The 72,089-nt window shown below is 43.5% G+C and overlaps 1 protein-coding gene across 1 annotated transcript; it reads left to right on the top strand.

Annotated features, from left to right (window-relative positions):
* Positions 1-27,293: 27,293 nt before the first annotated feature.
* pex5lb (peroxisomal biogenesis factor 5-like b) lies at positions 27,294-57,143 on the top strand (the record flags this gene model as incomplete). Its single annotated transcript, XM_084458188.1, has 13 exons — positions 27,294-27,371; positions 33,460-33,571; positions 34,230-34,469; positions 35,412-35,544; positions 35,719-35,803; positions 36,154-36,252; positions 41,983-42,102; positions 52,413-52,556; positions 52,748-52,818; positions 55,328-55,540; positions 56,420-56,591; positions 56,702-56,859; positions 56,945-57,143. Exons 1-13 carry the CDS (start codon positions 27,300-27,302, stop codon positions 57,141-57,143), a joined length of 1,818 nt encoding a protein of 605 aa, XP_084314314.1. The 5' UTR covers positions 27,294-27,299.
* Positions 57,144-72,089: the final 14,946 nt, after the last annotated feature.

The following is a 72,089-nucleotide window of genomic DNA, read 5'->3' as shown; positions in this document are numbered from 1 at the left end:
TCACAAGTGCATCTTCTTTCTAAAACAAGTGACTACGAGCATAATCTAGTGCTGAAGGCAAAGTGCAAGAATCGCAATCTAAAGTACAGTGCAATATAATATAATACAATAAGTGCTTAGGTGGGAGGATTGTTGTAGTACTTCTTGAAGAGATGAGTTTTGAGCCTGCGACGAAAGATGGGCAGCGACTCTGCTGTCCTGACATCAGTGGGCAGTTCATTCCACCACTGCGGGGCCAGGACAGAGAAGAGCCGTGACCGTGTCGATCGATCGCAGGAGCCTCGGAGTGACGGGGCAACCAGTCGCCCTGAGGTAGCAGAGCGTAGCGGTCGGGAGGGGGTGTAGGGCTTGACCATGGCCTGGAGGTAGGAGGGGGCTTTTCCTTTCATTGCCCTTGCGCTATACAAATAAAGCTTTGATTGATTGATTGATTGCCCTGTAGGTTAGAGCCACAGTTTTAAACTGGATGCGAGCGGCTACAGGGAGCCAGTGTAGGGAACGGAGGAGAGAAGTTGTGTGGGAGAATTTGGGGTGGTTGAACACCAGGCGAGCAGCAGCTTTCTGGACAAGTTCCAGAGGTTTAATGGCTGACGCCGGTGCCCCAGCGAGGAGGGAGTTGCAGTAGTCCAGGCGGGAGATGACCAGGGCCTGGATGAGTACCTGCGCCGTTTCATTAGTGAGGAAAGGGCGAATCCTCCTGAGCATGAATCTGCGAGCGAATAACAGAGCCCAGAGATGTAGTGTAGAGGGAAAAAAGGAGAGGACCCAGGACAGACCCTTGTGGAACCCCCGTAGTCAGACTACGCGGTTCCGACGTCGACCCTCTCCATGTCACCTGGTAGGAGCGGCCCGTCAGGTAGGATGCAAACAGGGAGTGTGCAGAGCCAGCGAGGCCTTTCTCCTTGAGAGTGGAGAGGAGGATCTGGGGGTCTACCGTATCAAATGCTGCTGACAGGTCTAGGAGTATCAGGACAGAGGAGAGAGAGTTCGCTCTTGCGGCATGGAGTGACTCTGTTACTGCAAGGAGGGCAGTCTCTGTCGAGTGGCCAGCCTTGAACCCGGACTGGTGGGGATCTAGGAGGTCGTTCTGGTGGAGGTATGAAGACAGTTGGTTAAAGATGGCACGTTCAAGTGTTGTGGATAGAAAGGATAGAAGGGAAACCGGTCTGTAGTTTTTGACAGACCGGTTTCCCTTCTATCCTTTCTATCCAAAACACTTGAACGTTATTATTAGAATTAGAATTAATATTTAATTCTACCTTCTTTTTAAGGACTCTTGTTTGCTAGTCGGGGGGTTATTATTTATTTATGTTCTTTGTTTTTTTTTCTTGTTTCCTTTGTTAAAAAACAACAACGAAAGGGGTACATGTTTTTGTGATGGCTATTAATATTTTATGTTATGTTATGTTATATGTTATGTGTCAATGGGGGGGTTGAAACGGCCATATCTCGACATGGGAAGGTCACAGAGACGAGCGGTTTTGACTTTCATAAAGCTCTCGACGTAACGATTGCAGCAATACCAAACATGTCCTGCTAGCACAGTGCACAAGCACACAGCCATAAAATGCATTCATGGGCAGAGGTCTGTGCTCTCCGAGCACCATTTCTAGTTGTACACTGTAATAAGGAATAGTGGGATTCAGCCTTAGCATAATAAGGTGTATACCCTATTGAATGTAATGTTATAGCTGGGCAATTCCATGTAAATGTCACCATCACCATGACAAAATGAAGTAACACTTTTCATAACAAAATCACTTTATATATCATCAAGTATCATTGTATACTTGATTATACTTGTATCATCAAGGTCTATATTTTGGAGTACAGAATGAATCTGACCAATCTGAAATTGCACATTTCCCTAATACAACAGGAATTACAATCATAAACGACTTTTTCAATATCCCTAATTGCACAATTTCTCAAAGGGGCATAAGGGCCTAATTTTTTACCCACACCGATTCCCCAGCCTCTACTCTGAGTACGAGGGGCTGGTAGCAATATGTCAATCAATTATGTAATTTGAGTTTTTTGTTTAACTGTTGAGCCTGGTTAGTGATGCGCTTTACAGGACAGCCAATCCGTCCGTAGCATTTTTCAGGAAAAGTTGCATAAAACATGCATCTGAAATGCAATTTTACCCAAACCTTTTGTACAAAGCTAACTTTTACCGATGTATATGTGATGATCAAATAGTCATTCCCACTCTCTTTTTGTGCGTGGCTGTAAGCCAGCGCACCTAGGAAAGCCTTTGTCCGGTTATCACTCCCTCCCTCCATCCATCCCTCCCTCCCGCGGCTGGCGAGTTGGTAGCGATCTCCGAGCGGAATTCCACACGCATTCGCTGACGCCCTGCCCTGGCGCTTTTCTGATGGTAAAACTCATGTGGACCTCTGTTGGGTTACCATCGGAATTCCGCTTGCATGGCACGCCCTCCCCTGTCCCTTTTCCCATGGTGGAACTCGGTTGGGATACCGTCAAAATTCCGCTTGCAACCGTCACTGGAGGGTGGTCTTGAACAACCTAGTCACTGACCACCAGCTCAACACGACGCCCCGGACAGGTCAGGTAAATTCTGGTTCAAAATGTAAAGCTGTATAAAACATGTTTTTAAAAATGTCCGGTGTACTAGCTGACACATTTAGGTTAGCTAACTAGCTAGCTAGCATTAATGTTAGCTAGCTAACGTAATGTTAGCCTAGCTGCCAGCTACTGTGTTGTAGCTCTTTAGTTGTAAGTCTTTTATTAGTATAGAGATGGATAACAGTGTGAGGGATAATTATATTTGAACAAGTTGATGAAAGTTTACTGGTTCAATCCCTTAATGGTGAGATTCTACCACAATGTTTCATCATTGCTTAGAAATGCCCGGTAGATTAGTGTTAGCCCTATGTTGCTAGCTATATTAGCGTTACCCATTATCATATCAGTGAGTCTAACAAAATTGATAATGCATGGCTTGTGTCTTTTCCCACATATGACCTTCATTCCTGTCTGGGCTGATCATCGACCACTATGTTCCTGTGATCTGGAATAAAACAAGTGCGGAGGTAGTGTTGTTTTCTCTTTCAATGTCTAGTCAATGGAGTAAACAGTGAAAAAACATAATTTAAAACATGCCCCGAATTAATGGGTACATCGGAGCATGAAGGAGACAGTCCCCTCTTCTCCCAACTTTCCTGTCCTTTTCTACTGTCGCAGTGCCAATAAAGCAGAAATGTGTTTCTGAGCTAATTTCCATCATGTGTTGCACTGTAGTTCTTTCAAAGTAAAATACTTGTTTTTTTATGTGTTGGGGAGGTGAAATGCCGTATACCGTGAAATACCGTAAACCGTACCGTGTAACTAGATACCATACCGTACAGTAATGCAAAAATCCATACCGTCTCATCCCTAATTATCAATGGCCTTTGTGTTTCTACTTGTAACTGTTTTAAATAATTTAAATCTCTGTTTTTTTCATACCTTATTTATTGTTATTTCGTTTCTATGCTAAATGTGTTCTTCTGTTTCATGTTTTAATGTGTTCATTTGTTTTATTGTGTTTGTAATCTCGGCGATATTGTAAATGAGGGAAAGCTCAATTGTCTTTTCGAGAATACTGTAAATAAAGGTTTGAATGAATGAATGAATTGTACTTCTACAGAGACATTGTGCTTGTCATTCGGAGTCCAAATGTCACATCCATAACACTGGAATTACCCAGCTTTATCTTCTATCACCTCTTGAAGTCATCGACTCACTGAACCCTGCAGAATGTTCGCCACCATAATAATCAAATAATTCACACATACTGTACAGTACACACACACACACGCACGCACACACACACACACACACACACACACACACACACCAGCACACACACATACCCACACTCACGTCTGGGAAGTGATTCCTGAGTGTGCTCCCCTAAGTGCCATGCTACTTCACCCTGTATCAGTGTCTGACAGTGACTGAAACACACTGTTGCACGCAAAAACTGCTGTGTTATTGGTTGTCCTAGCAAGGCCATACGGTGTGACCTATAGTGCAATCCTTATCCCACTCAACCTTTATTAGGTTCTGTTATATAACTATATATATATATATAACTCTTCTGTTATATATATTATACTTCTCACTTACTGTGAGTGGCCAACACAGATTTTTTTAGTTATCCTGTGAAGCTTAAAGCACCCCAACGTAGGATGTGGTATTTTCGTGAAAGTTACTACACTACCAGCAGCTTAGCTAGGGAACATAGCCCAAGCTAGCTAGATTACATGCATCCTCATACATTCACAGCTAACACAGCCAAACATCAAGCAATTTCAACATACAGTAATATAGCAAGCGAGCTAATATGAGGCCAGCCAACACTAGTACAGTACTTACAGTACAATTTCAACAACAAAGAGGCTAGCTCTGCGTCAGTCAGCCAATCCAATATTAAAGGAGTAGTAAAGGGAAAATGCATGTTTAGCCCTGTTTTAAGGTTACTTATGATCATATACAATGGTTCAGATCAAAAAATTTACAAAACTAGCGCTTTTGAGAAAGTCTGATAATTGCTCTACCACCGTTTAGGTCATACAATGGATGTGGGTGGGCACCTTGAAAAATCATTCAAAAGCATGTTAAACTCTCGATTTCGAAGACAAGAAGCTCACCGAGGGGGCAGCTGTGGAGAGGTCCGGGCCCCTGCTGGTGTGGGGGCTTGGGGGCTGGAGCTGCTTTGTGTGTGTGTGTGTGTGTGTGGGGGGGGGGGGGGGGGCAGGGGGGTCCCATTGTTTATACAGTACTGCTCCGAATAGAACCCCGCCCCCAGCGTTCCAGCTGCCTACTATAGAATTATTCTGCCGCTGCTCAGCTTTGCCCAACATTAGTGTGTTCTATTGTCCACCCAATAGTAGCAGCTAGCCAGCTAGCCTGCAAACAATAGCCAAACCAAGCTATCATTCAGACGGGACTTTCCAAACACAACATGTCCTTTATGCTCTGGGGGGAGACGGACAAATAATGGATTAAATGTACAGTACAAATCTTTTTACTACTGATTGATGGCTGTTTACTACTAATTGTGAGTTGCCAGAATCGAGAAATATACTGTAATGAAGGCACTCTACTTAAAAACACATATTATTAAATACACATATTGTGAATCTGAAAATCTGAAAACACATGATGCATAATTCATTGTGGCTATGGGAAGAGGCCTAGAGGAATAGTTACACACCAGCACATCTGAGTCAGTTTTGTATGAACCACATGGCACAGAGGGCCTGCTAGCGTTGAGAGCAGTCTTTCCCCTAGTTCTCCCTCTCGTCCTTGCTTCAGTCAGCAGTCGGATCAGGTTTAAAAACCAAACTTGCACCTTAAGGCTTTCCAGGAAGCCTGTCAATTGAACATGCAATTTCCTCACCCCTTCAACCCCTCCAGCAAAGACACACACACACACACACACACACACACAAACACAAACACTTTCGTGCGCACACACACACACACACACGCACACACACACACATACACACACACACACACACACACACACACACACACACACACACACACACACACACACACACACACACACACACAAACAAACCTTGGTGACCTCATTGAATATTTCCCTAGAAGGCTCTTCCCTTGTGATTATGAAGAATACGCTGCCATTGTATCAATGCTACTCCAGAGCCAGGAGCAGCGTTGGGTTCTTAATCAAATCTCAGCCAGTTGTTGATGCAACAACACTTGTCCTTGGCAGGAATTTATGTAACTGACAAAATGAGAGTGAACGAAAGTGAGAGAGGGAGGGAGAGAGAGAGAGAGAGAGAGAGAGAGAGGAGGGGGAGGGGGGGCGGACTCAACCTATCTATCACCATAATGGACTCTCTAAACCCTGTTGACAGGATTCTGAAAACTAATTTAATTCACTTTCGATGTTGTAAATTATCAAACCTGACCTGAGAGTAAGCCTTTTAGTGATTCTCGAGTGGCCAGTGGGTCTATGGAAAGGAACACAATCCTTCAAAGCTACAAATTCCCATTCAAAGCATCACCAACAAATGTATGTATAATATTAATATAATTCATTATAATTTATTTTGCCTCTCTTTCCACAGTTACAACAAAGAAGACAGCAGTTCAACATAAAGAAGAAGAATTTATTTAATCTTACAGTACACACATGTGCGTGCAGGGAGTGGCGACACGCATGTAGTCGCCAAAGAAATTAGTTCTCTGCATTTTCCCCATCCATGCTGTCCTTCCTCTAAGGGAAGCCAGTACCAGTGGGCAGTCCTTAGCAGTGCCACCCGGGGAACCATTCCAAGTCATGTCTTGGTCAGGGACAGGACTGGAGAGCGTTCTGCGCCTTTTTTATATATTCTTTATCGCCCACCTGAGCACCGACGGCCCCGGGGAGACCACACCCCCATGCGGTGACAACAGCGCCCCATGTGGGAATTGAACCCAGGACCTTCTTGCTGTGAGGCAGCAGCGCAAAGCACTCTCCATGGTAAAGGGTTACAAAAAATAAGAAATTCAGGACTGATTAAATATGAAACAGCCTAGCTGTCAGATCTCCGGCCAGTCAATCACAAATACAAGCCCACAGACTCTGATGGGACCTCTCAAGGCAGGGCCCTGCTCAGCGGTGGTCAGAGGAGGATCTACGGGCTGTTTTTCAGCATCACACAGTGACTGGATCAGTGGGCGAGGCTCCACTACACATTTAGGTTTGGTGTTCTTGTGCAGTTTTGAGTTCAGGACTTGCCTCCATTACTCTTAAAGGACAATGCTCGTTTTTGACAACCTGGTCCTTATTTACGACATATTATAAGACGTTTGACTCACCGAGATCCCTTTGGTGTAGTTCGGAGGCCTGTAGAAGAAATGTAAAATCCAGCGCGAGCCAGTATATCCATGTAATGGCGGTGATCGGGGCAACGAGAATGCAGCTTCTAAAAATCTATTTTCTGCCGCGAAACGGTTGTTTTCATCAATCTGTCTGGATGAATCGCTAGTTGTGCTTACATAGAGAGCATAGGCCTGTTGTGGTATTTCCCATGCCTCTGTAATATGATCTTTAGAAACGTCGTTAGACACGAAATAGCTTCCTCACTTGCTCTAGCACACATGCGCACAGCGTGCTGGAGCAACGATTGCGCGATGTGCGCATTAGTGCTGGAGCAAGTGAGGAAGCTATTTCGTTTCGAAAGACGTTTCAAAAGATCATGGCATGTGAAAACCACAACAGTTATGCTCTATGTAAGCACAACTAGCGATTCATCCAGACAGATTGATGAAAACAACCGTTTCGCGGCAGAAAATAGATTTTTAGAAGCTGCATTCTCGTTGCCCCGATCACCGCCATTACATGGATATACTGGCTCGCGCTGGATTTTACATTTCTTCTACAGGCCTCCGAACTACACCAAAGTGATCTCGGTGAGTCAAACGTCTTATAATATTTCGTAAATAAGGTCCAGGTTGTCAAAAACGAGCATTGTCCTTTAAGGCTAGAATATTGTCACTGTGTGTGTGTGTGTGTGTGTGTGTGTGTGCGTGTGTGTGTGTGTGTGTGCGTGCGTGTGTGCGTGCGTGTGCGTACTCACGTGTGAGTCCATGTGTATGCATTCTGTTTTGGCCACATGTGTAGTAATAAATTCAAATAATAATAGGAGAGTTACAGTATCTGACAGTGCCTTTAGTCCTTAGAGATACATCCAGCTAATTGTGGTTAACTAGCGCTCACCTCTTCCAGCACTATACCTTCGTGCATCTCTGCTCATTTGAAAGTCATGGGTCAGGATCTTTTCAGACTGTGAATACGTGCCATGAAGGCCAAGATAAAGTCAGGAGAAAAGCTCAATAAAGCCCAACTCTCTGTCAACGACAAATCTTCTGACCACCTGACTGTGCCATATTTTAGCCCACACCATCTGTGTAACAGATTAGCTTTCGCCCTTTATGGGTTTTATGGAATACATGTCAGTAATTGAATTATAATCCCAAATCCAAAACAGATGTGCTGGGATAATCCAGAGGTCTGGGTTACAAGTTATGTGCTCATCGCTGTCCCTAAGGATGAGCTTAGATGGAAATAGTCTATTTATGACGTAAAGCATGAATGTCACATTTTGAGGAGTGTACAGTGAGCACTTGTTTGGTGTAGCTTGTATTCATTGTGACTTAATAATGTTATCTGTAAACACAACTGAACAAGCCATCTCTCTATGATGTTCTTAGATGAGTCCCACTAATCAACTGTGATTCTTTAAAAACTTAGGGGGACATGCAGGTCAATTTTCTACTATCATAAAGAAGAACAACAATGTAAAAATGTCCATTATATGATAACACTACTCAATTAAAAACATGCCACACCATGCGTAGCCAAGAGGAGGAAGGCTTGTGCCTGCCTCTTCACAGGGAGATCTTGTAAACCACTTCAGTGCAACCCCCCCCACCTGACATAGTGAATGCACAAGTTAATTTCTCAGTTCAATGGACACAATCAAACGGTCTCCTATTCTTGTCTGAACAAATTGGGAGCATAATTGCCTGCTCTCCACTGAGGAGGGGTTTGACTCAGTTAGGATCACAGCTGCCAATAAGACTCAAATGTATTTCGCTGCCTCTGTAGAGTTGCCTAATTCAATTTCTTTGAGTAGGACTGCATTTTTTGCTAACCCACGTGCCGCCTAGTTCACGTTTTAAAAGAAAAATATAGACTACTAGACCTATTTTCAGTGGGAAACGGGCTTTCATTTTCATAGGATTCCATTCTATTTCGCAAGACAAGTCTCCTTGATCGTTCTACAAACACATGCTACTGCTTTCCAGTTAAGTTTTTTGACACTGAAAATGTGAGCAAATGAATTTAGTGAAGTATAACTTCAACGTCATATGCATTTAATCCGCTTTATGAAAGAGCATCACTGGGTAGGGCATCATTCCCGTAGATCCAGCCTCTGTTTTAGCTCATTGTGGGAGGGGCACGGAGCAGGAGAACCCGGGGATGGGACAGGAGGACTCAGTCTGTCGTGCTTGAGAGAAGAGTGCCCGTCCAACAAGCAATTTAGAGAGTTTACGATTTCTAAAAGGCTGGAAACATGAGCGGAGAGTCTTGCCAAGAAAACAAGTTATTTTAATTTGAGTTGGTGTGGCGACAACATAGCGGGTTTGAAAAGCACCGAGCCGATGGCTGTAGTGTGGTCCGGGACCTTGTCTCAGATGGGGGAGCAGCTGGATACGAGAACAGCGTGAACTCCGTGTGCAGCACCAGAGCCAGGGACAGCTCCTCTACGACCGGAGACCGTAACACAGGTTCAGTCTAGAGCTGACCTAGTCAACCTAGCCAGCTAAATAGCCTATTTGATAATGTACCAGGGCCATTTACAGGTAAGTTGATGCTTTTCAAGCCTTATACCCCCGTAATATTAGTAGCCTGATATACACGTGCTATAGAGCCCAAAATCTGTTCTTTTTTGTAGCCTAAGTGCCATAACATTTTTAAATTAAAGAATGATATGATTGCACGACCCCAATGTATAGCAATGAAAAGAAATCCAGAGAGCAATTTACCAGAGAAACATTTGGTTCTACTGAAGTGGTGCCCTTTGGAAATCAATGAGATCAGTGAAATCAATCTGAGGTTTCAACCGGTAACCGATTGAGAGAGAGAGAGCGAGCTACCGGTTATGGACCAGACTAAGCTAAACACTCCCAGGTGTCACATTTGCACTGTGCAGGGTAGCAGCACAGCTGCAAATGCACATTCATTTTCTAAAAATAGAACCCATCTCTTAACTGATTTGACTGAACATTAGGCTTAAGGGGTTTAGTTGACCATGCAGCTGCAATTTATACTCTTTATATTCGTTCAACTGAGCCAAAGCAGTAGGATAGATAAGATCTCGAGACTCTCTTAATGTGACTTGAGTTGGCATCCCTTCTTTGCTGTGATTGGCGGATGGCATTTGCCTTAAGCCTCTTGGAAGACCGGAAGGAAGAAAGATCATTTGTCAATGAATTAGCCTACACATGTTACTAACGTGGCCATTTGGGATGGATACTTATCCGAGTTACAGTATTATAGATGGATATAGGGTGCATTTGATTCACAAGATTGATACACCCTATATTTATACCTGTAGGGCAGATCAGTCTGGTTTAAACATGTGGAAGCCTACATGTCCTCAATCTCTTAACAAGTAAGATACATGGGCTGCCCTTATGGTCCATTGCCATCAGTGTCCAAGTCTGGCCTTGAAGGGTTGATGTATAGACTTGTGTATTAAGCACTTGAAGGGTTGATGTATAGACTTGTGTATTAAGCACTTGTGCGGGTTTATAGCTGAGAAAGCAGAGGGAGTCCATGATATGAAACTGAAAACTGTTTGTCTGAAGAATAGGTTCAAAGGGAGGATAAAAATGGGCTTGTTGACGCTTAACTAAAACACATCTCCAGTCTTCTCACACATTTGGTGCTCGTGCCACTCTGATTTTTATGGACCGACCTGTCTGACCAAAGCCTGGTCAAGGTGCTGCAAGGTGCAGTAGGAGTTGACTGAGTCTACTCTAGAGGTCAAAATCTATTTGTAGATGTGACTAAATATCCTTTTTTGCAAGACTTGTTTAGTCTGTTTAGCCTGTCATCATAGGTGTATAGTAAGGTCAGGGGTAGAATGGCACCATGCTGGCTCTATCAACCGGTAGTATCAGTTGTTTTTGAGCTTCAAAACATTTGTAATATTCGGTTGTTTTCCTTGCATGCGTGATCAAGTTGTATATCTGGGAACAGTTTTCACTCAAATAAGCTAACATTGAGAGTAGCTGGGCATTGTGAGAAATGAAAATATGCAGGTCTATTCAGGCTCTTCAGGAGATGAGGCAGTAGCCCACCATAGAGACTCCAGCTACAGCTACATGCTCCTAAGTGCATGGGGACTCTATTAGTCTAGAGGCGCTGTTTGCTCCCAGGGGTCTTGGTCTCCTTAACTGTGGGACTATTATCCAACACAGGTCCACTTGACTGTTCAACCAGTACTAACCCTTTTCACACCCGCATTAAAAACTGAGAAAAAGCCATCAAGTAACCCTACTATACTGTACTATATACTGTACCAAGTAGCCTACTAGAACAACAATCCTATATTACGTCTAAAATGATGTGCTATTGCATTGGTAAGAACATAAAAAAGGCTTCGGCCAATACATATTACATGTAAAGCAATATTGATAATGTTCTTTTGGAGGCTGAGGAAAATTAACAGCATTTAAGGAGTAGGGTCTGTGGTGTGGTACTTGATATCTTTTTTTTCAGCTGTTGAAACAGTGAATATGGAATGCAAATTCAAAATGTAATATTACCAATATGTACTGATTTAATGTAGATTACTTAGGAGCACATTATACACACTTAAGAGCTCAATCTTGAATAAATGTTTAGTTTTATTTTCTTATTTACACTTCAAGCAATGTTTGATTTTATTAATGCAACATCTGTGATCAGTTGGCTAGTACTGTAACTACCCAGCGGAGGAGAGCACTTGCAGTCAGCCAGAGAGAAGCTACATTGTGTGGTTTTTCTCTATACATTACTTCTATACATAATGGCTCTGGAGAGGCTACAGATAGAAAATGTAAATGTTCGCTTTCTATTTTTTAAGGTGAAGTGAACACATTCTGTGCAGTGTTAATGTGAATGTATTGTGGTAGCAGCTAGCTCATTTAGCTAACACTAGCAAATGCTAACTACTGCTACCTTATGCTCAGTGGCGATATATCCTATATCCCAAGGTAAGCCTGGCATACCCATACCAAATCCAAATAAAATTTGATTTTGGCGCCTGAGACTTAAATGCGTCTTGTATTCTGCCATATCGCATCGCAACGATATGGCAGAATACTATTATAACTAACTAGAATAATATTTAACTAGAATAATATTTGTTGACAAATAATATCAACAAAAGTTGGTCAACCCTTACAAAACACATGCAATAATTCAGATAATATTACATAGCATCAACATAGCATCATGGAACATCACACAACACAAGAAATAACCACACAGCACAACAGACAGTTGACCCCTTTAACTCCTCAACATGTTTTTTAAAGGATAACTTTTCATCTATGAATATACCCAGATATTTAAAGGAGGACACTCTTTCAATGGCAGTACCATCCAAAGAGCAGATTTTTGCCTCAGTATCCTGCGGTGCATGGCATCTAGTGAATAGCATGTATTTTGTTTTTGCAGCATTCAGGACAGGTTTAAGCTCTAGTAGTGAGCGCTGGAGGGAGTTGAAAGCTCTCTGCAGAGCAGGCAGTGCTTCCCCTAGTGATGGAGCAGATGTGTGAAGAACTGTCTCATCTGCGTAGTAATGTACCTTACAACCTGAGGAGGCAATGATTGTTTTTTATGTATAAAGTGAAGAGTAAGAGCCCTAAGATAGAACCCTGTGGCACTCCTTTAGTAACCTCCAGAGGCATATATTGAAAAGACCCAGCAAGAACATTGTGTCCTACTCGAGAGATAGCTTTTAAACCAATGGCAGGCGTTTTGATCCAGGCCGACTGAAGCCAGACATTCTAGCAAAAGTCGGTGGTCCACTGTATCAAAGGCCTTTGACAGATCAAACACTTGCTGACCAGAGCACAAACAGTATCGTTTATAACAAGGGATGCTGATGAGACAGCGCTGTGCCCAGATCTAAAAACAGATCGATAAGTATTTACAATGTAATTTCTTCTCAGGATAGAGTTAAGCTGGACGTTTGACAAATTAAAAATCAACCAATCAAATTAGCCCACACATACAAAACCGCGAAAAATGTCATCAGTCGAAATGTAACCTATTCTGTGATTTGTCAAAATGCTTAAAAGTGGGTGTAGGGTATACCTGCTCCCAGGGGCTTACACTGGAATTCCCAATGACATTTTAACATTGGGACAGTTTATCGAATCAAAACTAGTTATGATTGTCACGCCATTCATCTGGCTGTCAATCACCCGAGGAGAGCCTGATGATGCTAGGTTAGTTCATCACAGTCACATTAGCTATCTAGCTAGCTACTGGCAGTGATCAACATGGAAAACGGAGATCTAGAACATTTGTTGAAAAATGATTTCACAAAACTAGCACCAGATCAGATGATTGATTGCTGGGATGGTGGATTGGACTAATGAATCAGAGACGAGGCATTAGATTGTGTTTATTTGAGGGAAACCAATGTTTGAGTCCATGGCTGTGGAGCTACACTTTCACTACTCGGGACTTGGACAACATGCATGATTTGGATTTAACTTGCAAAACAGCACAAGAAAGACTTCTCATAAATAAAGTGGATCAAACGGGATTGGGTTACGAGATAAGGTAGGCTTTGTGATTAATTATGAGTTGTTAATATAGTCATGAAATGATGGGAGGATTATGTTAACGGTTCATCCGGGAGGGCCGTTAACTTCAATCTCAACAAGCTACAGTATCTACAGTAGCTGTCTAACATTACTAAGTGGTTATGGTTGTATGTAACGTTACACTTGGAAAAGTAAAACAGTCATTGACTCCAGAATCCTCTTGCACTGTCAAACGCCCACTTGCTAAGCTAAGCTGTAATCCTTATCGACAGGTGAAACGGGGGCATTTTGAATTAATGAACACAGGAACATCGAGAGTCCAACAGAGGCGCGCATGCAGCCTCTCTCTCCCGCTTACAAAGTCACTTCTTGTTTCCTAATTATATGGTTTATATTTAAGCAATAAACCACGAGAGGCCGTGTGTTATAGTGATTTTATAACAGCTAGGGGGCGTTGTTGGGCATGACGCGAAGCGGAGCTGTTATAAAATCACTATAACACACAGCCTCTCGTGGTTTATTGCTTTTATACTGTACAACGGTTACTACAGCTATTAGTGTAAAATAAACACACAGCAATGTAAAATATTAACATTTATTCAAAACGAAGCATCATTCCCTCAATTCCGCCGAGCAATATAGTTCCCCTAACAAAAGGGTTGCCAAGCAACAACAACAACTACAATGCATTGGATCAAATGGGAGGCGCATTAATACTGAAAATGGAAGGATATGTGGTCCCAGGTGTGTTACAAAGTATTTTAACACGGCTTCCAGCCAATCAGAATCAAGAACCAGAACTAACCGTTGTATAATAAGAGATTATATCAGGTCAAACACACCCATTTTATAACTTTGTGATGTGGGGTTAGGGTTAGGGTTAGGGTTAGGAGGTCTAGCACCAAAACGTGGCTCCGGTCGTATCCAAAGGCCTCCGGGCTCGAGGTTCGTTTTGGCTGGGTAACTGTTCATGGGCCCTTCTGGTGCCTAGAAACCTCCCGTCAGGGCATGCAAAAAATGTGGGCGCACACGATACAAGCGGCTGCGCTGCGCTGGCTCTGGCATGGACCCACCAGACGCCTCTGCTTATGCTAGTTAGAGTAACACCCATCCTCACTTGTGGGCAATACTAGCTACATGTCCCAGCAAAATCACACTCTTGAGAAAATATTTGAACATGCCACTCCGCACCAACAAGTCACACTGTACCAAGATTCTGTTTGAGGAACGGGGATACGATTTTGTCATTACGTGTAAAAGCTAATAATAATTGTATTTGCAGTTTTTGGAAAATGGTACCTGGATGAATTTGTGCTACTATTGCTCAGCTAATAGCATCAGTTATCAGCTGAAAAAAGGGCAAAGTGCTTGCTTGCTTTGTGCTGTAGCAGTGTGTTATTTTATGTTGTCCTCCATGTGCTTCTGTGAGTGTGGCACTTACACCACGGGTTGTTAGTGAGATAGAAGGGAAGAGAGAGAAAGAGAGAGAGGAGAGATAAAGAGAGAGGATACAGAGATAGAGAGAGGATACAGAGAAAGAGAGAGAAGAGAGAGAAAGAGAGGAGAGAGAGAGAAAGAGAGAGGCGCCAGAGAGGTGTTGTGTAACGGAAAAGTGGTAACACCACCTTGGACCTGTGAATCGATCGGGTCTGGCTGCTGACCGCTGGAACAGCTGATGATAGACTAATAATATATGTGTGTGTGTGTGTGTGTGTGTGTGTGTGTGTGTGTGTGTGTGAGTGTGCATGCATGCATGTGTGTGTGTGTTAGTCGTCAAAGCCAGTCATTTCAGTCAGCACACTGTAAGAGCAGCGGTGTGAAGAACAACTGAACAGCAGATGCTTCCCATTTGCACCATTGTTGTTATGATTTGCGCAAGTCGGATTGGGCTCCCACAATTGTGGCCTGTATACGCCCATCTAAATAGCAGTGACCTCCAGTAGGTCACAAGCCACTAGTGAAAATGAGCTGTTGTGATAGGTTAATCTAATGGCCAAATAAGATTTTCAGCCAAAGTGAAAAATCTATTACTGCATTGAAAATTGTATGAAATAACAGAAGGTTATCAGGCCCCTGATGGACAACATGTGCAACCTTTGAGAAAACGCACTCAACCTCTGTAGCCACACTTAGAAGTATCAATGGAAAATTAAATGCATACAAATAGTCACATGCAATTAGCTTTTGATTTGAAAGGGGATTTCAGCTGCCATATGTGGACTGGATTTAATATTTTCCCTAGACACTTTAGCATGAGCATGGCTTTCTAATGAGCAGCCTGGATTTCAGGGATGGGGCACATCTGACCTTGTGTTTAAATTAATGCACAATTTTGAGGGCTTGAGGATAAAATGGCCTCTCTCAATAGGCTGTATCAGGAGAAGCCTGTCCGCTTTTGCACTGCGCGTTGTGGAACATGTCGTTGTCACCATTAATATGATTTCTGTGCAATATAAATAAATCTATATCTATAATCTAATCAGTCTATAGCCTCGTTCAGTTTTCATACTGGACTTCCTTCAATAAAAAGCTGAAAAAGTGTATCCTCATTCATACAATCAAAAGTGATTATTTTACTGATATAAAGACGGATTATACATCATTTTGGGGTATAAAATTGACTACCCCATTACAATAGTTATGGCCTTTTATACCACTTAACCCTGCAGGAGGATCTTTTTGCGTTGTCTGTGCGTTCTCTCTGGTAACGTTTGGGACAGCGAGTCCCATTCGGCTTCCCTCTATTACGTTTCTCTTCACTGGACGTTGTCAAATTGTAATTTCACGTGAAGTTTTCTTCTCAACGAAATCCTTTTCATATTCTCCACGATGATTCAAGGGGCATGAAATTAGCCCCAAAACTCTTTATGACTCTCCCAGTCAAGGTGCCCTGTCATTGTTAACAGGAACAGTGAGTTAATGCGAGACATTGAACTAAAAGAGGAGTTTAACCTTACAGTACTTCCTGTAGAGTATAGCATATAATACAACTTGAGTAGAAACTCACATAAGAATGTTTATTGAACAGACTAGTTCAATATGACATCAGTTATTTTTGAGTTGGACACATTTTGAAAGGCAGAAACACATTTCCATAGATCGATATGATACAGCAGCACTTGTCTACAGCATGTGTATTTGTGTGTGCAGTGTTTGATGTGCAGACCAGTTATTTGGATGAAAAAACATCCAACACATTGGCACAGACTCCTGGGGAAAACCATAGGCAAATCAAATCAAACTTTATTTGTATAGCGCATTTCATACACAGAGGCAACACAATGCGCTTTACAGAGAGCAATGGGGAGGTGGGCATAGGTCCCACCCCTACATATTCCAGAGGGAAGCAAAAAAACAGTTTCACCCGGGGGCCAGAAAAGTGAGCTGTAAAAATTCTTCCCTGACCTCTCTCAACGAGACGATCGAGCAAGCTCCTGGAGTATGTTTGTCTATTGGCTAAGAACATCTACAGAGCAGTAAACATGGGCTAGATACTTCATAAGAGAGACATGACTAACAGGAGAGTGCACAAATAGTTACAGAGAAGTTGCCTATATGGTAGGCCATTACGTGTTAGCTATCCCTGTAGTCTCTAATATGATAGTGTCAATGTAAAGATGGATTCAATGGACAAGACAAAGCAAAAACATTCATGCATTGCAACAGTTAGGGTCAACTGTTGGGCTTAGCCAAAGGGCTTCATATTAACATCATATTAACATCTTCATATTAACAATATATATATATTTGGTCTCTCTAGAATGGTTTTGATCAGAGGGTAAGCTCAATGGTAATGTCTAAATCACTTTGACTGGTCAGTCTGATCAAAGCTACAGTACATCTGTTAGATCAGGAACCTGAAAACTGGGCATCGATGTTCGTCTTGTCCCCTGTCAAATTACCAGGGAGCCTATGAAGCAGATGTGTGCATCTTGTGCATAGAAAGAAGTTATTGGCATTATTTGAGGACAAGTTTTAGTTTTAATTCAACCATGAGTTACATGATATTACCATGACAGCTGATACACAAGAACATTCAACATTACTCTTGGTTACATAATCGTCAAATGTAAATTATTCGTGAAGTATCTGCTTAAGACAAGACAAGATCCTTTGAACAGAAGCAGCTTTATTTATTCATAACAGGAGATCAAAGACAGTTCACAGGCGATTATAACAACCAAATTAAAGTGGTCACACTTTACAATAAGGGTCACAAAAATATTAGTTAACTGTTAACTAATGCTTATTTAGGGTTAGGTTAGGTTAATAATGTCAATTAATACCTTAGTTAAGGTTAGGGTTAGGGTTAGGTGAGTTAACCTTAGGTAACATAAATAACATGGTTAATAGTTAACATAAGTAAATGGTTAATAGAGACATTAGTTAACTGTTACTTAATGCTTAATAATGCATTAACTAATGCTTATTAATGTACCCTTATTGTAAAGAGTTACCATTAAAGTTTTATTTTTTCATAAGAGCTTCAGAAAAACCTGCATTGGGCCCATTAAATGTACTGTAGCTTCACAACTACATGAAATTTAGTTTTGACATAAATGTCTATCCTCCCTGATGGAAACTGCACTTCACATATTTTACCAGATGCCTTCTTTCTTTCTTTCTTTCTTTCTTTCTTTCTTTCTTTCTTTCTTTCTTTCTTTCTTTCTTTCTTTCTTTCTTTCTTTCTTTCTTTCTTTCTTTCTTTCTTTCTTTTTTTCTTTCTTTCTTTCAAAAAACCCTTTGCAACACCAGTATATTGAAGTGAGGCACTAGCAGAGCACTGAAGCTACTCACCTAGCAATAAGAATTACTCCCACGGTCCCAAAGCCAGTCAGCATTCGTCTCAGACAGTAGACTACCAAGAACGCCGAGCCAGACGAACACGCTTGTCCCTCACACTCCTCCATCTGGACAACTCCAACTGTTAAAATGCCTGACATTTTATTTCTCTCTTTGCTGAACAGACAGTTTTATCTGAAAGCGGCTTAGAATGGCTGACCTCTGACCTCTTGTTTCTAATGGCTGCATGTCTACGAGGGCGACTGTGGCTCAGAGCCATGGTGGTGGATTCTCTCTCTGCTCTCTGGGATTCAGGGATCTGAACACCGCTTTTCAGTCCATTGGGTTAATTGGCCAACAAATAGCATGTAGATGGTGACATTAGCGAAGGCACATATGCGGGTGGATAAGCATGGATGAAATGCCATTAGAGCACATTTTTTTGTGGGTTAGCTTTTAGATAGTTGTAAATGTGGCCTTTGTTCTAGCAGTGCTTCTGCTGCTGCAGCTTTTAATACTGTACATGCATTATGAGCAATTATGCTTATTCTGGTTGAAACCTTTTAAACCAAACCCCCACCACTCTGTCTTCAGCTCCTTTGGAGCACCACAGCTACCATAATACGAGCAGACGGTACACACACTAGTGTTGTAGTACTCTACCCTGGTCTTGGTCTCGAGACCGGTCTCAAGACCACTTTTTGAAGGTCTTGTCTCGGAATCGACCACATTTTTACTCGGTCTTCTCTTCTTTTACTCGGTCTTTTCTTGAGGACTCAGGATTTTATTTCCAGACCAGTCAAGACCACAACTGAGGGACTATCACTGAAGTGCCTGTGCATTGGTTCACTTATTACACATACATATTATATATGGCAATGAAAGAGTTGGAAATATGGATCTTTTCAGATCGATTTGAGGAGCGCTAATGGTTTGCATGTTCCAAGTTGTATTGTGTCATGTAGTGTGGAGCGCTCACTGGTCTGGTCCTGGTCTTGACTGGTCTGGTCCTGGTCTTGACTGGTCTGGTCCTGGTCCTGACTGGTTTGGTCCTGGTCTTGACTGGTCTGGTCCTGGTCTTGACTGGTCTGGTCCTGGTCTTGACTGGTCTGGTCCTGGTCCTGACTGGTCTGGTCCTGGTCTTGACTGGTCTGGTCCTGGTCTTGACTGGTCTGGTCCTGGTCTTGACTGGTCTGGTCCTGGTCTTGACTGGTCTGGTCCTGGTCTTGACTGGTCTGGTCCTGGTCTTGACTGGTCTGGTCCTGGTCTTGACTGGTCTGGTCCTGGTCCTGACTGGTCTGGTCCTGGTCTTGACTCAGTCTCAACCCCTTAACGTCTTGGTCTTGTCTTGCTCTCGATACACTCTGGTCTCGGTCGTGACTTGATCTCGGTTTAGGTGGTCTTGACTACACACTATATCTGGGCTCTGGGTCTCACCTTAGTTACAGCAAACCTTACTTTTTACAGCATCTACTTGTGTGAATGTGGAGTGGAAATAAGAGGAAATTAGGTTTCCAAACAAAACACTTTTTTTAGTGCATGCATGGGAAAGACTAGACAGTGAGAAGAGCTCCACTATGTCTTATGTTCGGTTGCCCTCTCCTCCTCCTCTGGGGCCTCAGTACAGTAGTTACAGCCTCAGCGACTCATGCAGAAAGATCCACAGGAGGGATTCTCTCATACAAGATTAATTAGAAAGAGTGCCGCTGGATTACTGGTGGATATAAATACATCAAACCTTTGGGTCAAATAATTCAGTCAACACTTTTTTTCTGCGGCGCCCAGGGCCGGTTCTGGCACTTCTGATGCCCTTGGCAAGATTTTGGACGTACAATCAACTAGCATCAACAACTGTTAGCTAGCATTAGCTTAGCCTGATACACAGAGTGATAAATGGCCTAATTTTGACACAATACACATTGTTTTTCTCTCATAAGTATATATATAGACTAGAGCACACCCAACAGTTTCAGAGGTGCAGACTAACATAACATCAACACCCTGACAAAGGTTGTTTTTTTGTGCCAAAACAACAGTCATTAAACACAGCAAAGGAGAAAACTTGAGTGTGCGACTTTCTTGCTTTTTAATAACATCCATGCTAGTCGTGATCAAGAAGATGGTGCATTTGTAAAGGCGACATTGCTGGTTTAATCAGATGCTGTGAGACAGGTCTGGCTCAGCTCTGCACTACTGGGACGGTTGATGGTAGACTGTTTGCTCAGCACACAGAAGGCTTATTTATAGGTCTGAGTTGGGATGGCAACTCCCAAACCACAACTGCTTCACAGTCGGACAACTGGCATGGTAACGGCATTAGTGAAGCATAAGTACAGAGAGCGTCTCAGGAGAGGAAGACGGAGAAGGAAAGAAACAGACAGAGATAGACTAGGTGACTAGACTAGGTCTAACTAGACTAGACTAGACTAGGTCTAACAGACTAGACTAGACTAGACTAGGTCTAACAGACTAGACTAGGTCTAACACATACAGTGCATCACCTTTCAAGTAAGATATTGTATGCAATACACTGGATATTCCTGTAGATATTCCTGTAGGTGGTCTGTCACCCACTTAGTGCTGACAACTTTGCAAAATAGAGAGCAACCCTGAATCCACTCAGTTGAAGTTAAGTTTGAATGACATCTAACAGCTCTGGGAAGCAGTTCCCTTCACAGAGAGTGAAAGAAGAAAGGAAGAGACAGACACAAGACAGTTGTGCAAAGGTCAAACTAAAAATGAGCTTGGCAGAGCAGTGGAGTGGAAGAATCTAAATGTCGGCGTGGAGTTTAGAGGTTATTTACTCCGTCACATTTTCCTTTTCACTCTCGGGGGCATTTCAAACGTCAATGGAAAGATGGATTCACCTAAAGTGATCACACAACACAAAATCGCTGAAGGTTTATTTTTTAAATAACAAACTTAGGGGCCCGATTTATTTGGTGCAGAGCAATAAAACTGCTAGAAAAACCTGTAATAGTTAATAGAGGAGCAAGCACCGACAAACGATCTGAGATAACAGTGATAGCGTACCTTGTGCCGTACTGTATATTGTCAAGGTCAAGGTCAAGGTCAACTTTATTTATATAGCACATTTAAAATCAACCGAAGTTGCACCAAAGTGCTTTACAGTATACATTAAATAAAAACAGACAATACATACAAACAATACTGAATATAAAAGTGCACCATTTAAAAACTACACAGTCATACCAGGGCCAGGGATGTATGGCTTAACTAGCCTTAGAAAGCCAGTGAAAACAGGTGAGTCTTTAGCTGTGATTTAAAAATGTCTAGGGTCTGGGCAGAACGAATTTGTAGCGGCAGACTGTTCCACAGCTTCGGGGCAGCCACTGCAAACGCTCGGTCGCCTTAAGTCCTGAGCCTAGACCTTGGGACATCCAGTTGAAGCTCATTTGATGACCTCAGTGCTCTAGCTGGGGTGTGAACATGGAGAAGTTCAGCTAGGTACTGAGGGGCCAGGTCATTCAGTGCCTTAAAGACAAGGAGCAGTATTTTAAAGTCAATCCTGAAGCGAACAGGGAGCCAGTGCAGGGAAGCCAGCACCGGTGTGATGTGGTTTCGCTTCTTTGTACCAGTCAGCAGGCGGGCAGCAGCATTCTGCACTAGCTGCAGGTGTCACAGGGAGAGCTGGTCTAGACCCACATACAGACCATTGCAATAGTCCAAACTGGATGAAATAAAAGCTTGGATAACCCTTTCCAAGTCATTTGGAGAGAGGTAGGGCTTTAATTTGGACAGGAGCCTTAGCTGGAAAAAGGAGCCTTTTACTACGGAGACTATTTGTTTGTCAAATTTAAAAGCACTATCAAACGTAACACCCAGACTTTTGATAAAAGAGCGATTCTTGGCAGCTAGAGGTCTTAGAGCACCAACAGAGTCCTTTTGACAGTGTCCAAACACAATAACCTCTGTCTTCCTATCATTAAGATTGAGAAAATTTTCATCCAACCATTAACATCATTTAAACAAGTTAGCAGAGGCTTGAGGGAATCCTGACATGTCATTTTCAACGGAAGGTAAATTTGGACATCATCTGCATAGCAATGAAAGGAGACATTGTGTTTGCGGAAAATAGAACCCAGGGGCAGCATATATAAGGAAAATAATAAACGGCCTAGGATGGAGCCTTGCGGGACACCACAGGTAAGGGGGGCTACATTTGAGGAGAACTCCCCTAGGTGGACAGAGAAACTCCTGTCAGTCAAGTATGACTGAAGTAACTTGAGGGCAGCACCTTTAATACCAACACACTGTTCTAGGCGGGATATAAGGGTCTTATGATCCACAGTATCAAAGGCAGCAGTTAGATCTAATGCTACCAGGATAGCAGCACACCCAGAATCCACAGTTAAGACAGTTGAACATTCTTAACAGAGCGGTTTCAGAACTATGTAGACATAGACTGATTATATATCTTTATAAGGAAATTCTAAAAATGTTTTTTCACAGACTTTTTTTAGTTGCTTTCCCCAGTATTCTAGGTATAACTACAATAGAAGCTATGTTTTAGCGTTATCTTCATTGCTCTGTGCCAGAATATTAAAGGATAAGGACACTGAATTTCATGTTTAGCCCTATTCCTGGCTTCCCTGGCATGTATCTGACTAGTACAGGTTAAAATATTTCTGTTTTGTGCAGTACAGAGTTCTGTGTCAATAACGTTGGCGCGTGCACCCAAGCTCGTTGCTAGCTATGGGCACACTCTAAAAACTCTAAAAAGTGTTATATACAGGTACGTGGATTTCAAGTTCAGTACGTGGATTTCAAGTTCAGTTCAAGTAAACAGTACTAATTTCACTGAACATACAACAGCCTCCAGGGGCGGACTGGGGAAATAATTCAGGTTGGGCAATGTAGCCCCAGTCAGCCCACTGATCTTGCGACCAGCCGGCAAGTTGTTGAGTATTTTATGTGCAATGACATATTTTATGTGTCATTGCACATAAAATACAACAACATTTAATTTGACAGTTCGCTCAGATAGCAGCAACAACAATAGTAAAATACATATGCATACATAGCATTACGATAACCAGAATAATTCAATCCAAATTATAACATGCGAGTCGAAAACTTTCATAGCTCAGCCGAACTAAACAATTACTGCAAATGAACACATAGCTAAAAAGACAGCTAGTAGCTAGCTAGCTAGCCAGCATTATTACTTACAAGTCAAGAAGGTGGCCGCAAAACTCTGCGTCTGTTTTGAAGCCGATTTCATCACATAGCTCTCTCCAACGGATAAAAGCCTTACCAAGATTGACTCTGGTCTTATCCCTCGCTCTATCAGATTTTCTTTTTCTGGCTTCCTCCGTGATGTTTCGCTGTATTATCTTTCTGAGTAGACTGTTTGGACGATTCAGCTTACTTTTAGTAAATCTAATTGGAGAATTAGCACCAGACATTTTTGTAAAGGTCCAAATATCACGATGTATTGCTTTAAGGCCCTGGGATCTTTAGTCCCTCTGTCCTACCGTAGGATACATTTGAGCGTGACTCATGGAGTCATGAGTCATGAGTGGAGCAGATGTTAATCTGAGCCCGACTCACTGCTGTGCTTCCTTGCATCACAATCTAGCATGAATTAGACACACAGAACCGTCAAATGTCCTGTTGCAAATGTTTGTCAGACTGATCTGTGGAGTGAAATAGAATGTAAGCTCACCAGATCAGGCTGGTTGATCAGGCTGTTTAACCCTTGAGAGTCCCCGATCACACCGCCGTGATTGAATAGCAGAATCTGGTAAATAGCTGATCCTAAGGGTTAATCACTCTACACTAGACATATCCCTGATATTACACTGGTAATAGCTCTAATCACTGATTGGCCTCCACATTTCCAGAGATGCCTTCATCCTACAAGATCAGTCAAGAGATGGCAGGTACCTACCGGATGATCTCATATGCAGTATCCATAAAAATGTCTGTATTGATTGTGAGATCTAATAATACCATACCTGGCACTGGCAGACATCCCATTGATATTCTATTGATCATCAATCCCAGCGCCCCGTTGGTATATAGTGTGAATTCATCAAGCTGTGGAAAGGGGACCTGTTCTGAAAAACCTTTTCAGTGCTTGTGCACATAATTTGGGTCTCTGATGGGCCTACAAACACAAACTTTGAAATAAGACAACCCAGACATTTTTTTGTGATCAGCCAAATTCTGAAAATGTGATTCAACAGGCCGTTCAGATTTATATATATATATATATATATATATATATATATATATATATATAATATATCAACTAGCCACTCAGAAACGTCCTACTGCATGAATTGTGTTTGAAGTCTTGGAGGAACAGGAGTGGGGATGGAGAGCAGCAGCTCATTTGCATTAAAGATACAGACACATGAAACGGACTGAGACGGAGGCATGCTAGAATACATCATCTCAGAGATATTTTCAGCAAAAATATTCAGACATGTTTTGGGGACCCCAGAGACCTATATTAACCTGTTGTAAAGGAGCATAATAGGGGACATTAAAGCATTTACAAATGATCTGTGATGCAGTGGGATTGTTGATTTGGTTGTCTCGTTTGAAATGTGGACAATTTTTCCTGGATGGGAAGACATACCCTTTTCACCGCAGGTATCTGCTAGACTGAAACAACCCCCCCCCCCCAAATGCACCAAGAGTTTCAAGAATCAAGACTTCCACACAATTACTACATTTCCAGAATCCGTAAACCCCTTTCCTTGAACCATTTGGTTACAGCCCCCTGTTTCTTATGGTTATCCTAACAGAAGACAGTATCATACTTCTCTTCGTGTCTCTTTTTCATTCACCATTGCACTGCAGAACGCCATTTGAGTGAATGCATGCCTATCTGTGTGTGCATGTGTGTGCGTGCGGTGTGTGTGTGTGTGTGTGTGTGTGTGTGTGTGTGTGTGTGTGTGTGCGGTGTGTGTGTGTGTGTCGCTACAGTACATTATAGTGGAGGAAATGCTGGTAAAAGCTGTGTAAGGGCATTAGTGAGGTGTGATTGCATCACATTCTATCCCTAAGACTAAATCTGTCAGTGTAAAGACTTTGAACTACAGTACTAGGTGTTAATACACTTGCATGCTATTACTACCATGGCTACAGTCGATGAACTGACTGCAGTTAAGAGTTGCTCATCTATTATGAGAACAACCGAAATGTGTCTTTGCTCTTCAATCTCCCCCATCTCCCCCACGGTGCCCTCTATGTTGACCCCTCTACGCGGTGTTAGTTGAGTCGAGGTCACAGGGTCAGCCAGCGTGAGCAGCGCCCCTTGTGCTAGGGGTAAGTGCCTTGCTCAAGGGCGCAACGGTAACCATTTATTGATGGGAGTTTATTCAGCTGCCGTCCAATGGGCAGCTGCCCATGCTGTGTTTCGTTGCGAATTAACAGACATTGTGTGTCGAAATATCACTTTCAAGACCTGGACGAGAGGGCAACTACAGGAAAAGCAAAACACACCATAGGCTCACAAAAACCACACAGTGTAAAGTAGAGTACACAGTAGAGTGTTTTGTCCTTGTTATGGCACCTTTGCACTGTATGTAGCAGCCTGTATGTCCAAGACTAATTTCCCTCGGGACAAATAAAAGAATCTTTAATCTTTAATCTTGAAAATAGGCCGAGACAAAAGTAAGCTGTTTTACTTTGAGCTGTATGTCAGTTTGATATTTTATAAATTATAGGGCATACAGTAACACGTCATGTGTCATTGAATGCACGTATGAGAGATTTTATGTCATGTTGTCACAACAGTAGCTAAATGCCAGTAATTCATATAGGATAGACCTAGCTGTTACTGTACTTAAGCAATTGACCACGAGAGGCAGTGGGTTACACAGGTTTTACAACAGCTACGGCGCTTTACAACCCCTGTAGCTGTGGTAAAATCCTGTTTCTACAACGGAGAGTTTGGATACTTGATTCTGATTGGCTAGCAGCCGTGGTAAAATACTCTGTAACCCACAGCTGCGACCGCATAACAATTAGTTTAATGTGACGTCAATCTCATCGCTTTGCGTAGCAACCACATAAGCCTATATAGGCATAATTCGTGTGGTTCATGTTTATTTGAACATTTCCAGTTATGGTGCAGTTATTAAAACAGTTCTCCAGAGCACTTATTTTTGCTGGTAGGGGTGTGGAAGTGTTGGAGTCGGACTGATGAGTGTGTTTTTGTAATAGGCTACCTACAGTAGGTAAACGGGTGTAATTAATAAAAAGGCGAGGTTGCTGCGAGTGGTCAATGAGATTGACGATGCATTAATACTAATTTATATAAGGTCGCAGCCGTGAGTTAGAGAGTATTTTACAAAGGCTATAAGATTGATGAAAAACCATGGCATGGGGATAAGCATTACTGATGTTATACAGGAAGCTGTCAGCACACTGACAGTTATTTCAATGCCAGCATTTTGGTCCGTCAGCAGTTGCTATTGTTTATTACAGATGTTTACAGTCTTCACCGTGCCATTTTCATTTGTGTACTCATGCCTATACCCTACATTATATACTATATAATGTAGGGTACCTGTGATATACTGGTAGTATGAATCAGAAAATATTTCTCAAGCTACAACTATTAAGACCATTGTTATGATACTGTTATGCACATGTTATGAATCGCACGTGACAAATGTTTTGACACTATTTATATGGCAACAACGTGAGATTGTGCCCTAAAAGGGCAAGTGTTATGTCAACAACGTGTCATAGTACCTCTCATAACTGGTTCCAGTTCATGCAACATGACACTGTAATTCAACGATGATGACATAACCAGGCCTTGTTGCTTGTACTACAGTATTATGAACTCATCCAGCCAAGTCCACCATCTATGTGTCCCTCAGAGAGAAAGCCCTTTCAGATTCAGGACATGCACCTAGAAACTGTATAATATACATTTCCCACTCTGTCAACTGTGACAAAAAAAACTATTTGGAATCTGAATTAGTGTTGGTGGTCTGGTGGACCCCTTTAGGTTGTTTAAAACTAGCCTTTTAGCCATTATCTTTATCTAACGATAGACATGCATGTTGAAAAACGATTTTTGAGAATGGGAAGGGGGAGATTTGCCACCACTGACTTAAGTCATTGTGATCTCACTGTTGTAGGGAAAAGGGGAAAGGGCTGTTGCCATGGTGCTGAAGGAGCTTCCGGGTAAAAAGGCCTCCTCAGAAGGAAACACCCTCTTCACCGTGACAACCAAGGTGGGCATGATGACCACCGACAGGAAGCAGCAAGCACTTCCTGGTTTGGTATACAACATCGTACATTTTATTTTGGATTTATTTTCACATTATATTAGCCCTAAGGAACACATTTTTCTAAATAGCCAGACAGTCACCGAACCTATTCAGATGAAATGCTGGGCCAGAGGCTGAACATAAGTCACAAGCCTCTTGGGATTTGAGCAAACCCGAATCCTATTACAATCAAATGTTCATATGGCTGCTAGCTGTTTGTGTGCATGTGCTGTATTGCAAGCAATGGCTTAAAGCTTTGCCTTTTCCAATATACAAAAGAAAGCACAAAAAATGCTCTACTATAAACTGCGCCTCTCTGTTTCCCAAAAGCTGATTTTCCATGGGAGAGATAACAGACTAATGCCGTGCAGTACCTATAATCAACATTTCTATGATGACTATGAAAGTAGCAGCATTCTATGACAATAGTAGATTTTAGTGTAATTTTAACTCACATCTCTGAATATTCCCATAAAGCGGTATGCAATAGCAGTATAACATAATGGCACATGCTACAGTATTATTCAATTATAGGCCTATTATTTTGTTTTGATTATCATTTCAATTGAAGTTTTTTCCTGTAACTAGTGCCTGTTCTATACCGGTAGTGATGGATTTACTGTGCAAATGAAAGGGAGCTTTTTGTTTTCATTACAGAGGGAGGATCAAATTCTGTCTATCTCACAAACCTACATAAGCAGCTTAACTTTCTTTTTCTGCTCTCTTGGGTTTTGCAGGGCTGCATTGGATTACATTTGGAATTAAATGAATCATTTAATCAAGTGTTCTTATTTTATTTTTATTTATTTGAGTTTGTGAAGTCTACTGTCACCCATGCATGTTATTGGGTTAGATGTAGTTTTGGATCCTGGTACTGAATTCGATCAGAGAGATATTTTTGTTGTGTGAAACAGGCTTTGAAGTGTTGCTTAATACCCTATTATATATGCAGATTATGGAAATGTATTTACATGTGTGTTCTGCGTGTGTGTGTGTGTGTGTGTGTGTGTGTTTGTGTGTGTGTGTGTGTGTGTGTACAGATGTGTGGTAGGGGTGTATAAAGGTGCTTGCGTGTGCGTTCATGCATGTGTCTCCTTATTAATTCAGTTCATCTGTCCATTTTTCAGAAGCCTTGTGGTCTGATTGGTGCTTATTCAGAAGATAAACATAATCTTACAGACCCTTGACGGACCTTTATATCCTACATTCTAATCAGAGAGAGGAAGCCTCAGGAGGGAATTAAATGGGACTAACTCCATCCCTGAGATTACTTCAGAATGACATTTTAATACTTTTAAAGACTTTTTAAATACTTTTTTATCTTTAAAAAGTAGCCTAGCTACCAAAAAAGCAATGGTTATTCATTAATATTTGAATAATTTACCTTGCATTCTATGAGAAACATATGACCTCATCAAGAGCCTAAAATATACAAACATTGAACATGGATGACTTTTATTTGATGCATCTGTTCCCATTCATGCTGCATGGGTGGTAGAAACATCTTCAAACATGACATGTTCAAAAACAGGTTCCAACGCCCTATTGTGTGGATTAGGATTAGGATGACAGACCAGACTGGTATTAGAGGGGACTATGACCAGATCGTCCTGTGATACTGCCAATGTTTTTAGAACCAGAGATTAGGCTACAGTCATGCCTAAAGAATTGAGTGACAATTCCACTGGGATCTGATTGTAGATCAGGGTATTTCAGAATCTCTCGTGACACAGATCTGACTGAGACCGTGTGGTGAAACAAACATACTACTGTGGGATCCATCTGTTTATTGTTTACTTTATGGGATGAATGGACATTTTGATGAGGTACTGTAGCTGCTGTTTTTGTCTCTCTCTCTCTCTCTCTCTCTCTCTCTCTCTCTCTTTATCTCTATCTCTCTGTCACACACACACACACACACACCACACACACAGTCTCTTTCTCTCTCTCTCTTTCTCTCTCTCTCTCACTCTCCCTCACATACACACATACTTTGTGTGTCCCTATTAGCCCATGGGCCAGATCCCAAAAAATAATTTTTTGGTACCACTCAAGGTGGCAAAACATACTAAGATTTTTTTTTCCAAAAGATCCATCTCTGTAGATGATTATTTTGGTATGATAACCATTCCTGAGTGGCAGCTGTGTCACAGTAACCAGCTCATGAAGTTAACCACCCCCTAAAGTAAACTGCATTGTAGACGCTGATGCATATCCTGGTTTAGGCTCCTGGTCAGGACATTTTTCAGTGTTTTATAATATGGTGTTTGGTCTGATTTTAAAGGGCACCTTCTTTGCTTTCGTTCAAACCCAGTTGTGAATCTCTGTGACAAATATAGAGGTCATTTGAGCTCTTCAAGTCGTCAATGACGCATTTCTCCACAATTTTGGTCTAAACTTTACTTTCTTTTAACCCTGGTCCACTTTGTGCAGAGAGAGGCAACATTCTTGGGGCACAAGGTGGGGAGTGAGAGCATCAGCACCTTGGAGGTGAAGATGCAGGCAATTGCCGACTAGCTCACTCCCACCAACTGGAAGCAGCTGAAGAGCTTCCTAGACTTGGCCTCATACTACAGGAAGTTTGTACGGGGTTTCTCCTGCACTGACGCCCCCATGTGCAGGCTGCAACAGAAAGATAGAGTTTGTGTTGACTGAGCAGTATCAGGATAGTCTGGCTTCCAACTGGATTTAGCAAAAATTTGATCTAACTTTTGTTATGCTGATTAGCTGAAAGCGTTCGTCTGTCAAGGCAAGTATTCCTGCCCACTCAAATTGTTCAGGGCAGCTGTAAGTCCAGACTCTATCGTGAAAACGATCACGACTACTATCGCGACGAGTCTGGCTTACTATCGCGACGAGTCTGACTTACTATCGTGACGAGTCTGGCTTACTATCGCGACGAGTCTGACTTACTATCGTGACGAGTCTGACTTACTATCACGACGAGTCTGGCTTCCAGGCTAGTGTTGGGAGGCGTCCAGCAGGCCTCAGCCAGCTGTGAGTGAGGTCCTGGTGCTCTGCCCCGCCGGCCCCACCCTGCCTGTCAACCTGGACCCTGGGGAGGGGTGCTGTCTTGCTAACGGTAAACTAAAGGCCTACCTAGATAATGTAGCTAGCTAACGTGGCTGATATGATAGCTTGCCTTGTTTAGCTAATGTGTATCTAGCAGGCGGCTTTATTTAGCTAATGTGTATCTAGCTGGCTACCGTTAGCTAACTTGATTGCTTGCCAGCGAAAGTGAAGAGTACTTCGGCCAGTGAAAGTGATGACGCAACATCATTTTACACTTGAAAAAACGGTAACTAAAATTAATTGTGATTTATTTTAATGGCGGGCAGGAAAGGGTTGCATTATTTTAACAGTAAAGCCCAATAAAAATGTAAAAATAAATTAAATGTTGATGATAGATGTCCCGGGGTTGAGCTCCGGCTGATGATGTTTGTGAACCTATGTGCTGGGGCTGAGCCCCGGATGACCCGGGCCCAATTTAACCCCTGCCTGTGTGGCCCGCCCTTCATGTTGGGGACGCCCTCTCACCTCACACAGGGCTGGGGCTCCTCCCACACCGACGCACACGCCCTCTCCCCTCACACAGGGCTGGGGCTCCTCCCACACCGACGCACACGCCCTCTCACCTCACACAGGGCTGGGGCTCCTCCCACACCGACGCACACGCCCTCTCACCTCACACAGGGCTGGGGCTCCTCCCACACCCACGCACACGCCCTCTCACCTCACACAGGGCTGGGGCTCCTCCCACACCCACGCACACGCCCTCTCCCCTCACACAGGGCTGGGGCTCCTCCCACATCAATGCACACGCCCTCTCACCTCACCCGTGGGCTGCTGATGGGTGCTATGAGCGGTTGGGAGACCAGAGAGAGAGACAGACAGAGAGAGAGACAGAGAGAGAGAGAGAGAGACAGAGAGAGAGAGAGACCAACAGAGAGAGAGGGAGAGAGAGAGAGACACAGAGAGAGAGAGAGAGAGAGAGCTGCGGGAGGTGGAGGGCTGTGCTGCAGTGCGACAGGAAGAGGGGTTTATCTGCTGGGAGCTGTATGCGGTGGATCAGGCCCGGCGGAGGCAGCAGCAGCAGCAGGACTCAGACCTGCAGCCCCTTGGCCAGCGGGTGGAGGCCCAGCAGCGACCAGCGGGGGAAGCGGTCTCCAAGGCCACCGAAGGGCCGTGGTCTAACTTTGGGGCTCTGTGTGAGGGGGTGTCTGTGTGAGGGCACGGAGGGAGCCAGCAACGGGGGCTTGGGTGAGGTTCGGGTTAGAGAGGGGCCAGGCGGTGGCCCCCAAGGGTCCGCGGGAGGCGGTGCTTAAGGCCGTGCATGGAGCAGCAGGGGAGTCTGGGCATTTTGGGGTCACTAAGACACTCCGCCGTCTCCGTCAGAGCTTCTACCAGGGCCACGTCAGGAGGGATGATGTGTTCTTTTGCCGCTGTTGTGACCCCTGTGACCCCTGCACGGAACCGGATGTGTGAGCTAGTGGGGAGACTGTTCTGTGTTTGGAGAAGATAATAATTGCTAATGTGGTTGGTTCTTTGTTTTCTTTTTATTATTGATTATTAAACTGTTGATTTGAGTACTTTGGCAGGCTATCTGATTCGGGAGATCATTACAATGAACTATGAAAGCTAAGAAAGTCCCGTTTAAAATGAGACCAAACACAATATTATTATAAAACATTGAAAAATGTCCTGACCAGGAGCCTAAATCAGGATAGGTACCAACATCTACAATGCAGTTTACTTTAAGGGGTGGTAAATGGTAAATGGACTGCACTTATATAGCGCTTTTATCCAAAGTGCTTTACAATGGCCTCTCATTCACCCATTCATACATACATTCACACACCAATGGCGGCTGCTGCCATGCAAGATGCTAGTCTGTTCATTGGGAGCAATTTGGGGTTCAGTGTCTTGCCTGAGAACACTTCAACATGTGGACAAGAGGAGCCGGGATTCGAACTGACGACCATGCGGACATTGGACAACCCGCTCTACCTCAGGAGTCATGGCCGCCCCCCTGTTAACTTCATGAGACAGTTACTGTGGCACAGCTGCCACTCAGGAATGGTTATACCAAAATATAATGTACATACATGGATCTTTAAAAAAAATATTACTAAGTTGTGCCAACTTGAGTGGTAATGAAATCCAGTTGGTCCCATGGACTGCGAATTGCGAATTAGAAATTCAATATTCCTTTTATTTGGAAAGGGAGATGATAATAGTCTGTTTAAATGGCTCTCATTTCTAATTAGTGTTTTGTGATGTCCTCTATCACAAAGAAACAGTTTTAGCTCTAGGTCGCACTCAAAGATAGTCCCTAAGAGTAATATCCTCCCAAATACCCTCAGTCTATCCACAGGGTAAAATCAATTTTGTCCTCACCAAGAACAAATGCAGACAGGCAGGCAGCGGACACACACACACACACACACACACGATAGGGGTAAAGATAGTTGATCAAATTTCCAGAGGAAGATGTGAATTGTCACAGTTTTCAGCCAGTGAATAGTCCACATGAATTCCCCAGTGTGTCACAATTTGACCCCCTCAGTGGGTCCTCCCCCCGGCCCCGTGAGACGCGTCGTGTCGCCTGGCGAAACTGGGTCATCTGGTCCGTCCGACGCTCAGCCCGCAAAAACAGCCCCACGGAGAGCACACTACCACCAGACAGAAACAGAGGGCAAATCAAATTAGCATTCAACAACATCATGGATTTTAAACATGAAAGCACAGGCATGCGCAACACTTTTGCATGGCATGTTGACAATAAGTCAGTACAGGTTAATGCTCGTTGGAGATGGAGATACTGTAGGAGAAGGCGGTCATAGAGACGTGTGGTTAAACCGCTTTGCGGCTGCTCTTTCCAACAGTTCTACTCATTTGGAGCGTTTGATAATCATCTCAAGTTGTTCATCTTGTGTTCGTCCTCATTCAAGATGCATCAAAATGATACATACTGTATACTGCACCGCCATCACGGTGCCGTCCTCGCCGTTGGGCTGTGTTGTTAAACGTCTCCCCTCCCTTTCCTCCGCAGGTCGGCGAGCAGCAAGAGAGCCGCCCGCTGCTGAGTCCCTCCATCGACGACTTCCTGTCGGAGAGCCGCATCGACGGCCCCGTGGCCCGCCCGGTCACCTCCAACACAGCAGGTAACCTCTGCTGCTCGTGACCCACATTCTGACTCTCCCTTTCTCTCTCTCTCTCTCTCTCTCTCTCGCTCTCTCTCGCTCTCGCTCTCTCTCTCTCTCTCTTTCTCTCTCTCTCTCTCTCTCTCTCGCTCTCTCTCGCTCTCGCTCTCTCTCTCTCTCTCTCTCTCTCTCTCTCTCTCTGTCTCTCTCTCTCTCTCTGTCTCTCTCTCTCTCTCCGTCGGTCAAGTCTTCAGGCCCTACTGTGTGAGAAACTGATTTCTAAAGCACTGTTTATGTTTTCTGATTTTACTGAAACGGATACAAAAAAAAGTATTTATGCTGATGATTTGCTTGTCTTAAAACCCTTTTGCTCCACGGGAGGGCATGCGTTTGGTTGTGGATGTATTGGATGTGTAATGGATGTGGATCCTGGATGAATGTACTACATTGTTGTTTTTAACCTTTGTTTTATAGCACTTTTGAGATTTCTCGGAATGTAAAGCGCACTACAAATAAAATGTATTATTATTATTATGACTATTATTATTATTATTATGACTTTTATTACTATTATTATTATTATTATTATTATTATTATTCTTTTTATTATTACTATTATTATTATTATTATTATGGGTCATCCACAACGTCCGCCTCACCGTTCCTCTTCCCTGGGCAGTTCTGTCCACTGCGCTGGACCTGGTGGACCTGAGCGAGCCGTGCGAGAGCTCCGGCGGCTGCAGCAGCAGGAAGGGCAGCGTCCGCGCCCGGAGGAGCCCCGCCGCCAGCCTCAGACGGGGGGGCGCCAAGATCAGCAGCCCCCGCAGAGCGAGGGCGGACGACACGGAGCTCATCCAGGTGGAGGTGGAGTGCTCCTCCCCCAGCCCTCGGACCCCTGAGCGAGTTTCGCTGGACTCGGGTACTGGCTGAGAGTGTGTGTGTGTGTGTGTGTGTGTGTGTGTGTGTGTCTTGGGCTTGGGGGATATTAGCCTTGTGAGACCATTCTGGTTTCTCTCCACAGATCAGTCTGGCCCTCCCCCTATGTAGAACAATTATAGTGGGCAGGGGTCCTTGGCTACGTTCTACTGGGGGACAGAACAGCAGTCAGAACTTAGTCCCTGATTGGCCCGGTCACAACGTAATCAGAGAATAATCGTTCTAGATGGGGGGAAGTCCAGACTGATCTGTGGAAAGAAACTTCAGTGTGAGCTTGCTAGATCAGAATGGTCTCACAAGGCTTACTGTAGCTACTCTTGGTTTGATTTAAATGTTGAGATTTTTCTATCTCAGTTACTCGAACAAAAGACAAAAGAAACCATAATGTAACCTTGTTTGACTCCCCTTTATCTAACTTCACAGATCGATTTTTTTTTCTCCTGGATTATCATTTACTGATATTGCTGTAAATGTTTTTGATTGATCAAAATCTATACTGATCTATTGACCTCTTCTAGCTTAAGCCACAAGCATAGGTCTGTGTGAAACACCTTTTTTTCCTGCAAGGTCATGATGTTCTCATTTGGCTAAAAATGGTTTATGTAGTACTAGCTGATTAAAAGCTGGTACAAGCTGATTTTAATCCCTGCTCTTACTATAATGAGGTACATGTCAGACCTCATTCACCACCTCAATGACGTCTGTCATTGACTAACCCGCCGACACAAAGCTGGCATCCATCGCGTGTAGACACTACTGTACTCTAATGCTTATTGGTGCATAAAAAATTTACCTCTTGTTTGGTTCAAATAAGTGAGCACTTGAATCGGCTATTATGACTGCCATTGTGCAGAGGCTTAACTGTAATGTACATTAGTACTTCCTGTTCATTCCTTTCCTTTCCTTCCCTCTTTCCTGCGCCCAGCGGGTCTCTCAGCCTCCCCCTTGGAGAAGTGGGAAGAAGTGAACCTTCAACCCGACAGCACCTTGAACGGAGGCAGGAAGAGAAGATTTGAGAAGAAGTGCACTTCAAACCACTCCTCAAGTGAATTACTGTGGTAATGTTTATTGAATGTATACCGGTGTATTCATTTCCCTGCACCAACTTCAGCCTATATTTACAATAGAAGTTATAGTATGTCAAAACAACAGTGGACATGAATTGAGAGCTGATTTGTAAGACGATGTTGATATGATCTCATTGGACATTGACTGCTTCCCTCTCCCCCCAGGTCAGCAGATTTCAAAACAGATCCATCCACCAAAAACTCCTTTGAGGTCAACAGCGTAGATGAAATCGATTACATATCAGCACAGGTCTGTTGAATTCACAAATGAGTCTGTAAATTTTGCCGATGAGGTACATATTTAGGTAAAAACATAAACATTGCTGTTACCTCATATAAGGTTAAAGGTTTCAAAGTTTTAGGAACTTTATTAGACCTGTGAGAAGATACAGAGGGATGTAATTAAATCTCTTTTAGCCTTGCAGGTTTTGCACTTTTTTTGCATTCTCAAAGACTTGCAGAAGAAATGCCATTGACCACTCACAGTTAGAGGTGAGGGTGTTTGCTGACCTGTGTGTGTGTGTGTGTGTGTGTGTGTGTGTGTGTGTGGGTGTGTGTGTTGTGTGTGAGTGTGTGTGCACTGCCATCTGTTTCCTCCAGGACTGCTGTGTGAGCAAAGAACGGAGACTGGGTCGAGCCTTCCTGGCCAGAAATCAGTCCCAGGAGGAGGAGTTTGTGAAGGCAAAGGCTGCTGTAGAGGTGAGACACACACACACACACACACACACACACACACACACACACACACACACGGTACATTTCGTGTAGATCCAGTGGATTTGGGTAGTTTGAACATAATATGCATAATATGATAAATTGGAACCTCCTCTCTTTCCTCTCCTCCTTTGATCTTTACCTCTCCTCTTCTCCTCCTACTCACAAAGCCAGCAACCAGCTGGATCTTATCTTCACTAGACACTGTTCCACCCCTAACCTATCACTCCCCTCCATCTTTCTACCCACTATTTCATGTCATCTCCCTCCCCTATTCTATTATACAATGAGATATATCCCTGTTGAAGCATTTTTAAATCAGAATTTCAATAATAATAGATTTTTTCCTAAAAAGAAAGAACAAATATTTTATAAAATAATACTTGGTAATTTACTCTGGTAATGGTTCATTTCAATCAATTACTATTTTTTACACTTTAATCTCTCTCTTGCCTCTCAAAAAAGAGGAGCACAACCTCCTCTACCTCTATGGGCCAGCCTCCACGTTCCATGACTGGATAAACTAGCTAGCTAGCACTAATAAACACACTTTTGACAAGCTACATATCTCATACAAGATAGTCAACATAACTGCAACTAAGTTCCCTTCTAGTATTGGATGCCTAACTTAGCCTACGAGTCAGTCAATTGTGTTTTGTGTGTTGCCTCTGTGTATGAAATGCACTATACAAATAAAGTTTGATTTGATTTGAGTCAGTAAGCTAAGGTTAGTCAGCACTTCGAGCAACATAGCTAATGTTACAGTAGCTAGCTAGGCTAGCGGGAACATTCTGGAAAGACGGTCAGAAAATATATGAAAACCATGTTTGGTTCCTAAAATTATCACCTTATAAAATGATGTCAAGCCACAATACCGGTAACTGAACCAAGCAAACCAATAAATAGCTAAGTTGCTTCTTGACCAAAAAGCTTTACCTCGATTTGAGGCAAGGTTTACTTTCGTCAAGTTCAAGGCTCGAGGGTAGAAGGTGTCTCGACGTCAAGCGGACCTCACGTAGCAGATGAGATCAGAGTTCCGATTGGCCCATAGAAATGCCACATACTGTAATTACTAAAACTACACTATCCAATAAGGTTGATGCTAGCCTGAACACTGGTGGGAAGGACAATCTCATATCAAAAACAGATAATATGCAATCGCAGTCATTCTCCCCTCACTCACCCAGCGGACCCCCCCCCCCCTTTTAAAAACTCTCCGGTTCTACACGATTCACGTGAATGACCTAGTTGACACTAAAAACCGCGATTGTAGCCGAAAGGCGATGAGTTTGCAGGTATGCTCTACACTCTTTCCTCTTCTCTGGACAATCTCTGTCCCCTTACCTCCAGGCCAGCACGTCCAACTCCACCTGCCCCAGCTGCTTAAGCTGCTTTCTTCCACTCTCCAACCCCCACCTCCTACTCCCAACTCCTCCCTTCTCCCTGACGATTTCGCCAACTTCTTCCCAACCCGGTCCTCAACCTTGTAACATCTAGCTGCCCCACCACGTGCTCCCTAGACCCCATCCGCTCCACTCTCCTTCAGTCAGTCTCTGATGCTTTCCCTCCGCTTTCAAGACTGCCAGAGTCACCCCCTCCTGAAGAACACATCTCTCGACCCCTCCGACGTCAAAAACTACCGACCGGTTTGCCTTCTATTCTTTCTATCTGAAACACTTGAACGTGCTATCTTTAACAAGCTATCCTCATATCTCCACCAGAACAACTTCCTAGACCCTCACCAGTCCGGGTTCAAGGCTGGCCACTCGACAGAGACCGCCCTCCTTGCAGAGATGGAGTCACTCCATGCCGCGAGAGTGAACTCTCTCTCTTCTGTCCTGATACTCCTAGACCTGTCAGCAGCATTTGATACGGTAGACCACCAGATCCTCCTCTCCACCCTCGAAGGGGAAAGGCGTCACTGGCTCTGCATGCTCCCTGTTTGCATCCTACCTGACGGGCCGCTCCTACCAGGTGACATGTAGAGGGTCGATTGTTGGAACCACATAGTCTGACTACGGAAGTTCCACAAGGGTCTGTCCTGGGTCCTCTCCTTTTTTCCCTCTACACTATATCTCTGGGTTCTGTCATTCGCTCGCAAGGCGTCTCCTATTACTGCTATGCCGATGACACCCAACTGGTCCTGTCATTTCCCCCTTCTGACACACAAGCTGAGACGCATAGCTGGGTGCTTGGCTGACATCTCGGAGTGGATGGCGACATCTCAAGCTCAGCCTGGACAAGACTGAGTTGCTGTTCCTCCCGGGGAAGGGCTGCCCACACCGGGACCTGGCCATCACCATTGAAGACACAGTAGTGACGCCGACTCGGACTGCGAGGAATCTGGGTGTGACCCTGGACGACCAACTGTTGTTCTCGGCACATTTCACATCCGTCACATGCTCTTGCAGATTCCTGCTCTACAATATCAGAAGGATTCGCCCTTTCCTCACTGACGAAATGGCACAGGTGCTCATCCAGGCCCTTTTCATTTCCTGCCTGGACTACTGCAACTCTGTTGCCAATGCTCTGGTTGAACATTGGACTTCTGCATTCTCCCACATGATTACGTCAGACTTGACCAAATGGCCGCCCTGTGAATAAAGTCAATACAAACTCTCTTCACTGTGTCGATGTAGCCGTTTTGCATCGCACTCATTGCGCATCGCAGTGGTGGGGGTACTTCGAACTTTTGAGGCACTACCTTGTGGTGGCACACGCATACCATACTCAGAGAGAGAGATAGAGAATTCTATCGGGAGATCGATAACGTGATAGGAATGTTGGCGCTAAGTTATTAGAACAGTGCATGGATGCAGTGCGTTGGCAGTTCCAGATGCTGAAGTCATATGGGGAGATACAGTAGGTAAACTGATACCAGCCATGACGCCATGAAGCCGCAATGAGTCGGTAGCCAGAGCCTCATGTCTCTGAGAGAATAGAGTGGTGGTCGTTCTGGAAAACGACACAAGCAAGGGGAAGAGTGATCCTCCTCTTTAAACGAGGATGCAACAGAAACAAGCGTGACTTTGCTGTGACTGCGCTCTGTACTGTAAAGGCCGCATTTTTGTGGATCAACCGACCGACAGAGCGAGCTGTGGTGAGATTATAGATTAGGGCCGGTCTTTATTTGGTTAAACCACCATCTATTTGACATACTGATGGTGTGGTTTTAATATGAGTTGCGTTTCACTCAGTCGGTAGTGGGAGGAAGAAGGATGCTATGGAAGCCTCAGTGTGTCGTTTGTGTCTCCTGTGGCTTTCACCTTTTCGGTGCAGTGTCTTGCTGAATTATGCCCTTGGTTTGTCCCGTAGGCACATGATAGAGGACCAGCAGCAACATGACAGAGACCGCATCCATCCTACAGAAAGAGTTTATGTCAAACAATCCATGCTTAATACAGTATACAGTGCGTCACGCACGTGCAAGCTGTTGTTTACCCTAAATACATAAGGAGATTTACCCACATTCTGTCAGTTTACTTTCAAGTAAATTGACTTAAGCCTCACAGTAAATTGGCATTACTTGTAATATTATTATACTCTTATGTCTTAATAAAATGTGGGTTACTGAAAAATCTTTTCAAAGATCTGATTCATGCCTAGTTACCGCCTAAGTTCCTTCCTCAGCCATAAATAGCCCTATTATAATTGCTCTTTTGTTTATATAGTACATTATATGTGGTAAATGACCTGCTGTAATACAGATATTGGCTGGGTTTCCCGAACGAGTTAAGAAGCACTTAACTCCAAAGTACTCCTTAACTCCCATACAAAGGGTTGCATAAGAAGGGTTCCTTAAGAAGGTTCTTTATTGGGAAACCCGGCCATTTTGTGTCTGAATTTATGGCTTCCACCGGCTCCAGTGTTGGAGAGTGTAAACCTGATTCAGCGTGAATAACGACTATAAAAAGGCCAGAGCGGCTGAGTGGAGTTCCGGTCACACAGTCCAAAAGAGCCTGATTGAAACGCGAGGAGAGCAGCATGGCTGGATGGATATGTAGGGGTTTGGGGTAATCAGGCACCACATGAGAGGATTTGGTTCCTCCATTAATCCCTCTCTCTTCTCCTCCACCCCCCTCCCCCTCTCTACCTTTGGTCTCTCCTTTCATCTTAATGTAATATTATCATTTCTGCTCTCCCTTATGGATTGTGCTGACTATCCTGTTAGGGAACAATCTGATATGGAGCCGGAGGTCCCTTTAATGTCATTTGATCATGGCTAGAGGCTTCATTCAGTTATGATTTGAATTTAATGCATCACTGTAGCCCTTTTATCTTTATGGCAAAAAAGGTTTTTTATTTGACCAGGGAATAGAATCCCCTCAGTCTAGGAAATATGTTTGTGTTAAATATTGTGTGTATATGAACTCTGTGTGTGTGTGTGTATGTGAGTGCAAGTGCATGTGTACATCAGATGCTCAAATAAAAGACTGTGATTAAACTCAAGGGGCAAACAATAAGAAATTCAGGGCAGACTGGAGCTGAGCACTATTCGTGTACTAATCAATCCCTTCTAGTTCAGTTCACTTGAACCAATCCCATCCTGACTGATGAGTGACTCAGACAGTACAGCTCTTTCCCCTACATGGGCTTAATGAGCATCTCTTCTCCAGCTGATGAATGCTATGGTATATAAATAATAATAATAATAATAATAATACATTTGGAAGTGCTTTATAGTAACCATCCGTAATAAGTGTTAATTAAAAGGTAATAAAGACCTTATAAGTCCTTATAATATGCTTATAAGACATTATTATGTGTTAATAAGACGATATTAATGTTTAATAATAGCATAATAAACACGCTTATTGATAGATTATAAGCGTTAGTTAATAGGTAATAAGGACCTTATAAATCCTTATAACATGCGTATAAGACATTATTATGAGTAAATAAGACTATACAAGTGTTTAATAATAGCATAATAAACACATTTATTGTTAGGTTATAAGACATTTATAAGCACTTATAAGAAGCTTGTTAACTGTTTATAGACTGCTATTATGCACTTATTATGCATTTATTATCAGTTAATTATCCATTTATTATGCAATTTTGCAGTAGTGGATCTAAAGCGAGACAATGCATTATTAAGGTTAATAAATCCTTTATTATGCACTTATTAACAGTATGATTCACGCAGCTCCCCCAAAAGAGCTGTCTTTGTGTGTTTTTGTGTTTCACCACTAAAATATTGCTTCAGTATGTAATGTTTTATTCACATTGTATCAACCTTGACCACATGTAGTGCTCATTCCAGATGGGGGAGCTGCGTGAATGTGCAAATGAATGCATGTGATAAAACAATGTGGTTGCTAATTTCCCTCAGTTTAGTTATGTCCAAATGCATTCAACAAGGTTAATTCAAACTGACAGGCCTTCTATGTGTCAGTGGGAGCAAGATGCCTCAGCAAACAATTGGTGGGAATTATGGATTTTTGTTCTTGGTCCGATTTCCTGATTTTGAACCATAGTGTTCTCTGCTTGGTACGCTGCTGCTGAGAACATGCAAAATAGAATGAACATGTAAACGCAAACAAAACATGACATCTCAACGTGTTGACGTGTTTCAGGATATACATGTAGGGACATTTCAAAGGATATTCTTGACAGCAGTGGCTACTAGAGAGGGACAGTAACTTGTTTTGATTCCAGGCCATTGTGAAACATCAATTAACTCATTTAATCTCTCTCCACTTTTCCCAATAGTCCGACACAGAGTTCTGGGATAAGATGCAGGCGGAATGGGAGGAGCTGGCTCGCAGGAACTGGTTGGAGGAGGAGGAGCACGAAGGACCAATACCCCCCACAGTCTCTCCAGTCGAGAAGGTACAAACACCCTGAACAGTAAAGCTTTTTAACATTAGTCTCAACACTTACCCTTTACTGAACAGTAGTCTTAACTGTCCATCATTTTCTTAGAAAATTTACTATAACATTGACTTATACTTTAGAGGTAATCCTTAACTCATGTGATGATCAACCCTAACGGTTATTTATCCAAAGCAACCGTTCAAATGTGAAAATACAAAACAAGAGAATCAGGAAATGGACCTAATTAAAACACTGACTATTGCCCAGTCCTCCTTACTCAATCAAATGTTGAGTATGTAGACATTCAAACCATTGACACAAACAGTCAGATATTAAGGGGCACCCACAGGTTTGAAATATAGTTGTGGTGGTGGCAGATTGAGGGGAAACCTGATGAATGGGGGGGGTCTGTGGCTCCTCCCCCAGAACATTTTGAGCATCAGACACTTCATTTCCTGCATTCTAGTGCAATTATATACATGATTTTGTTGTGGAAATGTCTTTATGTAAAGGAAAAGTGTAACAGTGCCCCCTCGGGTTTTTTGGGGGTTGCATGACGACCCTGTGCTCGGTCATAAAGTCACATGGCTCGTGGTGTCTAGATGAAGTTTGATGCGTTGTGCATATTGAATTGTCATACGGATTTCTTATTAGCATACTGTTCACAACTGGCATTCTTTGTAAATAGATGGGACGGGACGGCAGAACAGTTTTTTTCTCTCACGTCAAAATGTTGGGGTAGGGTGGGGGTAGGAAAAGGATACAGAGTTAGGGTGAGGGGAAGGGGGACTGGGCCCAGGTCTGGGCTGGTGTATGTCTGTGTGTACGTGTGTGTGTGTTAACTAAATACTACGACATCCACAGCTGACACGGGGGTATCTATCGGACTCAGGGTGGTCTGCGGGTGACAGTGGGGCATCTACTGGACCTGGTTAGAAGATAGGAGGGAGAGAGAGAGGCACTAGGGAGAGGGGAGGCAGAAAAGGGTTAGTAGCACACAGAGCCATAAAAACAACACAGATATTTGAACAGAACATGCCTGTTTCAGGGCAACCAGTTTCTGTACACATACTGTACAGTGCATAACAGGATATACACCAATGTATACAGAGGATTCACAGGTAGGTTGAAGTCTGCTTTTCTGTGTCTCTAGGTCCTGGCTAGTGATTGTAGGCTAGGCTGAAAAGGTACGTCTTGAGATCACGCTTAAAGATTTCCATTGTTTCAGCCCTTCTTAGGTAGTCTGGCAAGGTGTTCCAGAGGTTGGGGGCATAGAAACTGAAAGCTGCCTCTCCATGTTTCTTGGTCCTGGCTTTTGGAACTGTTAGGAGTTCAGTACCTGAGGACCTGAGTGGTCTGTTGGGCATGTACCTGACAATTATGTCTGAAATGTATCCTGGTGAGTGACTGTGGAGAGATTTATAGACTAGTAATAGTATTTTGAAGTCTATTCTAGAGTTGACAGGTAACCAGTGTAGTGATTTTAAGGCTGGTGTGATGTGTGCCCTTCGTCTAGTCTTAGTGAGGACTCGTGCTGCAGCATTCTGTATCATTTGTAGTTTAGAGATTGCTTTCTTTGGTAGGCCTGATAGTAGAGCATTGCAGTAGTCCAGCCTGCTTGTGATGAAAGCATGCATTAGTCTTTCAGTGTCAGCCTGAGAGAGAAAGGGTTGCACCTTGGCAATGTTCCTTAGGTGGTAAAAAGATGTCTTTGTAATATATGAACTGTACACACACCATGCTCTGACAGGTGTTAACAGGTTGGCTATTCTACACAATACAAATCTACAAGAAGTAGAAGAATACTTAAAAAAAGGATGTGTGTGTGTGTGTGTGTGTGTGTGCGCGTGTCTGTGTGTGTGTGTGTGTGTGAGAGAGAGAGAGAGAGAGAGGGCGGTTCAGCAGTCTTTCTTCCCTGGAATTGTTTGTGCATTCAAGACAAACAGCAAGTGAGGGAGAGAGAGCATGTGCAAGCTACTGTAGAGAAAGAGAGAGAGCGAGAAAGAGAGAGAGAGAGAGAGAGAGAGGGAGAGAAAGAGAGAGAGAGAGGGAGGGGGGAAGAGAGAACGAGAGCTTTAGTTTCTCTTGCCTTTTAACTCCTCTTAGTTTGAGCAAAGACGGCACTGTTTGTCAGGGCACTTTATCTTCCTTGGTTTTTCAAAGAAGAGCTGCAACGCCTCAGCATATGGGAGCTCCTCTGGCGCTGCTCCATCAATACAGGATATTAGCAGACATGCAGCCAGGTGCTCTCCTTTACAGTGGCGATTGCTCCTATATGCCAAGGTAAGCCTAGCATACCCATACTGTACCAAATCCAAATAAAACTTGATTTTGCCCCCTCTTTCAGTGAAAGAAGACACCAAAATCGACTTTCAGACTGTTTTAGACTTGAATGCGTCTTGTATTCTGCCATATCTTCATTTTCATCTGTTTACTGTTTTGGTAGTGCTCCGTCGCCCCCTACAGGCCTCGTGAAAATAAACAGTCCGCTTTACGGTCCGTTGACAGCTGTCTTACTAGCGCGTCATTCACATTGTAAGCCAGGTTAAAGGCTTCTGGCTTACGGAAGTCAAGTCCAAATGAAAAACCAATCAAATTAGCCCACACATACAAAACCGCGAACAATGTCGTCATTAGTTGAAATGTAACCTAATCTGTGATTTGTCAAAATGCTTAAAAGTGGGCATAGAGTATGCCTGGGAGTATCCCACTGGCCTGGGAGCGGCTAAAGATTCCCCAGGCAGAGCTGGTTGATGCTGCCATGGAAAGGGATGTCTGGCGCCCCCTGCTGGAACGGCTGCCTCCGCGACCCGACCCCGGATAAGCGGATGAAGATGGATGGATGGATGGATGGATAGAGTATGCCTGCTCTCGGTGGCCTACATTGGAATTCCCATTGACATTTTAATATTGGGACAGTTTATCGAATCAAAACTAGTTATGATTGTCACACCATTCATCTGGCTGTCAATCACCTGAGGAGAGCCTGATGATGCAAGGTTAGGCAATTTTTGATTTCACAAAACTAGCGGCAGCTCAGATGATTGATTGCTGGTATGATTGATTACTGGGATGGTGAATCAGAGATGAGACATTAGATTGTGTTTATTTGAGGGCAACCCATGTTTGAGTCCATGGCCGTGTTCGGAATCGCTCCCTCGTTCCCTCACTCCCTATTCCCTATATAGGGTTCACCATGTAGTGAACTACCTAGGGAACTGAGAAAATGTAGGGTACATGCACTGTTCCCTGGAAATCAAGGTGAATTGTGGGTAATAAATAGTGGACTATATAGGGAACGAAAATTCCGTGGAGAATTCGACACTACAAACAAAATGGCTGACGCCCTATATAGTGCACTAGGGAGCGATTCCGAACACAGCTCATGGAGCTACACTTTCACTACTCACTAGGGACTTGTAATTGGTCACTTAATTGGTCACCCAGTTTCTGCAATCACTTTGATTGCACAGTTAATTAATCTGCAAAACAGACTGTACATTTCCTTAAAAAAAAAAAAAGAAGCTTGCAGACTTGTTTTACATCACAGTCAGCCCAGTGTCTGGGGCCATGGAACCAGGTGCTCTTAAGCAGTTCAGTATTTTGAGTTCCTGTGGGGCTAGGAGTGATTCTGCTAGCCTCTTGCGCTGCCTCCAGCCACCCTCCCTGTCTGACGCCCCCTTCAGGTACTTGGTAGCCTCCTGCTGCAGTGCCTCCTCAGTGGTTCCCCTCATGACTGGGTTTTTCCACGTAGCCCCTAAGAAGGATAACGAAGATATTAGCTCAGAAACACTTTTCTGCTTTATTGGCACTGCAACAGTAGAAAAGGACAGGAAAGTTGGGAGAGGAGGGGACTGTCTCCTTCATGCTCCGATGTACCCATTAATTCGGGGCATGCTTTAAATTCTGTTTACTAAAATGCTTCATATTTTAAACATGATTTATTTTCAACAGACTATTACATTACACCAGGGATTCTCAACCTTGAGGCCCACTTATGATTGTTAAAATCCTTGAGGCCCTAATTGAAGCAGATCCCGATCCACCCCTTGAGGAACACCTCAGCTTTCAGAGAACCGACTGTGTTCAACAGATCAGTAAAGTCTCGTTTGAGAACTTCAGACTGCCGTTTCACAACATCATTTGTCCCTACGTGCACTATGATGTTTTTCACAGTTGGATGTGTAGCCCCGATATACAAGATTCTTTGTCATGTCAGAGACCATATCCTTGAGAAAGCAGAGTATTTGGGTGTTTTTACTGCATATGCTTCTTACATCTTTTACAGTAAAGTCACCCACAATCAGAGTTTGAGGCCCGGTCGTTAGCTTTCCCTGCTTTACTCTCAGTCCTTACCCTGCTGTGTGAAGATGAGATGTGATCCAGGGCATCAGGAGATGCAGGGTCCTGTAACAGTGGGGCAAATTTGTTCTCCAGTTCTATACTTGGTTGTCGGGGAGGTTTTTTGCTGGCTCTCCGTTTTGCAACTGTCCACGGTTGAAGAGGCACTCTGCCTGGATGATAATGCAGGCCAGCCAGTCTCATCACAAATCTCCGGGCATTACCCATCCTCCCATTTCCCTGGGAAATGATTTACTCTTAGATTTTGCACCAAGAGAGTTCCAGAGAGGACTATCACTTGTAGATTTATTACCCAGTACACAGCTCTCCTGTTTCTTGGTAATCTTATTTCCAGCACTGTAATCTTCTGCAGAAGTTTGTGCAAGTCCTCTGTGGAGAAGGGGGGCATCTTGCTGCCACGCTCACATTTTCGTGAGGAGGTAATAAAATGTTGAAATATGGCAACAGCCTTCTATATCTACAACAACAAAAAAATCTGTCCTAGTGATTCATATGTATCCAGGAGCCGCTGCTCATAGTTTTTTACAGAAAAAAAGGCAAGAATATCAGCAGAAAAATGCAAGCGAAGGCGAGAGCAAGCATCAAGAGCGTCTGCACTGTGCGAAAGCAGGAAGGAAGGCTCCTTCACTTCCTTTCTGTCAGCTCTTGATCTTCCAATGTTGTTGGAGGAGCAGCTTGAGCATCTTGACTCACCCATTACTGTTGAGGAGATAACTGATGTTATCAATCACCTACCTTCAAGTAAAGTGCCAGGTCCAGGCGGTTTTACAGCCAAATTTTATAAGACTTACGCCAAGCAACTAGCACCATTACTTCTAGACACTTATAATGAGGCTCTAGTGAAGGGTAAACTTCCTCTCTTTATGAGGCCAATATCACTCTTATTCTGAAAGAAGGGAAGGGCCCTTTAGCATGTAAAAAGTTTAGACCCATTAGCTTGACTTGCTGTGACAGTAATATATTATCAAAAATTTTAGATAACCGTTTGGACAGGGTTATAACCTCCTTGATCCATCCGGATCAGGTCGGATTTATATGGCTGCCATCTCGCGGGATGCTGAAAAGGCGTTCAACAGGGTGGAGTGGTAATATTTGCTGTTCCCCCTGGAGAGTTTTGGGTTCAGCAAGAAGTTCGTAGAATGGGTTAGACTTATATACACTCATCCCAAGGCATCTGTGCTTACCAATGGCGTTATCTCTCCTTCATTTGAACTGGGAAGAGGCACTAGACAGGGGGACCCTCTCTCTCCTCTGCTTTTTGCAGTAGCACTAGAACCGCTAGCAGTGGCTATCTGTAGATAACCTACATTCCCAGGCATCCACATTGGGGACAAACGTCACAAACTAATGTTATATGCGGATGACATTCTTCTGCTGATCTCAGATCTTGAACAATTATAGATTAAAAAAACAATTATAGTTCAAAATTATAGATAGGTTCTCATACATTTCGGGTTATAAAGTGAACTGGACAAAGTCTGAGGCTCTTCCCCTTACATTATACTGTCCCAAATCTCTCTTCCAATCGGGCACTTTTGCTTGGCCTAAGAAAGGCATTAGATATCTTGGTATAACACCCCCCCCCTATTATCTGATTTGATTCAAATACATTTTAACCCTTTGCTGGACAGACTGCGGACTGATATAGAGCGATGGGCTCCATCCAAATTTTTGCCGGTCTGCTGCAGGCGCTGAGCTGAATTCGATAGTTTGATTGATAGATGCCAGTCCTGATTTCGATAGCAACTAGCCATGAACGGAATGTACTGCATTTATTGTGCAACATCAACTGTCCAGTTGTCAAAACGAATTGCCAACAAACTGATTATGCTGGCCAGCTATTTTTCCGCTCAACATCCCTCTATCCACTGCAGCTGGAGCAAACTAAATAGGCTACTGCTGTTTCTCTGGTTCTACTAGGCTACTCGCATCAAAAATGTATTAAACCCCCTGTACCACCAGACCAAGTTTAGGTGTTGACCTGTCAATTTGCTCCAAATATTCCAGCCCAGTTGGATAGAGAAACTATTAATACAAATGCAGACCGACCATTTGAGGTAGAATTTAATAGTTAGCAAAAATAGGACATAGAACCCTTTTTTGGGGGGAACATAGGACCCGGGGAACATAAACATGTTCCCTCATCGGTGGGCGATCAACTCAGCGGCCCACCAGCGGGAGCCGCGGCAGCCCCGCTATGGCGTGATCAGTGGCTAGTCAGCGGGGCCGCCGAGCGGTGCGATGCTAGCGGTCCTCTGCCGGTGTGTTGGTGGCTTGCCAGCTAACATTAGCAATCAGGTTACTACACTTCCAGAAGCTTAGCTAGGGAACATAGCCCAAGCTAGCTAGATTACATGCATCCTCATACACAAACACAGCCAAACATCAAGCAATTTCTACATAAGATATAGCAAGCCAGTTAGCTAACAATACAGTACAATACTTACAGTACAAGTTCAAAAGCAAAGAGGCCAGGTCTGCGTTAGTTTTGCAGCCTTTCATTGTGCAAAGCTCCCGCCAGCAAGTAAAAGCCAATCCAATATTAACTGTAGTTTGGCTTCTGGCCTGGTCTCTTTTTCTTTTTCTTGTCTTGTCTTTTTCTGTGATGTTCCTCTTTGTTTTTTTCTCCACTGCCATGATGTGTGAACTGTGATTTGAGAATTTGCGTTAGTATTATAACAGCAACAGCCAGTGGAAGTTGGTGTGTGACGTATAGTAAAGCCGTAAAGTGTTGTGGATTTTTCCACGAAAATAGCGGCCCACTACACCAAACTAGTTATTTCAAGAAGAAGCGCTTGGGGGGAGGAGTGGGAATGAGAGAGGCAACATTCTGCCTATTACAGGGCAGTGTTCCATCAAAATGATTTTGAAGCTGTTATTTTAAGAACGACATTGAGCCACATTAACGGTGGCAAGTGAACCGGTGATCGTAAGAACTCCCCAGGTGACACTGCGCTGTCGGGGACCTGCGGAATGTGGAATGCAGTTGATTTGTACGTTCGCTGATTGTCGAGATGATTGTTACTGTGTCGACGGTCGTCTATTTCCCTCTTGAGAGTAGCCTAAAGATGGGAACAGATGTAAACGATGTAAGATGTCAATGAATAGAGTATGAGAGAGAGAGAGGGAGAGAGAGACGCAGAGAGAAAAAGTATCAACAATGCCTCAATGTTTTTTAGTCTTGATCAAAAACACCTTTACAAAAACACCTTTACACCTTTACAAACTTTACGTTGTTATTGTGTTAGTATGTTCCCTTTGAATTGCTATTTTAAACCTTACACATAACTCAGTTTTAATTCTAGCTGACAATATAAAAGCTACACAACATAATATATAATTTATGCCTGACCATATTTGTATTTGTTTAAACAACACATAAACATTATGTTATATCAATCCCTGATTCCATTATATACAGTATTCATAATTTAAATCTGTCATTTTCAGGTTGGTATTAACATTATGATGAATCATTGTTAAATGGACTATAAAACCGCTGTGGTTGACCTCCACATGTTGGAAAGATGCCTTTGTCCTTGAGTTCCTCTCTGAACATATGGCTGCTGTCAACAGCATTGAACGCAGCTCTAAACCCTGTAGACATGCAATGAAATATCTTGTCTTTGGAATGTCTTTCATGTGAAATACCCGACGGTGGCTCAGTGTGATACACCGTCGCCTCACAGCAAGAAGGTCCTGGGTATCTATCTTCTGGGTGTTTCTGTGCGGAGTTTGCACGTTCTCCCGATGCTCACTTCGGTTCCCTCCACATACTGTAGAACGCCAACATGAAAAACATGCAGAAGAGCAGAAGCTCTTCAGTCCTATCCCAGATCAGGATCTGGACTGAGCTCTTGGACTTGGTCCTTGGGCGCCTTTGATAAGGTGGCCCACTGCTCCTGGCTGCCCCTGGAGGAGGATAGCTTGGATGGGAGGAATGCATAGGATAAATTCCACCAGCGACCGCAGATGTGTGTGTGTGTTGTGTCAGATGCTTGTGTGTGTTGTGTCAGATGTGTGTGTCTGTGTTGTGTCAGATGCGTGTGTGTGTTGTGTCAGATGTGTGTGTGTTGTGTCAGATGTGTGTGTGTGTTGTGTCAGATGCGTGTGTGTGTTGTGTCAGATGTATGTGTGTGTTGTGTCAGATGTGTGTGTGTTGTGTCAGATGCTTGTGCGTGTTGTGTCAGATGTGTGTGTGTGTTGTGTCAGATGCTTGTGCGTGTTGTGTCAGATGTGTGTGTGTGTTGTGTCAGATGCGTGTGTGTGTTGTGTCAGATGTGTGTGTGTTGTGTCAGATGTGTGTGTGTGTGTTGTGTCAGATGCGTGTGCGTGTTGTGTCAGATGCGTGTGTGTGTTGTGTGTAGTGTCTCGCCGCTCATTCACATTGTGTGTATCACTGCCGTGTGGCTAATAAAAGACCCTCAAGGTCCTGTGATTATTATCATTATCATGGTAATCATTATCATCATAATCATGGTATGTCAATATTTACATAGAAAAACACTATGGAACATCATGGATGACATGGAAATTATGAAAAACTAGAAATGGTCTTGACCTCATAACCGCCCATGAATGCATTTCGTGCGAGCAGGACATGTTTGGTACTGCTGCATTTGTTAGGAGGAGAGCTTTATACCAGTCACAACCCTTTATACCAGTCACAACCCTTTATACCAGTCACAACCCTGTCTCTGTGACCTTCCCCAGTCACAACCCTGTCTCTGTGACCTTCCCCAGTCACAACCCTGTCTCTGTGACCTTCCCCAGTCACAACCCTGTCTCTGTGACCTTCCCCAGTCACAACCCTGTCTCTGTGACCTTCCCCAGTCACAACCCTGTCTCTGTGACCTTCCCCAGTCACAACCCTGTCTCTGTGACCTTCCCCAGTCACAACCCTGTCTCTGTGACCTTCCCATGTGGAGATATGGCTGCTTCAAATCCCCCCATTGACAATGAATGAGGATCATTTTTCACTCCTGACCTGTCCAGAAAATGAATGGAGGTGAATGACTGTCCCGGCAGTCTTTGGTCAGCTCGTGGACCTGGGATTCGGATCTGCTCCAAAATTGAATGGCTTCTAAGTTGGCCCATGCTACACCCTTCCACCAAATGTCATGAAAATCGGTCTGGTAATTTCTGCGTAATCCTGCTAACGGATGGAAGGACGGACGAACAAACAAACCAACATACGCCACCGAAAACATTACCTCTCACTTGAAGCAGCTAGCATTATCTATAAATTATGGAAATGTCAGTAAATTATGGAAAGGTCAAGTTCATAACATATAGTATAACCTAATATAATATCATTATTTTACACACCGCTCATTGTACTATAATAAACTAGAAATGGTGCTTGAAGAGCCCAGACCTCCGCCCATGAATGCTTCCGTGGCTCTGTGTCTTTCCCATGTCGAGATGTGGCTGTTTCAATTCCTCCCATTTACAATGAATGGGGGAATTTTTTCTAAAGTCCAAAAAATGAATGGAGGTGAATGGATAAACCAAGAAACGACTTGTGGACCTGCTCCGTGATTCGGATCTGTTCCAGAATTGAATGGATTCTAAATTGGCCCATGCTACACCCCTGCACCGGATTTCGTGAAAATCGGCCTGGTAGTTATTGCCTAATCCCGCTAACAAACAAACCAAGAAACGGCTCAAGGACCCGTTCCATGATTCGGATCCACTCCAAAATTTTCATGAAAATCAGAGTGGTAGTTCTTGCATAATCCTAGTCCAAAAAATGAATGGAGGTGGATGGCTAGCTGTGTTTGGGTGGCTCGTTGATCCGCCCTGTGATTTGCATCCACTCCCCTCCCCGTGGTTTGTGAAAATTGGTCTGTTAGTTTTTGCGTAATCCTGCTAACGGAAGGACGGATGGCTCTTGCTGGGGTGGAGGTAATGTCTCATTATGGCTTCACCAAATCATATGATTCCTTCTTGATTTCTTACAGGGTTACTATTTTCACACCAACAACCCGTACCAAGAGTTGGCCAATGCTTTCGAGGAGGGCCAGGTGAAGGCCAGAGAGGGGGACCTGAACAACGCTGTCCTATTGCTTGAGGCGGCCATCTTACAAGATCCTCACGACTCTGAGGTAAAAAGTCTCTGTTTTGCTCAGTGCAACAATCAGTACCAACGTACATGAGATGTTGACTCATTTGGAAATCATCAGTGGGTCGTAACTGATATCGCTAACGTTGCTAATGCTCAAGTGAGGCTTTGTCTCAGTATGGGTGTTGTTTGGTTCTGAGTGTTTTGAGTGTTCAGTGCCCCACACCTCCGCAGGCTTGGCAGGTTCTTGGCACCACGCAGGCAGAGAATGAGAACGAGCAGGCAGCCATCATGTCCCTGCAGAGGTGAGACAGGATGCTCTCTATACACTGATGGACTTTTACATTTTATATTTAAATAGGGATGCGCTGTTGGATGTGCAATAACAATGATGCGACACTATCATTTTATACTAGGCATTAGCACTCATATGGTTTCCCTATATTACAAAGTTCATATTGTTGTTAATCTTTCTCTGTGTATCTCTCAAGGTGTTTATCCTGATAAATAAAATTGTTCTAAATTTGATGGTCACTGATACTGATAATTTTCAACTGCTACATTGACTCATGATGTACATTGGTATACAGAAGTTCTCACAGAGACATTCACAACAAAGATATTAAGCTCAGATTTCATCACCGAGCCTCTATTTCATCTAAAAATAGCCTCACTGAATGGCCGCCTTGGTGCGTCAGCAAAAAGATTGAAGTCACTTCTCCAGATTTGCCAAATCAGATTACTGTTACAGACAGTGCACTGGCACAGCTGCTGTACGCTCTTGATAATGTTGTACCGACTTGAAGGATTACCCTCTTTCCAGGTATCCAACAGTCACATGACATACTGTATTTTTTCTTTGCACAATCACGTGATACCGACGTCTCTTTCTCTGTCTCTCGCTGTAATCCACTGTCATTTTTACCAAGAGGAACAGGCCCATCCTGTGATAGGCACAGGGCTCTCAGGAGAGTGTGTCAACCAAAGTACAGTATAAATCTACGTTCCAGTTGCATCGGAAAGATCTGATGGATCATGGATGAGCGGAAGCGTCCGACGCCAGTCCGGAGACGATTAAGCCTCACCCACGCTGGTCTGGGTAGGTCCATCCCGGTAGGGGAAGGACCGGCGGCCGGGATAAAATCTGGAGGAGGTCGCATCCCACTCCACACGCCAGGTGTAGTCCGCCCATCCTGCCTCACTGAAGTTAAGAATTCTTTATTGCTGCAGGAGATCTCGCGCGGCAGGCACAAAAGAGTGTCTTGACTTGAGACACTGGGGAGGCTCCGCTGTTGCAGCGAGCCTGTCGTGGAGCAGGTGGTTAGGCTCCGTGGCCTGGCAGGACAGACGTGCTGTAGGCCAGCAGGCTGGATGCCTGCAAGGATGGGAAGGTTGTCCACAGGCTTCGTTGATAGGTGGATCGATGAGGCGGGTGTGAGTGCTGCGGCACCACACTGGTGCGCAATATTCACTGGTCGATTAGACCAGAACTAGGGCTGCTGTGCGCAATGTTTTTGCGACTATGGTCGATCTCCCACGTCGGAACCCGGCCTGCTCCTGTGGGAGCAGCGGGTCGATGATTGGTTTGACGCGGATGTAGATGAGGCACTTGAGAATCTTGAAGGGGATACATAACAGTGAGATGGGTTGGTAACTCTTGGGGTCCCCTTCAGGCTTATTCAGCTTAGGGATCACAACAACTAGGGCTCTTCTCCAGATTTTGGGGATCTTGAGTTGGCGCAAGCAGGAAGAGAGGAATGCTCTTAACCAGGACTTCAAGGCAGGCGTGGCATGGAGTATAAGCTCCGGGCAGATAGATTTTCATGCTGGAGGGCAGCAGCGAACTCCTATGGTATGAATTCACCAGAGATCTTACTGCTGCTAGGAGTTGTGGCTTTCCAGAGGTCAGACACTTCTTTTGCCACTAGATGTGACGATTCACGGGTCTTTGCCCTTATATGTCCCACTTTACTTACTTACGGTAGCGTTTCCAGTTGGCCTTTCGGAAGTTCCACCGCCTCACTGGCTCACTCGGTACAAGGTCCACAAGTTTAGGCATGGTTATCAGCGATAGTCGATGTTGGCAACAACAGGGCCAGGCTGTTGTTGGCTGCTCAAGCAGCTAGGTTCTCTCTGTCAGATGTATTGGTGCTGTATTCCCAATCATTATGCTGACAATTGAAGTCGCCAGCATAGAGACAGGGGTGGGAGAAGACTGGGAGATACGCTGGTGTGATTCACGAGGGCGGAGGCTTGTAGACGTTGGCTCCGAGCCAGTCGGGGATTGGTCGGCGAGAGTCCAGTTCAACCTTTGGTGGATGGACGTAGCGAAGCCGTGCTTCCTGCTTAAGGTAGACCCAGCTAGAGCTAAATTTGGGAGAACTACAGTAGCTTATCTGTTGTTACGCAGTGGGTCTCCTGGAGGAGGATGACGAGGGCCTTGGTGGTGTAGGCCAGGTGTTCGATGACGTCGATCTTACTGGGGGTGAGCCCTTCGGTATTCAGCTGCAGAATTCTGGGTTGGGAGCGCTTGCGTTGGTTAATCGCAGCTACTGACAGGGGGCACCACAAGAAGGTGTCTGCCTTGCCCCCCAAAAATCTTGTGATCTACATACATTTGAATGCTCCAACTAATTCCTCTCTGGGCGTTAATGCTCCAGCTATCTGGATGTTTCAGTGATAGTTCCTACTTCCCTGGCTAGCTGCTTTGCTTTCAGAATGCCATTACTGACATTTCCTGGAGGTACCGCACTATATGGAAAAAAGACTAACCTTCCGCAGGAATATTAATGGTGTAATAATTTCTCATGGCAGGTGTCTACAGCTCCACCCCAACAACCTGCCAGCACTCCTGGCCCTGGCGGTGAGTCTGACCAACACAGGCAAGCAGCAGGACGCCTGTGAGGCTCTGCACCGCTGGATCTGCCATAACCCCCGCTACAAACACCTGGAGGTGGGGAGCAGGAGCCCGCAGCAGGGGTCTCCCGCCACGCCTCGCAGGGGCCCCAGCACCCCTCCTCAGGGCAGGTACGATTGTATTTGTACAGTAATTAGCTTTTGGCTGACTGAAGGATGTATTTTGTTACATATACATTGATAGATTGATAAATAACATTACATTAGTCACTTACAGTAGCAGATGCTTTTATCCAAAGTGACGTATTAGTGCAGTGTATAAGTGCATCTCTTTCTAAACAAGCATCTAAGAGCCTATAACCTAGTGCTAAAGTCAAAGTGCAAGAACGGTACAAAATACAAATACAATAAGTGCTAGGAGGAAGGGTCAGGGTAGAACTTCTTGAAGAGGTGTGTTTTCAGCCTGCGATGAAAGGTGGACAGCAACTCAGCTGTTCTGATGTTAGTGGGAAGTTCATTCCACCACTGTGAGGCCAGGATGGAAAAGGGACCGGGTCGATCGACCGCAGGGACCTCGGAGTGACAGGGTAACCAATTGCCTCGAGGCAGCAGAGTTAAGTGGTCGGGCGGGGATGTAAGGCTTGACTATGGCCTGGAGGTAGGAAGGGGCTGCTCTTTTCACTTCCCTGTAGGCTACCACCAGAGTCTGGATGTGAGCTGCTACAGGGAGCCAGTGTAGAGAATGTACTGTAGAAGGGAAGTTCTGTGGGAGAATAAATGAAAAAATTATAAATGAAAGAGTGAAAGAGTAAGGTAATAGTTGGTTAGGTTAAAATGGCCCTGTAGTTTAATATTCTTCCGCCATCACGTCTGGCAGTTTGAAAATGGCATGCTGCTCACGTAAATTCTCAACTTAGTCTTTTGGCTTTATGCTTAAATAATGCTGCTTGCTGAATTCATACCCTTCAGTAACTGTCTGGAGATACGGGCTGCGCGGTGAGTGGTCTCCAAAAATATGTGTGTGCGTGTCTGTGTGTGCATATGTTACAGCTGCCAGCTGGCGGAGGTGAAGGCACTGTTCCAGGACGCGGCTCTGCTGAACACTGTTGAAGATGGGGTAGACCCAGACCTCCAGACGGGCCTTGGGGTCCTTTTTAACCTCAGCTCAGAGTTTGACAAGGCTGTGCAGGCCTTCCACGCTGCTCTTTCTGTCAGACCACAGGTACAGTACTAACCCCCCCACACAAACACACACACACACTCACACATACACAACTAAAATCACAAACACACACACACACACACTTTTCTAGCGTGTTGCGTCTTTCTCAGGACTACCTGCTGTGGAACCGTCTTGGGGCCACGCTAGCTAACGGGGACCGGAGCGAGGAGGCAGTGGAGGCCTACACCAGAGCCCTGGAGCTCCAGCCAGGCTTCATCAGGTCCCGCTATAACCTGGGCATCAGCTGCATCAACCTGGGGGCACACAGGTATTGAATTTTGAATTGCAATTTGAACAATAGGCGCTTTTTTATTTGATTGTGGTCTTAACACCTCTGCTGCCCCCTTGTGTAGAGAAGCGGCCAGTAACTTCCTGACAGCTCTGAACCAGCAGAGGCAGAGCCACCGGCAGAGTCACCAGGTCATGTCCGCCAACATCTGGGCGGCCCTGAGGATCGCCATCTCCATGATGGACCGGCCCGAGCTCTTCCAGGCCGCCAACATCGGAGACCTGGATGTCCTATTAAGGGCATTCGAGACGGGCCATATGTGACAAGGCATGCTGGGGAGTGCGTGGAGGTCAAACAACAGGCCGGCGTATTGAGCGCTGCCAGACTAGCCGGCAGGGTGGGATGCCCGGCTGCGCATTCTTAACGGTGAATAGCATGCGGCTTCACAATTCTTTTAGGAGATGCATGGTGGAAGGTTTGTTAAGAGTTAACGGTAAAACAGATGGATCATACCCAAGGCCTTGGAGGCACACGTCAAGAAAAACGGGAAGAATTGCAAAAACTTTTAGAAATAAACAGCCTTTTAACTAGTCTCCAGTGGCTGAACCCGCTGTGCAGTGCGAAACATAGCCATATATTAAAAGCAGACAACATAACCCACAATGCTCTTTGGTCTTGCACTATAGGGGACTTCCTGTGTAGGGTGACACCGTTTCAGTCAAGTCAAGTGGAGCGTCTACTTTTGTTCTTTAAAATGGATGTGCACCAGTTTAATGGGGACACACAATGAGAAGGCACTCCCCGAAGAAGCACAAAATGTACTTGTCAAAACTAAGAAAGCCAGAGAGATATTTAAAAATAGAGGAAAAACAAGCCATGCATGCCCTGCAATCACATTTTATAACAAAGCCTTCGACTAAAAGAAGTTGTATCAAGTGCACAAGCCATAATCATTCTCAGACAGCAATTCATGATATTGTTAGGGACCACTGTCACCGCTACCTTTGTACCACATCAGTTGTCCCTGTCATCATCTGCAGTATTTAGTTCTAATGTCACTTTTTCCCTGGGATCCCTACAACGCTGTATGAGACTGGAAGGTTTTTGAACCTGAGATAAATGGGGCCCTTAAGATTAGGGGAAGAGGGATGCACTGTCTGCACACACACACACACACACACACACACACACACACACACACACACACACACACACACACACACACACACACACACACACACACACACACACACCGGAGTCTGAGAGAACCAGTAGTTCCTTCCTTCCGGCCAGGAATCAATCAGTCTGATTGCCTAATGTCTCAGTGTTCAGCAATCTCCTAGAAGATCAATCTCTCTTCTTTGTCCAGGTGGATGCTGAGACTCTAACCCTGAGACACATGATGAATCTCCCATATCTGCAGGTGCACAGTCTTCCCTCTTCAGCTTGACAATCACACACATCGCCCGTTGAGGTTTGTGTGTGTGTGTGTGGTGTTTCTAACCATAATTGGGACAATTCATTATTTTCAACACATGCACAAATACTCAGTCAGGAATTACTCATACTGTAGTGTATAAGGAGCATATTTTTCATGTGTATAGAAATGTAAAGCTATTCACACACAAACATACACACTCATTCACACACACACACACACACACACACACACACACACACACACACACACACACACACACACATGCACACCTGTACTGTATGTCCATTTTGTGTTGGCAACATCACATGAAAGGACATCTGCCTCTCATCTTTAAAAACTCTCCTCCTGGTTCTTGTTGTCATAGTGATGCTGAAACAGGTGTTGTATTGCTGGACATCAAAGTCGGGCGGTGTAAATATTTAATTAAAAAAAAATCATAGATCCCACCAAAAAGACAGCAATCAAGTCACAGACACAAGAAGACTAAACACAGCTCCCAAAACATATTTTTGATAACTGTTTACAAGTCAGCCGGTCACCCACCACAACATATTCTTATTGATTTGTGTAAAGAGGGAGGGAATTGATTGTGACGGCGTATAAACAGGTAGTCTAATGCAATAAATGCAGGTATTTCTGCCCTAAATGTATCTTGAGCTGTATCTTTCAGAATCTGGGTCCAGTACTGTATGTGTGTATGTGTCCCGTTTTCTGCAATCCTCTTTTCTGCCATGCAGGATCTCAGTAGTCAATTGGATTAATCAATCCATGATTGAAGGTAAAGGACTGATTGGATTACCAAATTTGATAGATCAAAATTTCATTTGCAGTTTTTAGATTGAATCTAATCCAGTAGCCAATGTCTGATGAGCTACATTTGGCGAAAACTGGGGAGTTTTCACCAAAGTTTCAGTTTGTTTGAGTTTATTAGCATTCATGCTCACAGTTAACCGAATAGAAACAAAATTTACATTTATACATTTAGAAATATATCTACATACAAATATATAAAACTATACTGTACATATCTATATACACACATGCACCCACACAGTTATACTCATACATTAATACGACCATACACTTACATAAAAAACATGCATACATTTAAAAAATGCCATAAAACAATACAAAACAATAAACAAACCCCAGAAACTTCCCCTACCCATCGTTTGGTCCATTCAGTTCGATAGAGTCCAGTCTGACTGCTGTAGGCGGGGTTGATGCTTTCAGCGTTTGTTCTGCGCTGGAAGTGTGTGAGGTTGTTTCTGCTCCGTAGAAGTCTGGTCAAATTCTCTGCTCTTGTCTGTGGGAGCAAATCATCCACCAGAAGGATACTTCCATACTCCAGGCACGGCCGACCACAGCTGTTGTGTAGATGGTGACATAAGGTCCTTCTCGCAGGATAGGCTGTGTCTGGCTAGAACACTCATAAAGTGGAGCAGATTTCCTCATTACAAACGTCAACAAAATGACTTATAGAGAATTCAAGACCAAGCGTTAAGTCATGTTCATTACAAGCAGCCTTGGTTGTTTTTGACTGTTCAGGACAGATAAGCAGAACATGTCAAACATAAAGCAGAGCATTGAGATGGCAGGAGTTGATTCATAGATGAATCTGCATGTACCATTGATGACAAGCCTACCTGTTACTGTTTAATGAATCCACAACATCTAAAGATTCAATCCGAGACGCATGTTCTCCCTCAGTTTTGTTACTCCTGTGTCTAATATAGGCCCCTGCTCTTACACTTTCCTAGGAATTGATTTAGAGTCATACCCTCTCAGGTGAATAATTTGGGTTCAGAATGGAGATGTTGGCTTTTGGAATGTAGTATGAACATTTACCGTATGTCAATTACATTTGTATGTACTGTATAAAATGTTCTTAACCTCTTTTTCTGCACCAGGAATAGCACAGTTCAAATAAAACTGTTAGGCACAAACAATAAAACATAATTACTCCAGAGATTGTATTTACACTGTATTACCGATATATTTCTATAGCATGACCAGATGCATCATCAAGATCCATCTGATTATATTTTACTTAATAGTGCAAATACTGTAGCGACCACAAAACAAACCTGACTGCAATCATACATTTGTGCAATCAAAGAAACTGAATTGAGTATTGCTGCACTGATCTGCAATATTTTGCATGCAAACATATTGTGTAATTATATTTTGTAAGCATGTTCTGTAGTTGTCACTTAACCTTTCCCAGTGTACATGCCACTGTACAGCCGACTGTATTTCTGTAAAGCAAGATGATCACTACAGGTTTATAGTCAATATTTAAATATTTTAGGAAATAAAAAATTGATACATAACTGAATTCTGTCTTTCTGTGAAGTCTTCTGCTGTTAATCAATTTAGATACACAAAACACATTATTGTTATTATACTGCAGTATATACACTGGGCTACCTTGTTACCACATCGCCAAAACTATCTAAATACATTTTTTGGTCTACAACAGACATGGCCGAAGATATAAAAAGTTAGTTTGATTAAAGATGTTACAGGGTGAGTCAGTCCAGTCAAAGTAGTTTATCCAGAGAGTGATCCTGTGAATGCATACTGCTGTGCTAAAGGATTAGTGTTCTCTGTGCCATTTTGATGGATCAAAGGTTAAACTTCACTGAACTCTCACATCAAACTTTGTATGGTCAAAACAAAGGTTAAGCCCCCTGGTGAATTTATTTGAAGACAAAATTAGATTCAACATCCGCTTTTTAGACATTTCACTGCTTCTTCAAATAATCGGTGAAAAAACGTTCTGCTTTGAACCTGTTTTGCACGTATATAGGGGGCGCGGGGGGAGGGGGTATTGGACGTAGGATCTCGCCGGCCTGCCAGTTCAGACTCCTCTCCGTAAGGACACAGAAGCCATTTATTCCAATAGACGTAGGGGTGCGGCAGCCCTATCGACAGACAGCTTCCTTCTACTACACCAAACGGTGACCCAAAATAAAAAGAGTATGGAATGCCAAGAGGGGACACTCCATTCATTCTGCTATGGAACCAATATGCCCAGGGGCTAAGCCGGGTAGCCACCATTTTGGAGTGTCAAGTTGATTGCGCAACCTGTGCTGCGCTGTCAGCTGACAATGTCATGCACTCACTTTTTCATGTTGACAGCTTATTTATTAAATAATAAATAATCATGAATTCCCACTATTATGATCTCACTCTTTTATTTATCTTCATGAAAATATACAATTATATCTACACAAATACAAGTTACTCATTCTATATAGACTGATACAGCTACATCCACACAGGTTTACAAAAGGTATAACTTGACACATGTTTTTCCCATTATTTCACTGAATTTAATTTCATGTTCATACTGTACCCATTACAAGTTATAACTTGGCTAGACTAGCCATCTTCAGTAATACCAAGGAGCTGTGTCTGGGAGATAGGATGGGGGCAGCATGGGGCCTTCAAGCCTGCTATCATGAAGGGGCAGGAAGTGGAACAGGCCACTCACTTTAAAGCCCCACATTGTTGTTGATTTCATCTTAAAATATCAGTTTCAAAGTCGATCTATTGGTGTGCTGGATTATTATAGCGAGAACAGCACCTCTTCCATTCCCACAGAGGGGTCCGGCGGCCTGTATTTGCACTATGGAACTTTTGACCGCGAGCCGCGGTTTTCTCTCGCATGAACGTTCTGCTTTACCTTTAGCTCTCCTCTTCAAATCTGCCGGCAGACTCCATTTTCCTCAGCTTGTCAGTTGTCAACAAATGCACGTGAGAGGCGTAACAGGCGTCTCTTAGCATTTTATGACAATAGTACTGCAGTTGTAATGGCTCTAGTGGCCTTCAGGGGCCGCTAAAGTGCACAAAACTGGACCGCTACATAATGCGGCTTTAATACCTGATAACAATTATTCTCGGCTCTCTCTCCTCAACAAAGCTATACTAATGCTTGTTTTACTGATTTCTGTTTCTCTTCTGGTTTGGCTGAATGATACGCCAGTTTTCCTCCTGCGGGATGTGATGGATTGTGATGCGTAACAATAACTTGACCATGTAGATGAGTGCCTCTTAGCACGTCCTGTTACACACCACTCTGTTGCACTCACTCAGAACCTTCATACTACTGGTAAATAACCCCCCCCCCCCCCCCCAAGTGATCTGTGTATAACTGAGGTGATGCTTTTTGAAAGTTATTTTCCAGGGCTGTGATCAACCTGTGCCAGGCTGGGCACTTTAAGGCCCTTTTCTCCTAGGTTGTGATCAGTGTACTGTTTGTAACTCAGAAATGTGTACCGTGGATCATCAGGGACATCTGTGCTCAAGATGTTACATTCGTCACAATGACTATACTTTTCTACAATCTTACTACCTATATACCCAGCTATGTAAACTAGTGCAGTGCCATCATAGTCAATCCTGTCTAAAAGTGCTGATATCGGTGGCGTCATCACACTCAGCAGGTCCAGCACACGCTGTGGAAGGACACCCTCATTGGGGTTAACAAGAGATGGCAACACAGCATCACTGATCTGTAAGAACAAAATACAAATCAAATCAAAATTCAACATCAAAGTACCCTAAAAGTACAGCGGTACCAAAGATACCTTACCATGAATGCCCAGGTTGTCAGTATCTGGGTCCATTGACTCCTCCCCCTGGTCATCGACAGCTCCACCATCAGAAGTCTCCCTAGCATAGTTGTGCTTGTCCCTGACCAGCTCAGTGGAAGACAATAAATATGACATGTACTCTAATTTAGTTTTCAAATTAATGTTATTCTGATAATACATACACATCATCTGGCCTCTTGAGCTGGCTAGGATGAAAATGGGCACTGCAAACCCTGTAGCTCTCATGAAGCCTCTCACAGCATTTCATGAAGGCTCTCAGGGCATTTCACAGATTCTGCATGCACTTGGCACACAGCTAAAACCTGTTATTGTTAGTGTGTAAATAACAGTATTTCTGACACTACCATGTCGATAACTAGTCTGTTATCGACATGGTTACCTAGTTATTGTCATGGCTAGTGACCTGTGGGGTGCCCCAAGGATCGATCCTAGGACCTCTACTCTTCAGCCTGTACATGCTGCCCCTTGGCAGTGTCATCAGGAGGCACAATATTAGCTACCATAGCTACGCAGATGATACTCAACTTTATATTTCCGTAACACCTAGTAACTACAGCTTGGTTGACTGCCTTGTCAAGTGTATTACAGATATAAATGTATGGATGTCACATAATTTCCTCCAACTAAACCAGGACAAAACAGAAGTACTGATCATTGGAGAAAAAGCTGAAAGAGAGAAACTAGCTGCACACCTAAAAACTCTGGAAATTGACACCAATTGCCAGGCTAAAAACTTAGGTGTCATACTTGACTCAGATCTTAATTTCGAAAACCACATCAAGAATATTACAAAGACATCCTTTTACCACCTAAGGAACATTGCCAAGGTGCAACCCTTTCTCTCTCAGGCTGACACCGAAAGATTAATGCATGCTTTCATCACAAGCAGGCTGGACTACTGCAATGCTCTACTATCAGGCCTACCAAAGAAAGCAATCTCTAAGCTACAAATAATACAGAATGCTGCAGCAAGAGTCCTCACTAAGACTAGACGAAGGGCACACATCACACCAGCGTTAAAATCACTACACTGGTTACCAGTCAACTCTAGAATAGACTTTAAAATACTATTACTAGTATATAAATCTCTCCACAGTCACTCACCAGAATATATTTCAGACATGCTTGTTAAGTACATGCCAAACAGACCACTTAGATCCTCAGGCACTGAACTTTTAACAGTTCCAAAAGCCAGGACCAAGAAACATGGAGAGGCAGCTTTTAGTTTCTATGCCCCCAACCTCTGGAACACCCTGCCGGAGTGCCTAAGAAGGGCTGAAACAACGGAGGTCTTCAAGCGAGACCTCAAGACGTACCTTTTCGACCTAGCCTTCAATCACTAGCTAGGACCTTGAGATACAGAAAGGCAGCCTCAAACCTACCTGTGAATCCTCTGTATACATTGATACTTGTCCTGCTATGCAATGTATGTATATCAAGTAGTGTACAGAAGCTGGTTATCCTGAAACAGGCTTGTTCTGACTGTTGTGTTGCTTCAATGACTCAATGTGCTACTAACCGTTTTTCTGTCTCCCCTAGTGTCTCTCTCTCTCCCTCCTATCCTCTAACCAGGTCCAGTGTCAGCTGCGGAGCTGTGGATATCGTAGTATTTAGTACACACACACACACACATGTACACACAAGACACACATCAGTCCACATCCGGCTTAGGCCTGGACCTGATGCTCTTAGCCTTTCTTGCTCCGAAAACTTAATTTAAACTTAATTTAATATTATTTATTGTTCTTTAAATGTTCTTAGCCATTAGACAAATATATTCCAGGAGCCTGCCCCAGGTTGCCTGTTTCAATATCTGTGTGGTCTGAATGGCTCTATGTGCTACTAACCCTGCTCTGCCTTCCCTCTGCCTTCCCTCTCCCTGGTGCCTCTCTCTCTCTCCCTCCTATCTTCTAACCAGGTCCAGTGGATGCCCCACTGTCACCAGCAGACCTCACGAAGTCCGATAGACACCCCTGTGTCTACTGTGGATGATGTAGCATGTCCGTAGAATATTCTCTCTCCTATGATGCTTTTAGCCTCTCTCACTCTGAAATGTAATTCAATGCAATGTATTGCTTCATAAATGTTCTTAATCACATCAACCCGAAGCAAGTCTCAGAGCCATTCCTGCTAATTTACAATGGCTAACTGTAAACTAACAGGAACTGTAAACTGTATTACAGTGATTAACTAGCTAACTAGGTAGCTAGCTAGCACTGATGGGTCCAGTCAACTTCAATTTCTAAACTTTTGTAAACAAGTTAAACCAACAATTATCTGTCGGGATCTTTTGTAAACAGCTAACATTAGCTAGCTAACTTAGCTAGCACTGACAGATCCAGTAAACTTCCATTTCTACACTTTTGTAAACAAACAATTACCTGCCAGAATCTTTGGGGAACCTGTGAAAGGCAAGCTCTGGACAAGTACTCTGATAGTTCTGACAATTTATTGCAGAACACTGTTTTTGTTTTTTCAGCAGCTGATTATGGTCTTCATGTTGACCTGAGCAGATAACAGGCCATAATGGTGGAAACGCTACATGAGCACCTTCTTCAGGCAGGTGCCAAAAACTCACCTAAGTGTCCCCTCTTGGCATTCCATACTCTTTGGTAAAAGTAGGAGAGAAGATTCTACATCAACCTTATTTTCTGCATTTTTGCGCGTGGCTATAAGCCAGTGCACCTAGTATAGTGTTTGTCCGGTTATCACTCCCTCCCTCTGTTGAATTTTGACCTGCATTTCTCTGTTGGCACCACAAGTCAGTAGTCCCCAGTCCCAAAATCAAGAAGGACACCAAAATCAACTTGCTGATCTCTACTGCCAAGTAGAGTAGTGGTGAGAGCATGAGACTCCCACCCAGGAGACCGGGGTTCAAGGGCCCGATGGGGATGACTTTATGGGACTATACCCCAAACCTCCACATGTTTATCCTTTCACTCCAATGTTTTTATCCCTTACCTTTGTCCAGAAACAGAAGTTGAACCAATTGCACCGAATCCCATGTGTAAAGCTCAAACACTAGGTGGCGCCATAATTCTTATTTCATTTCAACTAACTTATTGGCACCATGAATGTCATGTTGCAGAGGAAGCAAGCGGCAACAGGTCTGTTGTATTCTATTTCCTCCTGTCTATGGGAAGTTCTTATCAAAGAGAAAGATCCAAAGCTATACATCTTGACAGACATATGTATTGTACCTTATTTGATGATAGTTGAAGAGGATAAAGCCAATAATCCAATCCATTTCGATAGAGAATGTTTAACTATACATTAAACAAGAAATAATACAATATATGGGATACCCCATCCATGTGACAAAAATAAACACATGTGTAGCTTGTTCAAGTCGAGTATTCTTCCTTGAAACAAAAAGGAACAAAGGTCCTCCACATTGGATTTAGACACAGTAGCCTACACACTGTAATTGTTGTTATCAATAGGTATGTATCATACAGAAATGAACAGCAGCATCCAGGCAGGTGTGATAGAAATAATTTTATAATTGCTTTAAGCAGAGAGATGAGTTTATTGCCCTGGCCATCCTGGTTCAACCTACTGACCTCTGTGTGCCTGGTGTCCCCATCCTCTTGAAGCTCGTAAGAAAAGACCGCTGCTGTGGGCATTTCATGGTTTATGGCAGGATAACCTCTCTAGGGGTAGATTAAATGATCCAGGCCCATCTCCAGGATAACCTCTCTAGGGGGTAGATTAAATGATCCAGGCCCATCTCCAGGATAACCTCTCTAGGGGGTAGATTAGATGATCCAGGCCCATCTCCAGGCCCAGTTTATGATCCTAGTATTTACTAAACGGTGGTCTTCTATTGTGTCATTGTTTTTGTAGAACGACCTGGTCATATCACTCTGTTGTATCACGTGTTGAACTTTCAACTCTGTTGGTTCGCCATTGTTGATGACGTGTCGCCATTGTTGATGACGTGTAAATGATGTGTTAGCCAATCAGATTCTATGAATGTCATATCCAGGCCTTGCTTTGAATATAGAGCTGTACACAAGAGTAAAAGTTCAGTTCTTGGTTGAATCTCTTTGTGTTCTTGTCAAGAGCCCAGTTGCAACTGTCTGTATTTTTGGAATAAAGAACCAGTCTTTTCACTCCAACCTTTTTATCCCTTACCTAAATTCCACAAGTAGAGTAGTGGTCAAAGCATTGGACTCCCACGCGGGACATTCTCAGAGATTACTGTCTACTTACTTCACCACCTAAAGGGACGTGCATACAGAACGTAATGAATTTTGTCCAGAAACAGAAGTTTAACCAATTGCAGCAAAATAGCTAACGTTACAGGAATCATCAGTGTAACTGCTTTAGCCACTGACCACTACCATTAATGCTATGGAAGCTGCTGCTAGTTTTGGAACTGATATGTCCAGGTGACAAGACCTATATTAATTTATCAGACATTATTTCATGTAATTTCAGTTCACAGCTATTTCAGTGGCATGACTAACCAGCCACGCACATAAGCCAGGCTGGACCTGGTCTGGTTACTCTTTATTCACTTCTAGATATCTAAATTAAATCTAGCATTCACACAGGCCCATTGCCTATTGTAAAAAAATAAAAACTAATACAATAGTGAAACAGATCATTAGGTCCTTCCTTGCTGTCCCTACAGATATTGGACAGAGAAAGACTCAAGCTTAGACTCCGGGCCTGTGGCTCTGTGTCTGTTAAATGAAATGGACAGTGATGTATTACAGACCTGATGTATTCAAACGTCTAATTTCCTGATAGATGAAACACAATTACTCATGTGAAAAACAAAGCCAGGTGGCTGTCTCTTTGTTTTAGATGTGCTGCTACACTTGGATAGACACTCCACTATAGAATGGGCTCACTGCCGCACATCATTGTTCCAGGGCGGAGGTATATATATTCAGTTGTGTGTTTGTTATTTTGTTCATTCTTGCAACAGGATTACACAAAACCAGAGCGATTTTCACGTGTGGAACTCGTGGAGGGGTGTAGGATGGACCAACTTAGAACCAGTTACATTTTGGAGCGGATCCGAATCACTGGGTGGAAACACAACTGAAGATTAGAGCAAAACTTGGCTAGTCTTGGACCATTTCCTTCACTAGACTTGGACCATTTCCTTCACTAGACTTGGACCATTTCCTTCACTAGACTTGGACCATTTCCTTCACTAGACTTGGACCATTTCCTTCACTAGACTTGGACCATTTCCTTCACTAGACTTGGACCATTTCCTTCACTCCATCTTTATGTCTCCTGCCAGGACCACAGTACTGCCCAGTGGATGAGAGGAGAGGACGGTACTGCCCAGTGGATGAGAGGAGAGGACAGTACTGCCCAGTGGCTGAGAGGAGAGGACAGTACTGCCCAGTGGATGAGAGGAGAGGACAGTACTGCCCAGTGGCTGAGAGGAGAGGACAGTACTGCCCAGTGGATGAGAGGAGAGGACAGTACTGCCCAGTGGATGAGAGGAGAGGACAGTACTGCCCAGTGGATGAGAGGAGAGGACAGTACTGCCCAGTGGATGAGAGGAGAGGACAGTACTGCCCAGTGGATGAGAGGAGAGGACAGTACTGCCCAGTGGATGAGAGGAGAGGACAGTACTGCCCAGTGGATGAGAGGAGAGGACAGTACTGCCCAGTGGATGAGAGGAGAGGATAAGACGCCACTCTTGTAGTCTGGAGTTCTAATCCTGACAAAGATTTTTTTTTTCCTATTATAAGAACGTTGGCTCTTCATTACAATGAGGAGTCAAATCAGCTTCAAATAGATACTGTATCAACTTTATTCATTTACCGTAAGCAAACCATATTATCTTATCAGAGATAAGCTTTGCTTCCTTCTGGAATATGTAGAGAGTGGGTCGTATGCCCACCTCCCTTGTTCTCTGTAAAGCGCATTGTGTTGCCTCTGGGTATGAAATGCGCTATACAAATAAAGCTTTGATTGATTGATTGATTGATTGATAAGCATGTAAAACAAAATTATATCTGATTCATGAGAAACAAATCAGATAAACACGGTATTAGGAAAAACTTAATTTTATTTGCCTGGATCCTGTAGTAGGCTATAACTGTATATATAAACTGAGGTGTGACTTTAGCCTTTACAGATGTGTTATGGAAATGTTGGTTCCTTTGAATATGTGGCTCTTCAGTTGAATTCCTCTTCTCGAGCCATATTTCTAAACATCTACAGGCCACCTAAATACTGTCCAAATGACTATGCTGAACTGCTGTCTATTATCTGTATTGACTTTAACATCCATGTTGATAACCCTCAGGACAGAGGGGCTAAAGAACTGTGTTGTGTTCTTGATAACTATGGACTGACTCAGCATGTGACGGAGCCCACACACAACAAGGGGCACACTCTGGACTTGATCATCACCAAAGGTCTGAATATTTCTAAGGTTGAAGTGTGTGATGTTGCGCTCTCTGATCATGCCTGTGTTTTTGTTGAGAGTACAATCTCCATGCACACAAATGTTCAAACAGAGGTCATCACAAAACGGTAGATCACTGAAAACACCAGTGAAATATTTACTCAGACTTTCTCGTCCACACCTGTCCTCTCTTGGGTCTCAGTTAATGAGCTTGTAGATAATTTCAATTCTTAAATTACAAATATTATTGATGCCATGCGCCCACTAAGGTGAAGGTGGTCTCTGGTAAGAAAAGATCTCCATGGAGATCAGGTCAGGTCTGGTCAGAATAGAAAAAAGAGAGTGTCAAAAAGCTGAACACAGGTGGCGAAAAACATATCTCCATGTTCATTATGACATCTATAAAGAGAGACTTCACATTTATAATTTGGAGCTGAGAAATGCACGGCAGTCCTTCTTTTCTGACATCATCACCAAAAACCATAACAATGCACGTGCTTTGTGAACTTCTGAACTTCTATCCACCAGGGCCTGCAATGAATTTGCCTCATTCTTCACTGACAAAATTCAGAAAATTAGACAAGCAATCAGTGCCTCCATATCAGATACAGGATGTGTTGTCCCAGTGTTCACTTAAAATCAATACCATGACACAATGTTATCCAATCAATCATAAAACCCTGGAGGACATTATACAATATCTGAAATCCTCCTCCTGCTGCCTTGATATTCTGCCTACAGGCTTTTTCAAAACTGTATCTAACTGCATGGCCTCTGATTTACTACAGATTGTAAACACAGCTCTTCTTTCAGGTGTGTTCCCACAAACTCTGAAAACTGCAGTCGTCAAGCCACTCTTAAAAAAGAATAATCTAGACACCTCACAAATGAACAATTATAGGCCCATATCAAATCTCCCGTTTTTAAGTAAAATCATGGAAAAAGCCGTTTTTCAACAGTCTTCCAGTCAGGATTTTGACCACACCACAGCACTGAGACTGCTCTTGTTTAGGTCTTCAATGACATCCATTTAAACACAGACAATGGCAGAATTTCAGTCTTAGTACTACTGGATCTCAGTGCTGCATTTGACACGGTTGACCACAACATATTACTAGGCCGACTGGAAAACTGTCTGGGAATTTCTGGCACAGTGCTAAACTGGTTTGAATCCTACTTGAAGGACAGGGACTATTTTGTGTCTATAGGCAACAACAATTCTGAGCAGACAAAAATGACCTGTGGAGTTCCCCAAGGCTCCATTCTGAGGCCTCTTATGTTAAACATTTGCATGCTCCCACTAGCTCAAATTATGGAAAACAACAAAATATGTTACCATAGCTACGAAGACGACACACAAATGTATATCACCATATCACCACCCAGATAGCAAGCAGATGTGTAATGATTCTGGGCCATATATGAGCTTGAACTAAGTCACAAGGGCCAGATCTGGCCTGTATATGGCCCAGATTCGCTTGCTATCTGGGCAGGGGACTATAATCCCATACAAGAATTGAATGAGTGCATTGAACAAATCAACGATTGGATGTGCCAGAACTTTCTTCAACTAAACAAAAATAAAACTGAAGTAATTGTCTTTGGAGCCAAAGAAGAACGATTAAAAGTCAGCGCTCAGCTAATAGTTATTAGCTAATGCTAAAAACCACAAACAAAGCCAGAAATCTTGGTGTAGTCATGGACTTAGACCTGAATTTCAGCAGTCACATTAAGACAATTACAAAGTCAGCCTACTATCACCTGAAGAATATATCAAGGATTAAAGGATTTATGTCACAGCAGGTTCTGGAAAAACTGGTCCATGCGTTTATCTTCAGTAGACTCGACTACTGTAACGGTGTATTTACAGGTCTCTCTAAAAAAACGATCTGATTCACAACGCTGCTGCTCAAGTCCTCACTAAGACTAAGAAAATGGATCACATTACTCCAGTTCTGAGGTATTTACACTGGCCTCCTGTCTGTCAAAGAATTGACTTTAAAATACTGCTGCTGGTTTATAAAGCACTGAATGGTTTAGGGCCAAAATATATTTCTGATCTGCCGCTACATTATGAACCATCCAGACCTCTCAGGTCGTCTGGCACAGGCCTGCTTTCTGTCCCCAGAGTTAAAACAACACATGGAGAAGCAGCGTTCAGTTTTTATGCTCCACATATCTGGAACAAACGTCCAGAAAACTGCAGGTCTGCTGCAACTCTCAGTTTAAATCAAGACTGAAGACTTTTCTTAAATCAAATATTTATTACAAGCTGTCCTCCAGGGGCAGCCTCATCAGTGGTGCCTGTCCACGTCCAAGTGCTCAGTCCAGGTCCTGGTCAGGGACAGGACTGGAGAGCATCTGTTCTCCTGCACGTTCCTCATGTTGGATTCTATGTGGAGGGAACCCGAGTGAGCACGGGGAGAACATAGACACTCGGGAGATAGCCCATGCGGGAATCAAAACCAGGACCTTCTTTCTGTGACGCGAGGGTGTATCGTACAGAGCCACTGTGCCACCCATGTTAGGAATTAACAGGCATATAATGAAATCAAACACAAATCACACAAGAAGAGAGACGTAGCGTCTTTTAATAGTATGATATGGAAGATGTTATATTTGTTTTTGTTTCTTTTAATGGAGCGCTGAACTTCTTAATATGAAATCCATTTCAATTTTGAGAGAAAATGCAGTGCATGATGTAATAACTGATTGAGATGGTCCCCAACTCCTAAACATTATTACTGTGTGATATAGACCGGCAGGCTTGTCTCCTCTACCACCTTGATGCATCCAACAGGGGCTCGATTACCAATGAAAT

This window comes from Borostomias antarcticus, assembly GCF_949987555.1.
Source record: "Borostomias antarcticus genome assembly, chromosome: 24".
NCBI classification, from domain to species: Eukaryota; Metazoa; Chordata; class Actinopteri; order Stomiiformes; family Stomiidae; genus Borostomias; species Borostomias antarcticus.
Note: the sequence above shows the minus strand (reverse complement) of the source record. Positions and strands in the feature narration are given on the sequence as shown.